A 72,089-nucleotide genomic window follows, 5' to 3' on the forward strand; every position below is an offset into this window, starting at 1 on the left:
TTTGGCCCATGAGGATGGTCAGGGAAAAAATGATTCCAATAGAGTGAGTGTGGAGTGAAGTACAGAAAATCAGTAAAACAGAAAAGCAGACCTAGAGGAACGTGCATTGTCCATCACAAGTCCCCCACCCATCTTCATGTTTGTCCTGTGTCCTTTCCTTTCTCCTATGCTGCTGTCTGGAATGCACATGTGGCCGTGCTGAACCATGAAGACAAAGGCACATTCTGCCCTTCTGAGGCTCCCAAGAGTAGAAAGCCTGATGGGTCCTGAACCACCGACTTCCACTGACCCTGTTGTTTACGGGACTGAGAGATGAGGTTCAGTCTTGCTTAAGGTTATTATTATTTGGGTTTGTTTGTTTTTTTTTAATCACTCTGAGCAGAACTGAATTCTTACTGATAAATCTGTCCTCTTTAAATAACTAACTTCAATCCTGCAGGTAAGTTTGTGTGTCTGGTGACAGAAAGTTAGATGAGCTTTTCTTCTGATTGAGAGATTCTATTTAATATCTGGAGTGAGAGCAGAGGGTATCTGCGCATCACAAAAGGGGAGCTCTGAGGCTGAAGGTTGAAGAAGCCGGCAAAAGTCTGAAATAGTCACTGTGGAGAATGTGGAGTGACCCAACTAAGAAAATAATAGATTTGCTATTGCTGCAGTGAAAATAACATAGTTACAGGCTTCATTGAGGGCCGTTTGAGGCTGGTGAAAATGAAGGTTTAAAGATGTCAATTTAATGGTAATGATTTTGAATTTCTTGTTAACTTTTTATTAAAGGGAACTACAGAAAACATAAATGTTCAAATCAATAAATTATCTCACTGAGGATACCCACAGAACCAGTTCCCAGGTCAAAAAACAGATATGACCAGCCCCCTTCGTGCCACTTCCTACAATTTCAATATTGACTTCCAGTTGTGTGGTGTAGTGATATCTGGGGGGTTTTGTAATTGTATTGAATAGTACAATACAGTACATTTTCTGTGTCTGATTTTTTGCTCAATATGTGTATGAGGTGTGTCAATTTTGTTGTCTATAGCTGTATTTGTTAATTTTCTCTGATGTCTGATATATGAATATGGCACAATTTACTTATCTATTCTACTGTAGATAGACCTCTGGTTTATTTCCAGTTTTGAGTTATTAAAAGTAGTGCTACTGGGCTTCCCTGGTGGCGCAGTGGTTGAGAGTCCGCCTGCCAATGTAGGGGACACGGGTTCATGCCCCGGTCCGGGAAGATCCCACATGCTGCAGTGAGGCTAGGCCCGTGAGCCATGACCGCTGAGCCCGCACATCCGGAGCCTGTGCTCTGCAATGGGAGAGGCCACAACAGTGAGAGGCCCGCGTAACGCAAAAAAAAAAAGTAGTGCTACTGTAAATATATTTGCACAAGCCTCTTAGAATACATATAAACCCATTCCTATTCTAATATCAGAATAGCTAAAACCAAGAAATTGATATTCCCAAGTGTTGGCCTGCCTGTGTAGCAACATAGGAAAACTCATGTTATTTAGTAGGAGGAGCAGCAAATTGGTGCTACCATTTTTAAACAGAGTTTGATATATCTATTAAGTCTAAGGTGTACTTAACACTACAAACTGTAATTCCCCTCCTATGTATATATACCATATGAATGTGTATATAGCTATATATACAAGAGAAACTTGTACAAATATATTTACAGTAGCACTACTTTTAATAACTCAAAACTGGAAATAAACTAGATCTCTATCTACTGTAGAATAGACCTGTTTTCATTTCATTTGTCCATTTGTAATCATGCTAATGTGACAATATCTTTAAAATTCTTTACACTGTCTTGATATATCTAGCAGACCAAGTCTTCATTTCTCTTTTCTTCTAATCTTGCCTATTTTTATACTCAGAAATTTCAAATTAGTTTATCAACTAATGAAAATAACTTCTTGAGATCTTGATTGGAATTGCATAGATACATATGTCCATTTGTCTTCCAATCAATAAAGTTGGAAGTACATTCATTTTATTTAGGTCTTCCCTTATTTCTCCCCAAACGTTTATAGTTTTCTGTATAAAGACACTTGATAGTTTTCATTAGATTTATCCCTGGGTATTTGACAATTTTATTCTATTGTAAATTCTATATATTTTTTATAATTGTATAGCCTAATCTTTATTGCTAGAATATAGCAATGCAAATGATTTGATATATTGACCTCTTGTCCAACAATTTTTTCAGGACTTACTCATAAATTCTGACAAATTATCTGCATATTTTATATTTTCTACATATATAATCATATCAACTGCAAATATTAATAGTTTCAACTTTTTTTATCCTTACCTATTTTATTTATTTTTCTTAATTTAATGCATTAAGTTAAGTACCTTAAGTACAATGATGGGTCGTAGTAAAGATTGTGGAAATCTTCGTCTAATTCACAAACTCAGAAGTATGCATTAAGACTTTGTGATTAAATATGATGCTTAATATTGATATCTAATAGATATTCCTTATAAGATTAAGGAAGTTCTGTTATATTCTTTGTGTACTAAAGGATTTTTTACAATAATCATAAATGGATATTTAATTTTATCATATTTTTATTAATTTATCAAAATGGTTCACTAAATGAGATTCAAGATTTAAGGTGGTAGCATTAGAAGTTAAAAGTAACCTTCAGAATTGACTTGACTCAGTAACTAAAACTTGGATTTAAAGATGGCTTACATTCAACAAAGTCAAAAATGATAAATTTCCTTAGTATAATGTGGAGGAAGATAGCTAAATGTTTAGAAACATAGGAGCGCTGTATATATTTATTATATGAAACACATTAACCTTCCCACTGTTCCCTATGAAAGATAGGAAGACACCTCATTCATGAAGACTTAGGCAAATACCTTAGTGAAGTGTCACCAACTTCCATGAAACCAGCGCCATGGTGTCAATGTTCTGTAAGGCATCATTGTAATGAGCTCCTTTTCTGATGGGAATAATTACCTGGTGGCAGCACTCAACCACAAAAATACAATAATAAGCCAAAGGAATGCTATGGTAGTCAAAGGGTCTTGACCTCTAGGGATCTCTGGTTGTGGCCAATTGGTCATGAGAGCACTAGAAATAAAATAGATGACTACTCTTTCAAAGCATTACTCAATCTGTACAACTCAGGAGAAAAAAAGAAAAAAAACCTTTATGTCTGATGAACAGAAACATGACTTCGGTCATTATCAAAAAAATTTTTTTAAATCCTCTAAGTTTCCAGACAGAGGTTAGTTCACAGATGGGATCTCGGTACACACTGAAGTCATGACAAGCCCTTTCCCTGATGTAACTATGTTAGATAGAACATGGCTCCATCAAATATAGAATTCTGGACTGTTGCCTTGGTACCTCCTCATACGCAGCTCATGAATACAGCCTCAAGGCCCTAGTGTATTTTTTATTTAGTGTTGATGTTTTGAACTAACTCCAGTGTTTCTCTCAAACATCAGGCTCTTTACCCCAGAAACACAATTTTAATTTACTACTGTTTGCCTTTGGAGGAGCCCAGAATACTCCAATACTTTCCTCTTAAAAACTCATTGTAAGGTTTAAGAAGACTTCCCTTTTCATTCAGTCTGAATTTTATAAAAAGGCTCATGAGTCAAAAATGGGATAAATGACAATAAAATAATAGCTAGCTTTTGCTGAGCCTTTACTGTGTACATGGCATTTTCCGCACAAAGTACAAAACAGGAACTCTTATTTATGGGGAAACTGGGTGACATCTAGGGATGACAAGTCACTTCACTTGCTTAAGGATTTAGAGATAATAAATACTGAGGGGAACCTTGAACTCAGTCTATAACACTCAATAATTGGGAAACGTGTACTTAAAAATGTAAGGCTAGTTAAATGTTTATAAATTGCTTTTGTTTCTTGAAAGCTTTTCACCAGCATTATTATAAGTTATTATTAACTTTCCTTCAAATTATAAATATAGGCAAAGAACCATGGACAAGTTTGAAAATTATAGACTCTACCAAAAATTGCTGGTTTTCTTGTATTTTGGTTTTCTTTCCCCAAATAATTATCTGTTGTACAAAAATAGGTGTAGAAGGTAGTTATTCATGTCTAATCAAACCCACAGAATTTTTAATGAATAAAAAGCATATGTTAGAATTAACATCATAAAAGCTGTGTTTCTACTGCAGCATAACTTTGAAGCAAGAAGAAACAATCTGGAGGTAGTAGATTCAGTTACAAGATCCTCAGCTTTCTTTACCTCGTGGCTTCTAGTTACAGATATTTTACTATGGGATGGACACATACCATTCATGTTAATTTTTTTGCTAATGAAGAACCAAACAGACACAATTTATATTTGATTATTAGCCCATTTTAAACTCTCCTAAGAGAAAAAAAAATGTATATAAGTGTTCACGAGTTTTGGGAGGGGCAAGATCAGGGTAGGGGATTAAGAGGTTCAAACTATTATGCATAAAATAAATAAGCTACAAGGATATATTGTACAACACAGGGAATATAGCCGATAGTTTAGAATAACTATAAATGAAGTATAACATTTAAAAATTGTGAATCACTTTGTTGTACACCTGTTACTTATATAACATTGTACGTCAACTATATCATAATAAAAATAAAAGCGTCCATGGGTTTGTAGAGGGCATCTAAGTGGATCATGATATTAACTTTTAGAGAAAATGTGAAGCTTACCTTTGCTCTTTTCAGAGGTCACCTCTAGGCCACACATTACAGTTTTAAAATGACATAACATGACCTCATGAATAACATGAGTTCTAACTTCGTGAACGTCAGTTCCAAAGTTACATATAGCTCCACAGAATATAAGTTAGATCTAAGTAATTTACATTTTAGTCATGTGCAAAAGGAAAAGATAAAGGGAGAAATCCCACGCAGAAGTGTAAAATGAACAGGAGTCATATGATGGACAGTTAGAGTCCATATAGGCCACCTGCCTCTTTGAAATGGTTGATCACTTCCAAATACCATCAGTATCCTCTCTCTCTGTTTACTTTATAAGACACGAGATACGAGACAACAAGAAGTTGTATACAGGAGATTCAAAGACTATTCTCAGAGTCTGAAAATTCAAGTGACCTGTGTACTAGTGTCTAGGAAAGAGCTTGGGTGCAATTAATTTTGTTTTTAATGGTCATTTTTTCAGTATAAATAGTAGAACCTAGAGCATGAACAACAAGGGTTTTTTTTGTTTGTTTGCCTTAAAATATTTAATCCTCTGCTCTCTAAGTATTCTGGAGCTGAGAACCTGAAGAAATAAGGTCCTGATTTGATTTTTGTGACTCTAGTGACTATACTAGCAGCCCTAGTCCTTCGCATGTAGAATGAGTGGTTTGGATTAATTCCTTACTGAGCTCCATTCCGGTTCTGAAATTCACTCATTTTGTGAAGAAACGCTGTGTGCATGTCTGAAAAGAATATTATACATGCTGTTTCTTCTGTCATTATTGTGTGTCCTTGACTCTGTCAATCTTTGGGAATTCAACAATGTGGAGGATACTGGCAAACACAGCATTACCAAGGCTTCTATAATTCAGTGGAAAACAAATTTTAAAAGGTCATCTTTAGTTGATATGAGTTAGTGGCTTTCTCCTGGACACTTTCTTCAGTTGAAATAGAGTTTCTTTGGATTTTTAATATTGCTTCCATATTTAAAGACTCTGTAATAATTCCTCTTATTTCCCCAAGTGAGAAAGAAATAATAAAGGCATTAGGTTACAAATTAAAAATTTCCTCAATACCCTGAAATATTCTCTCCTACTCAGTTTTGAGCTTCTCCAAAGCATGTGTTCAAGACCACAGAGGGATGCACTTTAGGTGCAGGAATGGAAAAGCGTGCTCAGCTCCATAACCCAGTGAGATGCCTGCAAGAGAGGTGAAGAAATGAAGCTTATGCCTCCAATCCCTAAGGGTGATCTTCCTATTCCATAGTTGGCTTTATTGTAAAGGTTATTTCTAAATAAAATACCTAATTTTGTGTCTTCCAATTATTCAGAAAATGAAAAATTTTTACATTGGGCACTTAAGTCCCAATTTAGGAGAGATGATGGAAATGTAATATGAAACATCATTCTACCATGAGCCTACGCAGGTGAAATATGGTGATTCCCCTTTAAGTCCAAGATGCAAAAATGCCCCAAAGCCTTCTTAGGAGAAAGAAATGATATAGTCTATAGTCACAGAACTTGAAGAGACCCCTCTCCAGTTAGCTCTTGGATGGATCAATGGCTCTGAAAGCCTTTGTAAATGCCTACAGATATCATAAGGGAGCAGTATTTGAAAGACAAAGTTAAACAAGTTTTTATACACACAAACACAAAGAATAAATCACAATCAAAATAAGATACCAAAGGAAGGCAATAGAGTGAACTCAAACTGAGGAAGGAGTATATAAACATTTATATTATAAATTTTAGGGGAAAAGTAGCTGTGACACTACACATATTTAAACTTTAAAAAGAAAAATAAGAAACGAAAAGCTAATTTAAAGGGCAAGAACAAAATAATAAAAATGAGATCATAGGATTTTATTTTTGGAGCATCTATTTCATAAATAAGTATTTTTAAAGAAGAGATATGCAATCATTCTTATAGGATAAGGCATCAGCAATAATTTCGGGTAGGCAGAAATGGGCAGGAAATATCTCTCCCACATCTAGATGCAGACCAGTTGTTTTTCCTCAAAAGTTACTTCCAGTCTTGCCGCGAATATAGTGTTTTACAAGGACTTATTTAAAATAATGGGCCTTAGTCTCAGAACTGTGTCATTTGATATACTGGATGTATTTGGTTTTTAATTCAATTTTCTTATTTCAAACTGTTTATACAGAGACGCTTTGTCTTTAATAAGGCAAATGTTCTAAAAGAGATAATACAAATGTGTTTAGAAGCACTATTTACAGTCCTTGAGATGATGTACCAGGTATTAAGATAAAATTTTTGGAGGACGAGGGGAAGATGGCGGAAGAGTAAGACGCGGAGATCACCTTCCTCCCCACAGATACACCAGAAATACATCTACACGTGGAACAACTCCTACAGAACACCTACGGAACGCTGGCAGACATCAGACCTCCCAAAAGGCAAGGAAGTCCCCATGTACCTGGGTAGGGCAAAAGAAAAAAGAATAAACAGAGACAAAAGAATAGGGACGGGACAGCACAAGTGGGAGAGAGCTGTGAAGGAGGAAAGGTTTCCATGCACTAGGAAGCCCCTTCGCGCGCGGAAACTGCAGGTGGCAGAGGGGGGAAGCTTCGGGGCCGCGGAGGAGAGCGCAGCAAAAGGGGTGCGGAGGGCAAAGCGTAGAGATTCCCACACAGAGGATCGGGGCCGACAGGCACTCACCAGTCCGAGAGGCTTGTCTGCTCACCGCCGGGGTGGGCGGGGCTGGGAGCTGAGGCTCGGGCTTCAGTCGAAGTGCAGGGAGAGGACTGGGGTTGGTGGCTTGAACACAGCCTGCAGGGGGTTAGTGCACCACGGCTAGCCGGGTGGGAGTCCGGGGAAAAGTCTAGACCTGCCGAAGAGGCAGGAGACTTTTTCTTCCCTCTTTGTTTCCTGGTGCACGAGGAGAGGGGATTAAGAGCACTGCTTAAAGGAGCTCCAGGGATGGGCGTGAGCCGCGGCTAAAAGCGCAGACCCCAGAGACGGGCATGAGACGCTAAGGCTGCTGCTGCCGCCACCAAGGAGCCTGTGTGCGAGCACAGGTCACTATCCAGACCCCCCTTCCAGGGAGCCTGTGCAGCCCGCCACTGCCAGAGTCCCGAGATCCAGGGACAACTTCCCCGGGAGAATACACGGCGTGCCTCAGGCTGGTGCAACGTCAAGCCCGCCCCTGCCGCCGCAGGCTCGCCCCACACTCCATGCCCCTTCCTCCACCCCCCCCCCCCCCCCACCGGCCTGAGTGAGCCAGAGGCACCGAAGCAGCTGCTCCTTTAACCCCGTCCTGTCTGAGCGAAGAACAGACGCCCACCGGCGACCTACACGCAGAGGTGGGCCCAAATCCAAAGCTGAGCCACTGGGAGCTGTGAGAAGAAAGAAGAGAAAGGGAAATCTCTCCCAGCCTCAGGAGCAGCGAATTAAAGCTCCACAATCAACTTAATGTACCCTGCATCTGTGGAATACATGAATAGACAACGAATCATCCCAAATTGAGGAGGTGGACTTTGAGAGCAAGATTTATGATTTTTTCCCCTTTTCCTCTTTTTGAGAGTGTGTATGTGTATGCTTCTGTGTAAGATTTTGTCTCTTTAGCTTTGCTTCCACCATTTGTCCTAGGGTTCTATCCATCCGTTTTTTTTGGTTGTTGTTGTTTTTCTTTTAAAAAAAAATTTTGTTCTTAATAATTATTTTTTATTTTAATAACTTTATTTTATCTTTATTTTATTTTATCTTCTTTCTTTCTTTCCTTCCTTCCCTCCTTCCTCCCTTCCCTCCTTCCTTCCTTCCTCCCTCCCTACCTCCATCCTCCCTCCTTTCTTCCTTTCTTTTTTTCTTATTTTCTTTCTTTCTCTCTTTCTTTCTTTCTTTCTTTCTACTTTTTCTCCCTTTTATTCTGAGCCGTGTGGATGAAAGGCTCTTGGTGCTGCATCCAGGAGTCAGTGCTGTGCCTCTTAGGTGGGAGAGCCAACTTCAGGACACTGGTCCACAAGAGACCTCCCAGCTCCACATAATATCAAACGGCGAAAATCTCCCAGAGATCTCCATCTCAACACCAGCACCCAGCTTCACTGAACGACCAGCAAGCTACAGAGCTGGACACCCTATGCCAAACAACTAACAATACAGGAACACAACCCCACCCATTAGCAGAGAGGCTGCCTAAAATCATAATAAGTCCACAGACACCCCAAAACACACGACCAGACGTGGACCTGCCCACCAGAAATACAAAATCCAGCCTCATCCACCAGAACACAGGCACTCGTCCCCTCGACCAGGAAGCCTACACAACCCACTGAACCAACTTTAGCTACTGGGGACAGACACCAAAAACAACAGGAACTACGAACCTGAAGCCTGCAAAAAGGAGACTCCAAACACAGTAAGATAAGCAAAATGAGAAGATAGAAAAACACACAGCAGATGAAGGAGCAAGATAAAGACCCAACAGACCTAACAAATGAATAGGAAATAGGCAGTCTACCTGAAAAAGAATTCAGAATAATGATAGCAAAGATGATCCAAAATCTTGAAGATACAATGGAGAAAATATAAGAAACATTTAATAAGGACCTAGAAGAATTAAGAGCAAACAAACAATGATGAACAACATAATAAATGAAGTTAAAAATACTCTAGATGGGATCAATAGCAGAATAACTGAGGCAGAAGAACAGATAAGTGACCTGGAAGATAAAATAGTGGAAATAACTACTGCAGAGAAGAATAAAGAAAGAAGAATGAAAAGAACTGAGCAGAGTCTCAGAGACTTCTGGGACAACATTAAATGCACCAACATTCGAATTATAGGGGTTCCAGAAGAAGAAGAGAAAAAGAAAGGGACTGAGAAAATATTTGAAGAGATTATAGTTGAAAACTTCCCTAATATGGGAAAGGAAATAATCAAGTCCAGGAAGCACAGAGAGTCCCATACAGGATAAATCCAAGGAGAAACACGCCAAGACACATATTAATAAAACTGGCAAAAATTAAATACAAAAAACACATATTAAAAGCAGCAAGGGTAAAACAACAAATAACACACAAGGGAATCCCCATAAGGTTAATAGCTGATCTTTCAGCAGAAACTACAAGCCAGAAGGGACTGGCAGGATATATTTAAAGTGATGAAGGAGAAGAACCTACAACCAAGATTACTCTACCCAGCAAGGATCTCATTCAGATTTGATGGAGAAATTAAAACCTTTACAGACAAGCAAAAGCTGAGAGAGTTCAGCACCACCAAACCAGCTTTACAACATATGCTAAAGGAACTTCTCTTGGCAAGAAACACAACAGAAGGAAAAGACCTACAATAACGAACCCAAAACAATTAAGAAAATGGGAATAGGAACATACCTATCCATAATTACCTTGAATGTAAATGGACTAAATGCTCCCACCAAAAGACACAGATTGGCTGAATGGATACAAAAACAAGACCCATATATATGCTGTCTACAAGAGACCCACTTCAGACCTAGAGACACATACAGACTGAAAGTAAGGGGATGGAAAAAGATAATCCATGCAAATGGAAACCAAAAGAAAGGTGGAGTAGCAATTCTCATATCAGACAAAATAGACTTTAAAATAAAGAATGTTATGACACACAAGGAAGGACACTACATAATGATCAAGGGATCAATCCAATAAGAAGATATAACAATTGTAAATATTTATGCACCCAACATAGGAGCACCTCAATACATAAGGCAAATACTAACAGCCATAAAAGGGGAAATCAACAGTAACACATTCATAGTAGGGGACTTTAACACCCCACTTTCACCAATGGACAGGTCATCCAAAATGAAAATAAATAAGGAAACACAAGCTTTAAATGATACATTAAACAAGATGGACTTAATTGATATTTATAGGACGTTCCATCCAAAAAAAACAGAATACACTTTTTTCTCAAGTGCTCATGGAACATTCTCCAGGATAGATCATATCTTGGGTCACAAATCAAGCCTTGGTAAATTTAAGAAAATTGAAATTGTATCAAGTATCTTTTCCGACTACAACGCTATAATACTAGATATCAATTACAGGAAAAGATCTGTAAAATATACAAACACATGGAGGTTAAACAATACACTACTTCATAACCAAGAGGCCACTGAAGAAACAAAAGAGGAAATCAAAAAATACCTACAAACAAATGACAATGGAGACACAACGACCCAAAACCTATGGGATGCAGCAAAAGCAGTTCTAAGAGGGAAGTTTATAGCAATACAATCCTACCTTAAGAAACAGGAAACATCTCGAATAAACAACCTAACCTTGTACCTAAAGCAATTAGAGAAAGAAGAACAAAAAACCCCAAGGTTAGCAGAAGGAAAGAAATCATAAAAATCAGATCAGAAATAAATGAAAAAGAAATGAAGGAAACAATAGCAAAGATCCATAAAACTAAAAGCTGGTTCTTTGAGAAGATAAATAAAATTGATAAATCATTAGCCAGACTCATCAAGAAAAAAAGGGAGAAGACTCAAATCAATAGAAATAGAAATGAAAAAGTAAAGTAACAACTGACACTGCAGAAATACAAAAGATCATGAGAGATTACTACAGGCAACTCTATGCCAATAAAATGGACAACCTGGAAGAAATGGACAAATTCTTAGAAATGCACAACCTGCCAAGACTGAATCAGGAAGAAATAGAAAATATGAACAGACCAATCACAAGCACTGAAATAGAAACTGTGACTAAAAATCTTCCAACCAAAAAAGCCCAGGACCAGATGGCTTCACAGGCGAATTCTATCAAACATTTAGAGAAGGGCTAATACCTATCCTTCTCAAACTCTTCCAAAATATAGCAGAGGGAGGAACACTCCCTAACGCATTCTACGAGGCCACCATCACCCTGATACCAAAACCAGAAAAGGATGTCACAAAGAAAGAAAACTACAGGCCAATATCACTGATGAACATAGATGCAAAAATCCTCAACAAAATACTAGCAAACAGAATCCAACAGCACATTAAATGAATCATACACCATGATCAAGTGGGGTTTATTCCAGGAATGCAAGGATTCTTCAATATACACAAATCAATCAAAGTGATACACCATATTAACAAACTGAAGGAGAAAAACCATATGATCATCTCAATAGATGCAGAGAAAGCTTTCAACAAAATTCAGCACCCATTTATGATAAAAGCCATGCAGAAAGTAGGCATAGAGGGAACTTTCCTCAACATAATAAAGGCCATATATGACAAACCCACAGCCAACATCGTCCTCAATGGTGAAAAACTGAAAGCGTTTCCACTAAGACCAGGAACAAGACAAGGTTGCCCACTCTCACTACTCTTAGTCAACATAGTTTTGGAAATTTTAGCCACAGCAATCAGAGAAGAAAAGGAAATAAAAGGAATCCAAATCAGAAAAGTAAAAGTAAATCTGTCACTGTTTGCAGATGACATGATACTATACATACAGAATCCTACAGATGCTACCAGAAAACTACTAGAGCTAATCAATGAATTTGGTAAAGTAGCAGGATACAAAATTAATGCACAGAAATCTCTGGTATTCCTATACACTAATAATGAATAATCTGAAAGTGAAATCAAGAAAACACTCCCATTTACCATTGCAACAAAAAGAATAAAATATCTAGGAATAGACCTACCTAAGAAGACAAAAGACTTGTATGCAGAAAATTATAAGACACTGATGAAAGAAATTAAAGATGATACACATAGATGGAGAGATATACCATGTTCTTGGATTGGAAGAATCAACATTGTGAAAATGATTCTACTACCCAAAGCAAACTACAGATTCAATGCAATCCCTATCAAACTACCAGTGGCATTTTTCACAGAACTAGAACAAAAAATTTCACAATTTGTATGGAAACACAAAAGACCCCGAATAGCCAAAGCAATCTTGAGAACGAAAAACGGAGCTGAAGGAATCAGGCTCACTGACTTCAGACTATACTACAAAGCTACAATAATCAAGACAGTATGGTACTGGCACAAAAACAGATAGATCAATGGAACAGGATAGAAAGCCCAGAGCTAAACCCACGCACATATGGTCACCTTATCTTTGATAAAGGAGGCAGGAATGTACAGTGGAGAAAGGACAGCCTCTTCAATAATTGGTGCTGGAAAAACTGGACAGGTACATGTAAAAGTATGAGATTAGATCACTCCCTAAGACCATACACAAAAATAAGCTCAAAATGGATTAAAGACCTAAATGTAAGGCCAGAAACTATCAAACCCTTAGAGGAAAACATAGGCAGAACACTCTACGACATAAATCACAGCAAGATCCTTTTTGACCCACCTCCTAGAGAAATGGAAATAAAAACAAAAATAAACAAATGGGACCTAATGAAACTTCAAAGCTTTTGCACAGCAAAGGAAACCATAAACAAGACCAAAAGACAACCCTCAGAATGGGAGAAAATATTTGCAAATGAAGCAACTGACAAAGGATTAATCTCCAAAATTTACAAGTAGCTCATGCAGCTCAATAACAAAGAAACAAACAAACCAATACAAAAATGGGCAAAAGACCTAAATAGACATTTCTCCAAAGAAGATATACAGATTGCCAACATATACATGAAAGAATGCTCAACATCATTAATCATTAGAGAAATGCAAATCAAAACTACAATGAGATGTCATCTCACACCAGTCAGAATGGCCATCATCAAAAAATCTAGAAACAATAAATGCTGGAGAGGGTGTGTAGAAAAGGGAACCCTCTTGCACTGCTGGTGGGAATGTGAACTGGTTCAGCCACTATGGAGAACAGTATGGAGGTTCCTTAAAAAACTACAAATAGAACTACCATATGACCCATCAATCCCACTACTGGGCATATACCCTGAGAAAACCATAATTCAAGAAGAGTCATGTACCAAAATGTTCATTGCAGCTCTATTTACAATAGCCCAGAGATGGAAACAACCTAAGTGTCCATCATCGGATGAATGGATAAAGATGTGGCACATATATACAATGGAATATTACTCAGCCATAAAAAGAAATGAAATTGAGCTATTTGTAATGAGGTGGATGGACCTAGAGTCTGTCATACAGAGTGAAGTAAGTCAGAAAGAGAAAGACAAATACCGTATGCTAACACATAATATATGGAATTTAAGAAAAAAAATGTCATGAAGAACCTAGGGTTAAGACAGGAATAAAGACACAGACCTACTAGAGAATGGACTTGAGGATATGGGGTGGGGGAAGGGTAAGCTGTGACAAAGCGAGAAAGTGGCATGGACATATATACACTACCAAACGTAAAATCGATAGCTAGTGGGAAGCAGCAGCATAGCACAGGGAGATCAGCTCGGTGCTTTGTGACCACCTAGAGGGGTGAGATAGGGAGGGAGAGAGGGAAGGAGGGAGACTCAAGAGGGAAGAGATATGAAAACATATGTATATGTATAACTGATTCACTTTGTTATAAAAGCAGAAACTAACACACCATTGTAAAGCAATTATACTCCAATAAAAATGTAAAAAAAAAATTTTGGTCTACACTGGCAGAACTGAAAATAAAATATGTATCGGCACTTTTCGTAAGGAAAAGAGCATAAATCCTTTCCTAATTTTATCTTCCTTCTTTCTTAATTTCTTACTTTTTCCTTTGCTCCTTTCCATCATTCTTTTTCTTCCTTTCATTGCTTAAATGCTTATAATTTTCTATTTAAAGTAGCCTGATGGTTTATCTGTCCTATAAAAATTTTCTCACACTTTACTTTTCACCTTTTTCAACTTATTTTTATTGTACTTCTGCAGTTACAGTGACCAAGTTCCCCTTAAAAGGAGCTGAAGTGCTTTGCTAAATTAATTCAGAACTTCCCTTGCTTAAAATGGATGCCCTTTTCTTTATATCGGACACTGTTCTAAAAGCAGATAACCTTCAAGTCAGGTCATATTCATGACATATTAATCTCATGTTTATGTCAAATGTTCAAAGAAAGCTAAAACCTTGTGGTAAACACTGAACACATCTTGTTAGGCATACAATTGAAAGCTGGAGGTGACTAGCCTCTGAGGATCTAATACCTGCAAAGTTTTGTTTACTTTTCAGATAATGTTTAATATGGGGTAGGTGGCTTAACTTGGATTTTTTTTTCCTATATTGTGAACACATTCCCCACGAGAGACTGTTTGGGTATAAAAAGATTTATTTTCTTGAAATGACATCCTTCAGAATCCTTTGCTCAATAGAAGGATGTGGAGTCTTGCTGTCCTAAACATGAACAGATACAAAATGTGCTTCACGACTTTCTCCACATCTTATATGCTGCCACACACCACAGTGAAAAATAAATATATCTTCAGAAAATAATATTGTTTTGAAGCTACTGTGCTTTAATTTTCTGATCATTTAAGTTACCGCTGTATTCAGCAGAAGGATAAGCGGTTTAATAATCCGACAGTAATTTTTTTTTTCTGGTCAGTGAAGGAATTAGCCAACTACAAATTTTATAGCAACAAGATGAAAATGCATATACTGCCCTGGTTTCCTGACAGCATTGTTAACACTGAGTTATATTTCTAAATAATACCGAAGATCTGTGGCAGAGTTGCAAAAAGTAAGCGTGGAAATGAAATATCTGGTACTGTGCTTAGATGGCAAATGATTTTAATTTTGTTAAAAAGATTTAAATGCACTAACGTTTAGACTTCATATGCACAAACAGAGTCTTTAAGGCGACAGATACTGTTTTTAGATTCTTAATAAGAAATAGAATACACATCTCAGGTCTTCTCCAGGGAAGATAGCTAGATGTGTTCCAAATCCTAAACCTTACTGGGCTTTTTCATCCTAAAACAATATTCCTTATTAATACAGCCTTAGGGAACATTAAATCATTACTGTGTCAGGCAACAAAAAAAAGAGCAAATAAAACAAAAATAGACCTTGCAATAAAGAACATAATGGTGTTTGAAACCCCTCCTCCACTCCACAATACAAAATACACGTGAGATGGAGGCTGGGATTGCGGAGCGGTATACGAATTAGCCAAAAAAAATTTTTAATAAAAATAAAAGTAAACGTGCTCTGGGTTTTCTTTCTGGAAAATTCTCTCAAGACGTGACTTTTTGTACTTTACGTCTCTTCCGTTCACCAGCGAGAGTGGTACGGTCCCTGCATGAGCTGCTTCTCTTCCACTAGAGGCAATAAATTCGTGTGAAATAATAGCCTGCGCTCATTCTAGTTAGCAGTTAATAACTGGTTAACAGACATTTCCCTCCAATGGCTGTTTTCATCGCCCCAGAGCAGTGTCTTTCGCCCCGTCCCATCCCTCCCGTCTTCAGCAAAGCCCCAACCTCCCGCTCCACCGCGGTCCGCCCTCCGAGCCTCCGCCGAGGCGAGAGAGGGTCAGCCGACGGGGAAGAAGCACTTTACGAAGGAACTATGCCGCCGCTCTCCGGAAGGCGAGCGTAGACGGAGCGCGGCTCCGGCGCGCACGGAGTTAAAGGCGCCGCGGCGCTGAGAGGGGAGCCGGCGCGAGCCCGCGAGGTCCCCGCCCCTCGCCAGTCCCCGCGCCACGCGCCCCACGCCGCGGGCTGACGCTGGACCCGCCGCAGGAAGCGGAAGGCGGGCGGCCGAGCGGCCAGGCACTGCCCCGCGCCGCGATCCGGGTGTGCACGCGCAGCCCGCCGGAGCCCAGCCTGCCGTAGCCCAGCCCGGTGCCCAGCCCGCCACTGCGCCGCCGGCTCCACGCTCCGCGTCCACAGAGCCAGTCCGCGCCGGCGAGCAGCAGGATGTTAGCGGCGCCGCGCCCCGGGCGCTGAGACCGAGCCCGCGAGACAGTGGCATTCCTTTCTTTTAGGGCTTTTTGGCTGTTGGCTACACTGATGTGACGACCCCCACCCCCCCATTTTTTTTTTTTTTTTTGGAACGATGGGGATCATTTTGGCGTATGTTGGATTTGTTTTCTTTTCCGTTTTATATGTACAGCAAGGGCTTTCTTCTCAAGGTAAGTCTGTGCTCACTGGCAAATATACATTTGCTTGCGCTGTGTGTGTTTGTGTGCCTTCTCTGTGTTCAAAGAATGGCCAGGCAGATGTGGTGAGGTTCTTAGCAAGTAACAGAGGAATAGTGTTCTGTTTGGCATTTTTCTTTAAAGTTTATTAAATAGTAGCCCTGCTAGATTTGAGAGCAGATCTAGTTGGTGCCCGACAACGAGGTGGGTTCCTTGGTGAGCACAAACACAGGGTTATAAGTGTGTGTGTGTGTTTCCCTTCTATCTGTGTGCATGCACAGGGTGACCACTCGTGCATACATAATCATCGCAAGCAGAGCTGGGGATTGGGGACTCTCCATGGCCAGCTCTCCTCCTCGTTGTAGGCAGTATGAGCTTATAGTTTCCTTTTTCTGGGTCCGTGTGACTTCGTTTGCCTGTGTGTTTATCAAAGGACAGACTCCTCTGAGGACCCATAAAAAGGTACAACTTGCATTACAAGCAGCAGCAGCAGCAGTAGCCTGCTAAATCCAGTTGTTAGGACTTCGCAGGCTGCAGTGATCATTTCAGCACCATGAACAGATCACACCTCTGCTGTCAGAGGACTGCATCGCTTCTGCAAACAGAAATGCCACACTCTTCCTTCCAGCTTGAACGGAAGAATCCTTTTCAGATGAGAATGTCTTCTTAACATCTCCCATTTCCTCTAAGTATAAATACAGTTCAATTTCAATAGAGATCATGTTGGGATTTTATAAAAAAAAAATTTTGGAAAGAGACACTGATGGTGCCTCACATTGAAAAGTGGGGGCAAAGTGCATCCACCCTGAATCGGCCCTGCAGCCCCCTCAGCCCTCCTCCCCATGAGTTCGCATTGTAGCTGTGCACTTCCTTCAGCCACAAATCTCTCCAGGACTTTTAGGGAATCATCAGCTCTTTGCAAAATATTTCTTAGACAAGATAAGAACAACCATCAAAGCATTCCATGTTGGAGAAGTGCCTTTGGGAGAGAGGAAACATATTTTTGTGAGTTTCACCATGACTCCATGAATCTTGCAAACTAGCAGTGTCAAGATTGGTAATGAAAAGGCTGGGGAAAAATGTCTCTAGTGACTTCAGAACAATCTTTAACCTGAACCAAGCCCAGGTGTGTGATTCTTACATCCCACGATGTATGACAGTTTACAATACAGTTGCTTGATGAAGGTTAATTTGGAAAGAAATATCCACAGCTTAGAAAGTGTGCAACTTGTTTCACTGCTGTAGGCTTTGAATCACAATTGCTAATAAGTGTCATCATATATCAGGAATGCATATTTTGACAGATAATCATGATCCCTTCTCTATTAACATGAAACGTCCAGTTAGTCACAGATTGTTTAGAAACTTGGAGGCAGGAGGCTCTCCTCTTGTATCAGCTTGACAGATTTGTCAAATATACTTAAATATAAATATAAGTAAAATATACTTCACTGAAACCCTCAGTAAGTTTTGGGGAATACTGCAGTTTGGCAAAGGGTATTTGTATCTAACTGTGGGCATCTTGGCTAACAGAGGGGAGTTATTGGCAAGCTTGTTAACCTTTCTATTATCTGGACTTGATCAAAAACAAAATGATTTAGGCACCATACCAAAAATAAGACAAGAAAGAGGCAAAGGAAAGGGGGTTGGGGAGCCTCTGGGATGTCACAGAGGGCTTTTTGTTGCGGTTTTTATTTATTTATTTTTAAGTCGAAGGAAAATGTAGTGAGCTCTCAAGAGACGCTGTCAAGAGTGGTGTGTATATTCCAAAAGGGTGCGTTTCTGTTTTGCAGCAAAATTTACCGAGTTTCCACGGAACGTGACGGCAACCGAGGGGCAGAATGTGGAGATGTCCTGCGCTTTCCAGAGCGGCTCCTCCTCGGTGTACCTGGAGATCCAGTGGTGGTTCCTGCGGGGGCCGGAGGACCTGGACCCCGGGGCTGAAGTGGCCGGGGCACAGGTAGCGGAGTCCCGTCGCCTTCGCGTCCGTCCCACCCACTGACTTAGACCTCTGAGTGTCCAGTCGGGGGATCGGGCCCAAGATGATGCCTGGGCGCCCATGGAGAGCCCCCTGGCTCTCTCGGCAAGGAGGACGCCCAGGGATGCCAGGGGGTGAGCCACGTGCCCTGGTGACACCACGTTAAAACCAAGGGAAGGCATGTTGTCCAGTCTTTCCCGGTTAAAGACTGGGAATAATCTCCTCCTTTTCGTACGGGTCATTGTGAGCTGTCCGTGATGGCACTGCCGTGTTGATACGTCTCCGGACACTCAATGTCCCTTTCGGGACGGTGGTATGAGGACAGGAATTATGTCGGTGTTTCCATCACCCCGGCCCTCCACCCCCGTCGGTTTCTCTCACCTCCGCCGTAATCAGAGGGGGGAGAGGGGAGAGAGAGAGAGAGAGGAGGGGAAGTGGAGGGGGAGAGAGGGAGGTGGGGGGAGACGGAGGACGGGGAGAGAGGGAGGAAAGGGTGACAGGGGAGAAGGGGATGGGGACTGACGGAGGGACCCGAGGCGACCCAAGTGGAGAGGGGGCGGGGAGGGGAAGAGAACTGGGCAGGAGCGGAGGGGCGGGGAAACGAGGGTCTGAACTGAGGGGCAGACAGTTCTGCAGAAGAGGCGGCGGCCGTGCGGGGGCGAGAGGAAGCCTGTAGAAGGGACCGCAGGGAGGGGACGCGGGCCGGGGACGACGCAGAGTGCCGTCCCACAGACTGGCGCGCCCCGGGGGCCTGACCCGAACGCAGACCCCCCGAGTTCCCGGGTTCCCCTTATTTCCCACCCTCCGGAATCCCAGCCTCCGCTGTCCCCCCGCCCCGGAATTCCCACTCTCGGGGGTCCCTAATTCTCCCGCTCCCCGAGCCCCCGTCCCCCAGTCCCCATCCTCCGGAACCCCTAATCCCCGCTCCCGAGTCCCCGAGCCCGGCCCCGGGGCGGCCCGGGGCAGCGCGACCCCCCCGCTAGGTTTGCATGGCCTAGGGCTCAGGCCGGGCCCGGTCTGAGCGTCGGTGTCCACCCCCCTCCCCCCTCCCCCCCCAACAGACGGAGCTGCTGCCATACCGGGACCCGGACGGCGACGGGACCAAGATCAGCGTGAGTGTCACCGTGACGGCAGCCCTCGGGCCCGGGGGCACCAGTTTGGGAATTTCAGGTTTTCAAAAGCCTATTAACTTACTGCCCCTGAAACAGGCAACTTGCATACGCAGGGCGAGAGCCAGCTGTCTGTGTCGTGTCTTACCTCACTGGATACATACACACTGAAGCAGAGTTCATACAATAAAATTATTTATCTTAATGACGTAGATATTTGAACAGTTACTAGGCAATCATTTTGCCACCCAAAGAAGTGTGAGACTTTATTCTTGCTCTTATTAACAGTTACATAACTGTTAAAGGGCTGCAATGCTAATAATATCCGTTCAAAATTATACCAGTAATTATCCTTCAATAGCAAGTAAAACACTAACGGTACGAAAATCTTCCCAGGCTGAAAAAAATTGGAGCATCCAACAGAGTGTTGAAGTTGTAATGAAAACAGCTCAACTTCAACGTCATTCATAATGCATGCAACGTATTTCTAATGCCAATGTTCAAAATCATATAAATGTAAATATAAAACCAAAAGCCAATATAAAAACATTATTGGAGGAGGTTAACCTGTTGATAATACAGAGATGTATTTCTACTCTGCTGGTTCTTACTTTTCATAATTGTGAGTGAAATTAGAAAAAAAATCTTGTTTTTACTACACCTCAGATGAAGCCATCTAGAATCATTTTATACTGTACCACTGCTGAGCTTGTTGATAATTAGTAAACAAGTTACCGTTACTAGAAATAATATATGTATAAAGAATCTAAAAATCCAATGACCCACATTTTAAAAAGAAATTTATTCTGAGGCTATTATAACTAAAAGTGTAAAAATGTATTATACTAATAAAATCAGATTCTCTAATTTAAATGTATAATCACAACATGGAAGAAAATATCAAACAAAAATAAGATACAAACCAGAAACTCCAGTTTCTATTCATAAACTCATGGACTTTTTAGAATCTTTCAATTCAATTATCCTTATATCACAGGAACTCTTGTTTTCTGACAGTGCTAGAAAAGCTTTATTGGTAAGATCCATTATTAACGATGTTTTTTTAAAATATTTCATTTTTCACATACACATACAATTAGGTAGATTGTTTATTTCCTATTCATCTTTCATCCTTCACCCATGCCCCAACCCTCCAAAGACCAGTGGTGAAGCAGCCTCACACATCTTGACCTAGGGAAGCATGCAATCAGATGCATAGCCATGCGCACAACTGCTAACAGTATTATCTATGGCCAGAGTTCATATAATCTAGTAAACTGGAAAGAGTTCTAGACACAAACTGAGGTAGAAAGCAGTGTGTCCCCAGTTTACCCACTGTGTGACCTTGAACATATGTCCTAAACCAGCAGTTAATTTGAATTCTCAGGAGAGCTTTCACAAAATACTGATATGACCTTTGCCCCCCAGAGATGCACACAGTGTTTCTGCATTAATCCAAATGAGAGCATTTTCTAAACCTCCTCAGATGATTCTAGTGGGCAGTGTTGAAAATCACTGACCCAAACCCCCTACGCCTCAGTTTACTATACTGTAAAGTGGGACAATAATAATATAAGCACTCTGACCACCCCAACCTTAATCGGAGACCCAGCTGAAAATATATTTGAAACTATCGATTCCCTTTATTTTTACAGTATTAGTAATATTCATATGTAATTTTTCATACACATAAATGCATACTTATGGTTCAGATGTTGGAAACTATTTGTATATACAACTCTATATGTAAAAACCAGATGAACACTTCCCAAATTTTCTTAATTACTTATGGCTATTTGAGAGTGTAAGGGCCAGTAGAGAAATTACTTTATGCCTTCCTCGCTTCTTATCTGTTGAAATTATCCAAATCCTTAAACCTTGAATGTCTTATGAAGTCCATCATTCTGTCAGTCATGGATTATATATGATGTTTATCAAATCTAGTTCTGATAAAGATGCTTATAGATATATATAATCTATTAAATATTATAGAATTTTATATATTATACATAACCTTATATATAATCTTGCTGTTAATCTGCCATATAAATTATTGGTAGAAACGAGAGTCAGTTTCTATTTTGAAAATCAAAGCAGTGTTTAACTGATGGCATCTCAAGTTCCAGTAGCACACAGACCCTATGGTAGCAGGAGGTATGTACTCTGAGCCATAGGATTTCTGGTGACATTAATCTGCTCCCTAAATCATGCCACCCCATGACTATAGGTCAGACTGCATCAACAATTTGAGAAAAAAACATTACTGTCCAAGTCTATTTTGTCAGTCCCTTTAGTAATCATCCCAAAGTGGGGATAAAAGCACATTCTCACTTAAACTCAGTCGTGACCAACAACGTGTCTTTTTGATCTCTCAAGAGCGGTCGCCAGCAGTGAAGAAGTGAGAGAGGCTGTGTAAACTATACACTCAGCCTCATTAGGTCGTGCTTCATTCAGCTGAGCTCACCAGGCAGAGGCCAGTCCCATGATGGGAACATGGCAGAGCTGGTCCCACAGCCTGGGAAATGGGAACCACATGGCTAATGGAATCTGGCCCAGCTGGACTGAACTAATGTCTCCATGCTCTTGTGAAGCCAGGTGTTAGTAAAATAGGATAAATAAGGTCTTCCAATTTTACTGCTGAGAAAATAAAAAGCTTTCAGCCTATGGCTGTGAGACCAATGAGAACCTTTAATTTTCCAGCGTTAGCAAGCTCGGGACAAGTTACTGGAACCCAGTCTCTTGATGTAGCACTTTATTTTTTTACTTGCAATTTTTCAGACAGTGAAAGTCCAAGGCAATGACATCTCTCACAAGCTTCAGATTTCCAAAGTGAGGAAAAAGGATGAAGGCTTATATGAATGCAGGGTGACCGACGCCAATTATGGAGAGCTTCAGGAACACAAAGCCCAGGCCTACCTAAAAGTCAACGCCAACAGCCATGCTCGGAGGATGCAGGCCTTCGAGGCCTCGCCCATGTGGCTGCAGGATGTGAAGCCTCGCAAGAACGTCTCGGCGGCTGCTCCCGGAAGCATGCACAGCTCTGCCAACCAGCGAGTGCTCTCCACTTCCAGCCCTCAAGCGGTAGCCAAAATCCCCAAACAAAGTCCACAATCAGGTATGGAAATCCATTTTACCCCTCACAAACCCTCCGCAGGAAGATGGTCAGTGTAGACAGATTTATGTATGACGGTTTTAAAATTGGAGACCTAGTTCATTTGAAATGAGGATGAGCTATGAGAGCCAGGGAGGCTGGCCTTCCCAGAGGATGTGCATTGCCCATTAGTCGCTGGCAGTGCTTCATGTCCAGGGGATCTGAGAGCTGGACTTCTTTTCCTTCTGTGTTTACACATTATAAGCACAATAAATCATGTAATGTTTGGTTGCATTATAAACGCATGTTTATTTTCTCTGCAGATTTATGTATCGATAATAGCCCAAATTAAGAGACTTTCACTTAATCAACATGTAAATGAAAGAGACACACCACATTTTCAGGGACCCGTAGCCTTAAGCAGGACCACTCGCCAAGGGCTTCTGATTTTGAAGGAGAAACTTCAGCTGCCTGTGACGAAAGTGATGATGATAATGGGAGGAAATGAGGGGGGAGGGGCGAAAGGCAGAAAGTGGTGCAGAGATAAGGCAGCTCCTGTGAGTGTGGCTCTGATGCCAATTTAGAAGCTTAGTCAAGCTTAGTCACACGCTTCCTCAGTCAGCTGTGCAAGTTAAAGCTGCTCTGAATAGCATTAATTTATGCGCTCATTCAGCCAGTGGAAACTCATTGACGTTTTAACCTTGGGATAGGCAGTACTTAACACCACCCCAGACTGTTCTGTATTTGGATAACACACTTGACGTAATATTATAGGATGAAGGGAGCATAAAATCTATAATTTCTCATTTTTAAGTTTTTCCCTTTATAGTTTATCATTGAAGAATTATTGACACTACTGTTGGTAATAGAAAATTCTGTTGCTACCATTCAAATTCTTTTTAGCCATTACATTTAAAAAATCTCATCATTTTATCAGGGTGATATTTATATCTATATAAATATATATTTAAATCTTTATATATTTACATTTATATGGAGAAATATGTATATGTATATATATCTTTAAATCCTTATTTGTAAACAACACTTTAAAAATAATGTGTGCCGTTCTAGGTTCCTCCTTAGGCTTCATGTGCTAATGGAGATAATTTGTCCTGAGCTTAACTCAGGGTCTCTGTGAGTTTGTCCTGCCTTTAAATGTAGGTGAGCAGCTATCCCAGCATGCCTTGGTCATGGCAACTTATGTCAGTCTGATGAATAGACAGCTTAGCCTCTCTGAAGCCAAATTTATTTTCCTCTTTATCATCTCTTTTATATCCCAAAGTAAAGAAAAATACCAAAGCTAGAATGTGTGTATATATATTCACACACACACATATATATACACACCTATATATATATATATATATACACACCTATATATATATATATATACACCCACTCACACACACACACACACATACACACACACACACACACACCTAGTGGTTATAAATTTTTGTAGCCATTATTTGGTAAAGATTTTATATCTTTGGAGACATTGCCCTCCTCCCTTTCATACCATCAAAAGAAGAAGCTAGACACTATATGCAAAATTACAGAGTACCCTCAGCCGACAGTTTACAACCTAATTGGTGAGGACTCCAAATCATGGAGTTGAAATTATTAGCCTACGTAGAATATTCCAGGCCAGAAATCATAAATCCATTCTGTGGAATCAAACAGACAGATTACCTATCCCAAGTGAAGGATTCTAAGCATAGAATGAAATGTTCTATTTCTAAACTCTTTACGTTTTGGATTGAATAACATACTCTAAGAAGATCCATTTTACTTTAGTCTCTTTCTTAGTATTGTGATTGGTGCTAAGTGGTAAACTCTACACATCTTCTAACAATTTTCAAATAAAAATCACTGCTCATTTTCCACCCCATCACCAGCCTCACTCATTGCTTGTCCTAGAGGAAGAGTGAAAGGAGACAGGGGATGCTGACTCATGGAAGCCCGTATCCATTCAAAGTAATTTCCACTAAAAATTATCTGCTCTAGCAAAGATTAATCGGAAATACATCAACGTTTTTCATTTCTATATTTTCCCACCAGTGAATACTGGAAAATATTTTATGTACATTTAACATTTTCTAACTTCTAGTGCAGAAGCTCGGGTGGCTCAGCCACACCCATTTTATTCATGTGTAAGTTTCTGTGCTTGCACAATTATTGCACAAAATACCATATTTGGGATGGATATTTATGTAATATTATATTTCCTGTAACACCCACGTCCTGATTTATAATTTCACTTTATAATTTTTCAGGTTATATTCAAATAAAGCGGATTTCAATACCCACGCTTCATTTATTCACTCATTTATTCACTCTCCATCCTTTCAAGAGCTTATATGCCAGGCACAATGACACAGAAATGGAAGACATACTTCCATTCTTCAAAGGGTTTATATTTTTTTATATTTTCATTTGTGAGAAACAAAGTATTTGTAAATTCCATTAACCATGCATCTTTCTTTTCTTATTCTGTTAAAGGCAAGACATGATGAAGACACAAAAATTAAAATCTTGCCTTTACAGGCCAAAAGCTATACTAGCCTTTTGTTATTCTCACTTCATATAGGGAGGCATGTGTCATCTGTGGTATATATGACACTGTAATACAACCTGTTACCAAAGGCTGGTCTGTCAGCCTTTTAGTTTCATCATAGTTTTTGACTTAGTTGACTGAACTATTTAGATTGAATACTCAACTCTTAATTCATACTTTTCTCTGTCAGAGAATTTCTGTGTCTCTATGAAGGAAAAGTATTTGCTGAAAATAACGCTGTATGTATACACATATATAATGTTCAAATTGTCATAGAATTACCTAGTTTTCCTAAAGCAGAAATTTACATGAAAAAAAGATGGAAAAATAATCTATTACCATCTACATATCACAAGATAAAGAAAAGGTTTAACTATCATTCAATATAGCTACTTTTCCCAGATATTTTTCCAAAAGCTAGTGAGCTTATGACTGTCCCATTGGGCTGTATCTTTATGATATCTCTCTTTAAATTCTTTTAATTCACAGTTGATAATCCACAATTAGAACCAAAACAATGAAGAAAAATGATAAAGCAAATAGGTAGAGCTTGGCTTTTGCCATCCCTTAGTTGTTTCTTTTCTCCAGCTCTTTGTCTGTACCCATAACTGACATTGAAGAGTATCCTGTAGGTGCTCTGAGGGTAACAGTTCCTGATTCTAGCATGAAGTGGTTTAGTTTCACCTGCACGGAGAACAGATCTCCAAATACCTCAATAAATGACACCATTCTCTACGTGTTTCTTCTTGTCTCATGGAGAACATCTACTCCTTACAGAAGCCAAACATCCCCTCCATTCACTACCACCCCACTTCCCTCCCTTTGTTCCCCCCATCTATGTTCCCTTCTATGGGTCCTCTCCCCCAACCCTGGCCAACAGGCCAACAAAAATGTGACTACAGCCCAGCCCCGCCCCCCCGGTGGTCACCCCTCCACCCTCCCTCCGCACCCCTGGACCTCCCTTCTCCCCTCCTGTGTCCCGAGTCCTGGCGGGCAGGGGGGAAGCTCTCCCATCGCTGGTCTCCTAAACTCCCCTCTGGACCCTGCTTGTTGGCTGTTAGTGTTCCCCTCTCTTTGTGGGCTTCTCCTCCTAAATTCCTCTCTTAAATGTAGTTCATTTCCCGTTCTCAACACCCTGATCTCATCCGTTTCTGTGGTTTCGACCGCTAATGTTTCCTTAGAAAACTTAACAGTTGATATTCCGATTCTGATTTCCCTCTGGAGAGCCGGACGGGAGCACCCCGCTGTCCCCGTCATGCTCCCCATGTCTGTCCCACGAGCACCGTGCAGAGCAGAGCCCCTGCATGTTGTTGACACCAGCCGTTGATGTGTGGTGCCTCTTGTCCTCACCCCCCCACCCACGAGTCTGGGCAGGCCTGTGACCACTGTGACAGTGAGATGGGAAGGAGTAATGCCACCCCAACCAATTCCAGACCTACCCTGCAAGGGGACAGCCAGCCTCTGCTGTGGCCGCTTAGAGCCAGCCACCGAGTAGGAAGTGCAGCTGCCTTGAGACACGTTGCTGACTGAAGCCAGCCTTTGACTTCAGCCCCAGCTGACTGCCCCCCAGACTCCTGAGAGAGGATAATAAATTGTTGATTTAAGGCACTAGGTTTTAGGGTGGCTTGTTTCACGGCAATAAATATTCAGGTCAGGCCCCTAAACTCAAATATTCAAAATCAAATTTATTATCTTAGCTGTCAAAAAAGAAATGTTCTTCCTCCTATTGTCTTAGAATTGCCTGTTTCCTCATTCAGGTCCCCACAGCAGTTTGTTTACACTTACTTTGAAGCCCTCTGTTGTGTCCTATATTATAGTAATTTTTTCCCTGGGGTTTTTCTCCTTTTAATGCTGGAAGTCCCACTTTCTGGGAGGCCTGACCTTCAGGCAAAACAGGGTAGGTGATCACCCTAAAGATAGCTTCTTGGCTACAAAGATCACCACTTCCTTTTGCATTCTTCTAAGTGCCTAGAACACGTGGCGCTCATGTGTGGCAAGAAAAGGAAAAGAGAGAGAGGGCCAGTATGTCTCTGCTTTTATCTTCTTTTTCTTATAATTATATTTGCATAAATAGATAATATTGCCACTATTGCAAAAACGATCAAGACTCCTAAACAGTGTTCCTCAAAGAGCAGATGTCCTATGCCAAGACTTACCAGAGAGCTTGTTAAAAATGCGTATCCCAGGACAAATTTCGGAGTCTAGAAGCAGAAATATGCATTTTTATGTGCAGTAAATTATGAGAATCCTTCTCTCTAAAGAGTTCTCATGGGTGAGAGAAAATTTTTTTTTTATTATTTACTATGAGATGTGTGTGCATGTGTGTGATGCTACAAAATACACTTTTAGAAACTGGTCTTTTGCTATTATTTTTTCCAGTAATGTGATGGACTTTTGTGAAACTTTTCTTTACTCCTGTGATCAACAGCTGGCACTCATAAGAAAACTGGCCATGGTTAAGGTGTAGTTATGTTTCCACGTGTAGTCGCTCAGCAGGAATACTGATTCTCTGAACTCAGAACTATGGTGATTGTGTTTTCAACATGATGTGAACCTGAGCATTCAGAGGCAGCTGCTGCTACAGCTGCTAGAAGCCAAGGGCTCCGGAAGCTCCCTGTGGCTGACAAACATGGCAGCTTTCCAAAAGCCAAAGTGGCCAAAGTTAGCAAGAAGGGTCTTACAACAGATTTCAGAGCTACTGAGGGGAGGGAGATAAGGGGCTGAGTGTCATGCAGGAAATTATGTTCCTGATTTAAAATATGAGGAAATGGTGCACGGCATCCAGGTAGAGAGCCGCTTGTATAATCCAGACCTCAATGTTGATTTTGGTTTAAATGATCCAACTTGGCTGTTTACACAGGCTAAATTAATTTGATCATTGTAATTCTATCAGTTAAATGGCTGCTATGTAAATTAAGCATCTATGAATAAGGTGAAAAATAGATTTGAGGCAATGCTTTGGATAATACAGGCTAAGGAATCTGCTAGAGCTATGTTTGAACAGGAATTACACAGATTAGGAGTCTATACTTGCTAAATTCTCCTGCAAGCTGTATTTAACTTAACTCATTGAAATTCAGTAACTGGCTGGGTCTGTAAAACTAAGGCTCCGCTGTGTGCCGGAGGGGTTTTTCAATGCGTGGCCACCTTAGGGCTCCTTCAGGTTCATTTGTGATTACTAGGAGCTCTGTGATCGAGGAGCCATGAAGCAGAATTTGCCAATGTTTTAAGGTCTTGTCTCGAAGGATTTCATGATCCTTGAGATTTCAGGAAGCTTCCAGAGGAGCAGTTTTCTGGGTAGATGACCAATGGGTTGAGAAGTTGCTGGAAAGACCTCACTCTGTTGGTTAAAATAACAAGAGCCCTCCAAGAGAAAAGAAAGGCAAAGTCTCCTTCTCCCAGGGAACACTGCTGCCGCCTATAGCCTGACACAGGTGCATTCATTTCAGCTGCAAAGGAGCAGAAATCCACTGGAAGATGCTCCTTAGACCTGCAGGGGCCTCTCACCAGTAGAGGGGGTGGGCACAATTGTTAAGGAGAGAGACTGTTCACACCTCATGGCCATCACACAGAGCTGCGTGTACTTCCAAGTCCTTGTTTATTAAATGGAAACTGTAGTATGATTCTCACAGAGTTTTGAGGATTAAATGAAATTACATACATAGAGAGCATGACACCGATCAACTCCCAATAAGTCACAACTAGCTGCTCTATTAATACGACTGTTATTGCATGTACTTATATACTATTATTATTAGCAGCAGCAATGAAATGATGAGAGTAAATGGTCTCCACCACCTGGCTCTACTGTGGTGAATATTTTCCTGGTTGGCTGTGTGTAGGTGACTGAGTTAAAGAAAGGAGACTGGGTCTTCATTCCTGACTTATGTTTTATTGTTCATAATTTCAGAGCTTCCTTTTTTCCTTCTATCACAATGATGTTAATTGATGATAAACTGTCCCCTACATAACTACATACCATACTAGCCACCAACTGTCTTGCCTAAGGCTGTAACTAGATGGTTAACTTTATTGGTAAAAAATAATAAAATTCCAAAGGATTTTTAGGACTTTGAACTGTGTGACCTGAATAAAGAATGTGTCTTAGGAAGCTGAAGTTATACACACTGGCTGCTACCATAATTAAGTGACATGATGTATTTTAAATGTCTAGCAGAGTAAACCTGGCACGTGAGTGAGCTTGGCCCTTATTAGTTCTCTTCCCCTTTACCTACCAGATATTAAAGTATATTAGCAAATAACCATGAGTTAAGAGGGCCATAAAGGAACAGAAATATGAATAGAGATGAAAGAAAATAAGAAGTGTGGAAGCTCTAAAGTTGGTAAGATAAAATAATATCTGATGAATTAAAAATGTAATAACTAAGGGAGGATTTATTCAATTAATAAATAACAGATAGAAACATATTATTACAAGTTACGATACATATCCAAATGAACGTCAATTAATTAAAGAGCTGAACATAAAAGAAATATTCGACATAGGAAGATCAGCATGAAATTAGAGGTCTGAGACTTTGAAGATTTAAAGTTACAAAATATACAAGTGAAAATAACATTTTACTATAAATAATTTAAAACATTTGTTTGATTAAATCAAGTGTAACTAATAAGTGATATAACAGATAAGGAAATATTTGTGTCTAATATTCAGGAAAAGAAGGGAAAGTAATGAATTATCAATGTACAGATGTTATCAATACAAACAAAACAATCAAATAATTTAAAATTGTAAGATATCTTGACTTTCGATGGACATTTCATATATTTCTTGTCATTTACAGATGCAGTGGTTATATGATCCACTCCAAATGACTTAGAGATATCAGATGTGATCAAATAATATTGATAAAATCAAGGTAAAGATAAAATTAAATTAATTCTCCATATGACAGCAATAACCAAACAGAAAATATTTGTGGCATAATATATAATCCTCAATAGTAGCAACAAGAAAAAGGTATGAAATATCTTATTTTTTAAGGCAGTAGCAAATAATATAAAGATGAAAACCATTAGAACACTTTGTTAAGAGTTTAGGTTTGAATAAATGAGTAAATATGGTGTTTTTGGATGAACAAGCTCACCATTACGTCAGGTTTTTCAAAAGTATTTGTAGACTTACTGCAGTCCCAGTCAAATCCCTAGTCATTTAAAAAAAATTGACACGTATAATCTTGGCAAAGATTTTAAAAATCAACATGTGTCAGGCTTACAGTGACTCAGGCATTCTGCTGTATCATTACTTGCAAGGTGAATGGTACTTCCCTTCTGGAGGAAAATTGGCAGGAAAGATAAGTCACAGGGCTTGAGATTGTCCCTGAGGTGATGCTCCTGGGAGGAAATTCCAAGGAGCTCAGGAGAGAGGCAGACCCAGACCCAAGAACAGGGATGCGTATCACAGAGGTCTGCCCACAGCTGGAAGTACTCAAAGGGCCAAGAGTAGTAGGGAAGTGTCGCAGTGAATGTGACGAAACCATACAATGAGTATTAAGCACCTTCTAGAATCATGTTTTCAAAAATGTTTAATGAAATTAGAAAACAACCAATATATAATGTGAAAAAATATAGGATACAAAACTTTAAAGTGAAAAAATAAAGAATATATAATGTGAAAAAATATAGGATACAAAACTTTAAAGTGAAAAAATAAATACTAAATTTTAAATCAATCTCAGATATGTGCGTATAAAAATGACAAGAAATATATGAAAATGTCCATCAAAAGTCAAGATATCTTACAATTTTAAATTATTTGATTATTTTGTTTGTATTGATAATATCTGTACATTGATAATTCATTACTTTTGTTATAAGAAAAAAATAATATTATTTTAAATTTCCCAAATTTAAAAAGAGGCCAATGACAGACAGCTCCTGAGAAAACAAACTAACAAAATATATTCAACAAATAACCAAAGAAAGGCAAAGTAAAATAAAGGTGTTGTGTGATTGTGAAGCTCATGACAAAAATATACATACATGCAGGTACACATGTGCATATGAAAATTGAAAGCACCACTGTGAAAGTGATGTCCTCAGAAATTGCTAGTAGCACTGAAATTAAGAATGTTATATCTTATTTCCTGGGAGCTGGGTGGAGAATCTGACCATCAAATTATTCTTTTTGTTTTTCTAAACTTAATGGGTGTGATCTTGATAAATATATTAATAAAATAAAGCAAGCACGTATAACTTTCATAAATAAAATGTCATGCAATCATTTTCCTCTCCATTGTGTGACTCACTGAGCCCCCAGTTTGGAGGGAGATCAAAGTGGTGAGCAGTGGTGCGGTTATTGGGAGATGATGACTGCACCATCATTTATAAATCAATACACTGGGAGATTTATAAATGATTATTATGTTTTATTTCATATGACTGCTTTGAAAAAGTCTGAGAGAGCATTTCTTCATGAATTCAGAATCCTATCTGCATAGAAATATAGGTTACACTCTCAATGCTTGAATTAAAGCAAATTGTAAAAGCTAAGAGCACCTCTTATCGGCTTCCTTAGGACAGTGTCCTCACCTGTGATGGGATAAGTGCTCTGGATCACAGCCCCTCAGCAAAGCCATCCCACACTGGCACCACTTATCCTCATAGTTATTCTTGAGTTGAATGTGCTTCTTTAAGTCCTCAGACAAACTCGATACTTCAACAACAGTGTCAGCGCAACAAGGCTACACATGTGTGCAATCCCTAATGTGGTTTTGTGATCATTCCAACAAGGTGTGGATGAATATCTACCTTCTCATTATGAATAAAGAGTTTGATCATTAATAATGAAAACATACCCACAGAAGGCATATTTAAACTGTGAGTAAATAGTTTCAAGCATTTTAGCAGCATTTATTTATACACCAGTAAAATGGAGTGCCCTTAACGAATCATTCTTATTTATGCGTTCAAGCAGTGATTAAATATATGTAGCATTAAACTTAATTCTTGGAAAACATTTTATTTGTTTTTCCATGAATTTATATTGTTCTCCTATTTTGTCAAAACCACTCATATTTCCATATATTTCTAATAGGCAGAATTGAGAAAATGTAGAGTTTTCTGGAATGAAGACTCTCCAGCTGAGATTATGAAGCAAATCAGTTTATAGTGTCAGACAGAACTGGTTCTGAGTCTCAGCGGCCGCCATGTACTCACCGAGCAAACTTAGTGTGTTATATAATCCTTCTCGGTTTCACTTCCTTAATCAGCAAAACGATCATTATAGCAGCCTCCCGGGACCATGGTCAGAGGTAAATATTAGCTGCTGCTGTCCTAATCATCACCCTGTCTGCACCAAGATCAGTTCCTACTTGAATAAGTCAAATTACAGTGAAAATGTGCAGTTTTGAGAGATGCACTGTGGCCTTAGCAGGCAGCATCATTTTTTTGCCCATTCTTGAGTCGCTGTAGAAGGTAGGAGCCCTGAAAGCCTGCAGGGATTAGCTGTAAGCAAGAAAGTCTAAGACATTCTGTGGCGAATGGGGTATCACCCATGCACCTTGTCACCTAGACCCTGTGTATGTGGACAGCTGTACTTGGCTCCCTCAGCTACAGTAAGAGGCCTCAGAACTGAATAGATGTGTAAATTTGCTGACTAAAGGAAAGCAGGAAAGGAAATTTAAACAGCTGCTGCCGACATGCCTGGGCAAAGTAAAACAGGAGGTTTATGTATTAGGTCAAAATGAAGCCTGTTTCTTCTAAAAAAAAAATGGGTTTCTGGAAGAAATCGGCCTTGGACCCATAAGAATCTAATAAAAAGATATTCTTTTCAAAAAATTATAGAATAAAATCATCCTATTATTTGACCTTTCCCCTTAAGTCATGATTTAGTATGACATAAAAATTGCATTAAAAGCTAGCTCAAATTTTCTCACACAGCTCTTTTCATATCTTAAAGCTGGCATGTGTAATGAAAGAGAGGTAAGAGAGGTAAGTCAAAGGCCTGTCCATCCCTAGAGCTGTAGCGGACACTCCATTCTTTATAAGCTTAGCCTCTTCACAGGCAAAACAATTATTTGAGTGTTGCTTCTTTTATTATTGGAAAACTTCCATTCTTATGTTTGTTCGTATGATAAGCATCACGAATATTCACTTCTACAAACTAAAGATGCTGGAGTCAGACCAGGGAGCCACAGCAGGAGAGAAATTGTGTTCTTTTTCTTTTCTTGCTCCTTTTGACCCTACCTGATACTCAAACAAGAAAAGAGAAAAACCTATGAGAATTGTACTTAAATCTCTAGACAGGTGCCCTGAATTACGACTCTAACGTATATCGAAACCAAGAGTTGTGCTCACGGAGGAAATCAACCCATCACAAAATAATCCCAGCCAAGAGAAAGAGGATATTTGAAGAGCTGGCAAGATATAGATGGGATAAATTGTCTAGTTAGTTGTCTTAACGTTCTACTTACTTCTTTGAATTAAATACCCATATCCCATATCCCGTATCTTTTCTGGTGGCCAAGAGCTCTGGTTGTCTTTCTCTCCTGTCACTAATGGTTGCCCTTTGAACATCAATTTAACCTTTCCTGGTCCCAGACTATAAAATTTGCATTAAAAGTTTAGAAAAGAGAAGTTCATAGAAAGAAGAGGGCATGCAAGAACAGTGGTGGAACCACCTCTCATTCAAATATTTAAATGAATTTGGAGGTACCTTCAAGATTTAAAAGACTACAATATGAAGTTCAAAATATTATATCATCAGACATTTGGCACACTATATGGAGGAAAACAAACTTTACTTATTAATGTTTAGGAAAACAGAGAAGCTGACAGTGTTTTCATATTCAATATTTATCAGTTCAGACTTGGGGAAAAGAAGTTTTCTAATTTTTCTCTTAAGTGTGTTATAGCCAGTGCATTTTCGCTGAAAAGATAAATGTACACTTAAATAATAGCTTCACATCTTGATCTAACAGGTGTGGAGACAGTGAAGCAAGGTTGCTTGCCTCAGGGAGTTTCAGAAAGAAGCACATCCAGACTCTGAGTCGATCTGATTGCATTGCTCTTTCTTCATTTCTGTACCTTTGCTTTACTACCTATTAACTGTGTAACCTAGGGTGAGTTATTCCATGCTGCTGAGTTACATTTTCCTGACCTGTATGTTTACTATACTGGACTGATGAGAGCATGAACTAAGACAGTGTATGCATGTAACATGTATGCATACTCCCTGATGTAGCAGGTACCCAGTCCACTGTAGCCATTTTGCAGATTGATGTGAAGGAGAAGAGGGTGCAGCTTTGTTCAGTATGCCCAGTGTCTTCCAGCCTCATGGCTGTAGATGCAGGAAAGACATGGCAATGTAGATAGAAGGTGCAAAAAGGAGCCAAGTTCTTCCATCAGGCATGACAGATGAGGGCCAGGCAGGCTTTCCCGGCTGGAAGGCTGTGCTGAGTTAAACAAGGCAGGCGGATGCAGTGACTCTGAGCAAATAGTGATAAACTTCTCCTCCTCTATCCGATCTCTGAGGATGCCAAGGTCTCAACTCTGTGTGGTTGTGATTTGTTGTTATTTTGTTTTGTTTTGTTTTTCTTTTAATGAATAGATGGAATTTTCTGTTATTCTCTGAAATAATAATTATACATACTGAAGATAAAATATTTGAGGCTTTTTTTTTCCTATTTCTCCTTGGCCAAACTCATTTGTCACAGACACTGTCTTGGGCCATGCCTGATGTCCACATCCCAGTGAGGGCGATGTGATGCGCTATCTCATGAAGTATAAAAAGGGCTGAAAAATGGAAGCTAAGTGTCTATACTCATTAAACTTCTAAGAAGACTTCTTAGACTTTTCCATTTGCAAAATGGAGCAAATCCTCCCTCCCCATACCTTACAAAGGCATGAGAAATTACACCTGAGAGAGCACCGAGGAAACCTTTAAGCATAAAAACAAATGAAAGGCATCATTATTAAGTTGACGTCAAAGGACATCGTGAAATCACACTCTGAGTCAGAGAGAAATCTCTAGGTTGTATTAGGCTACTCTTCATCGAGGCATGTTATCTACACATTTTCTTCCCATAATTTAGATAATAGCATTTCCCTTTCTTCTTCACAGGGTATTTTGTGTTGGGGACAAAAGTTTAAAAACTCAAGGCATTGTTTTAAACTTTGAGAATAATAAAAAATTGCTAAAATTTCATCCTTGCCTTTGATGAGCTTATAGTGTAATCAGTGAGGTAAGATACGAATATAATGAATTACAAGTCAGTGTGAACCATGTTAAGGCCACAAGAGAGGGAAAACTAGAATACAGAGGAAGTTCAGAGGAGAGAGAGCTTACAGCTAGTTGGTGGGAACAGACACAACGGAACGCAGCTATCTGAGGGCAAGAGTTGCTTAAATGCATGATCGTCTTAGGGGATAACAGGTTATCCTGCTTGGCTTGGGCATAGAGCAAAAGGAAACCAAATAAGGCAAAACAGATAACCAAACACAGTGTCTGGCATACTCATGAAAACATATATATAAAACAATAATATGCAAACAATTATTATGCTCATTTTAGAAAACATCAAAGAAATAAATATTTGGGATTTCAGAAGTGAGTGGCTGCAGAGGAAACTGGAACTCAGGGCTTCTGATTGCAATCCTGAATCTCTTTGTTTCAAAACAGTAAAATGTTTCTATTTGGAAAAATGAGACTAGAGTATGACGCATGGCCAAAGTTTGCATTTTACAAAAAACATTTGCTTAATTTTCTCTAGAACAGACCATAACATGTTTGACAAACAGTAATATTATATTCAGAATGGTGTACATCTGAATGAAATTAACTATGATGATTATTTGTTAAAATTACACAGGATAAATTATAGCATTTTAGATTCTCAGATTTCACTGTCAAAGTCTTTGGTAAAGGAGCACATACCCCTTCATTCCAGACATAAATAAAACCTAGAAAGAAGAGCAAAACAATCAGTGATTTGATGACAAAACAGATTTGCTTTAGAATTTACTGTGCAGGAAAAATATATATATTTGGCTTGACAGAAATAAATTTCATTTAATGAAAAATATGCTAGGAAATGCAGGTGCCTAGAGTGGGTGAATGATTACAATCTGGAAAAAAAAGTGGTGTGTTGCAATGGTTTATTGCATATCTGATGGCTATTCAAATTTTTAACTTTACTCTTTACAGTATATCATTGGGTTTGTTTCCAATTATACTGCTCATGTAACTTTTGTTTTAACTTGCACATACTGGACACAGTGTGATAGGAAATGTTGGGTTAGAATGACATAGCTGTTCTCTTCGAATCTCACGGGAATGATGGGCATCTCCTGTGAAGGGTTGATTAGTCGAGAAATGAGCTGCATAATTCACAGTTTCAGCAAGTTTGAGCCCATCTGCAATGTTCATGCTGAAAAGGAAACCATTATTTCACAAAATATTGTTCTTGAAGAGCAAATCATTTTCCTTGGTTTTATTGTTTTTAGCATTCTTAAAACCTTTATTCAATACCAGACATACTTTGTGTCAAGTGCGGTTAGCAATTTAAGGAGCCATGTAATCATTTTCTTTCTTTTTTTTTTAATTGACTGAATCCCTGTCAAAGAGTCTCTCTTCAAAAGATAACAAGGGCATATATTTAATTTTGGAAAGCTCTGATGCTAGTGGTTCTACATAGATTTTATATGTTTTCCTTGCATGATCTTTGTACTTAGAGCCGCATGTGGACTGTACTTTACTTTTGCAGTTTGAACCTTGTCACCCAGCTTGAGTGAAGCAACACTCTCCAGAGACCCACCACTAACCTCTGGGTCCTCAGTCATTACGTTTCTGTGTTAAATACATGACTCACCTCCTGAACGAAGGCAAATCGATGATGACACTAAAGTAACCTAACTGAAAACAGGAATATGAGTCTGCTAAATAGCCCCTTTAGAAGCCCAAATATTTACTTGGCAGAGATTTTTTGAGAGCATGTGTTTTCACCACAATTTCTATCATTGCCAATGTGGACCTGAACATGATTTAGATGAAATATTCAAAAGATTGAATTTTCCTACCCTCACCCCTTCAAACCTTTTTAACCTTTCTTAAATTAAAAAAAAAGAAGAAGAAAGAAAAGAAATGCTTTGAGGTCCATCACATTTTTGTTTTCTCACTAATAAAGGTATTAAATACATCATTTGTAGCTTACTGGATAAAATATGTGAAGAAAAATGCAAAAAGACTATTTCATTCTCTCCCTTATGTAGTCTCAGAGCGCTTTCAAAAATTTCCAATTCTTGATAGCACTAACTTTTCTTCAGATTTTAAGGATAAAAAGTTGAGAAAGATCTTCCTCTAAGAGCAGATACCCCAACACACCCACTCCAGAACCCGTTCTGCAGGCCCTTGAGAAGGCTGCTGCTCTCGGTTTGGGTTTTATCTCCTGTGGTTTTATGCTTGCAGTAGTAAAACAGGGGATTTGTTTTAGACACCCATATAGGAACAACCAAATGACTATAGGGAATCATCCTCAAAGAATTACTTGAGGGAAAAGTATCTGCATTTGTTCCTCTAAGTGTTCCCAACTGTGGGATGGCATGGCTTGAAAACAGACAAAGCAAACAAGACCACTTCCTGGGACTGAAATACTTTGTATGTGTTGTTATTTGCAGTGCATGCCAAGACATTCATGGGCACCAGAGCCAAGCTGGCGAGCTAATTAAATATATATATGTATGTGTTTAAAACAGCCTAATAAGGAGCATTGGAAATCTTCGAGATGAGCGAATATCTTATAACTTCTTCCGCAGGTGCGAGGATAGCTACAAGCCATGGACTTTCTGTCCTGCTTCTTGTCTGTGGCTTTGTGAAGGGTGCTTTGCTTTAGTCTAAAGTGCTGACTTTTTTCCAATATCACTTTCTCTTCTTAAAGCAAAGAGCAAATCGCCTGTAAAATCTACGGAGCGGACAGCAAAGTTGACCCTAAACTCCAAGCACCACTCTGCACCCACTGTACTCTAATTACCTACACAAGGAGCACCTGCTTTCGGAAACAAACGAAGAGCCTATCTCACTCTGTTCATCACATTTTCTTGGGCAAATCACTGATCTTTTATTTCAAGAGAATTAGTGTGAAGTGATAGAACATTTTCTAATAGCAAGATCTATTTTTTTTTCCTTTTCTTTCGGCTACTCAAAGCATCATCTCACTGACTGCTCAGGGGTTGGCCTGACCGTCATCGGTATAGTGAATATTTACTACAGATACCACTGATTTCCTACTAAAAGACCCATTATCTGCAGGAAGTAAGCAGAGATCAAAAGGCTACAGAACATAAACTATCATCAAAGAAAACTCCTGTCTGGGGGCAAGAACAAAATTTTCAACACTGCGAGTCAACAATGAAAACATTGTTTTAAATAAGAAATAATAAAAGATCGTTTCTTTTTGAATTTTTCCCCTTTTCTTGGGTTTTTCTCCTTTTCCTTGATTGTAGTTCTTGTTCAATATGGCAAGTGCTGATTATGGCCAATCCCTGTCAATCCTGGGAGGTTTATATAAAAACATTTTGAGTGTTCTATATTTCAGTGCATTTAATTCATTTTGCAATTCTTGTATATGCAAATGATAAATTCTGTAAATTGCTTATAGTATGTGCGATATAACTTCAAAGTAGATAGACTATGAGCCTCATGCAAGCTGATTTTTACCATTCTCTGTATAAATATATACAAATAAGTATCTATATGTTGGGTCATCAGCCAACTTTTTTTTGGATAAAACATATGTTTTTCACTTATTCCTATATGGTGGGCATTTTGTAATGCATTGTTTCACTTCCACAGGTTTGACAGTTGCAGATGGTTTCTGTTGCCCTCTGCTTCCTTCTGGAAAATGCATATTCAAAATCGTATCGGTCTCTGATAAGTGAATTAATTTTGCTGTGTGTATGCTGTGTTGAAATTTGCTATGTTCCTTTATATGTGGTGTTTATTGAGGTTTGAGGATCTTTTGACTCTGAAGAATGTAAGCTCTCTGGTTTTGACAGCCGTTCCTGTATTATCATCATCATTATTGTCAAAAAGCAATGTCGCATCTAGAAAATTTGCCTTGGAAGTGAATATGGGGTAGGTGAAGTGGTCATCGTGAATCCTTAAATTCATAGAAGAACACTTCTTGCTGTGGCTAAAAAAATGCTGCTTCCTTTGACCTTTATGAATTTTTGTAGCTTTGTCATTCTGTTATTTGCTGCTAATTATATTTTAATGTCTCCTAATTAAAAATTAAAATTTGGTTGTTGGCTAAATATAATATGCAAAAGATGACTGCAGATCCCCGACTAAAGAAGATAATGTGTTCAGTGTTCACTAGTTAAGTGAATTATAACTTTAAATATTACATTCTTATTTTTGGCTTTATGATAATTCAGACTACTTTATTTAGAACCTGTTTTCTACTCTGGCAAAGAACTATAGGCAGGACTAGCAATGTGTTCCGAATACACTGTGGAGTAGATATGGTTGAGATGGAAATGACCTAAGTTTTCCTTCCAGAGAGATTCTACCATTTTCTTTCATAACAAACCAGAAGTTCATTTCTATAGGACCGTCAGCACCAAGCCTAAGGTCCTAGACTGAAGCTTGAAGGCAATGAATACCTCTGCTTTTCAAAGGTAAATGCATTGATTTTCTGCAGTTCAATTACAAGCAATGTGATATTTTCATAATATCCTTGACATTATCTTCTGAGAAAATGTTTCATGCTAAATATTTTATTGACATTTTTCTTGTTCCTTTGGTTTATTATTTCAGTCTAATGAGAAAAATAAATAAAAGATTTGATTGCACTATTTTATTAACCTATAAAAATTATTTTCTTTCAAAGTTTAATGCCTAGACTGCATAAAATAATAAGACAAATATTACTTAAGTCTATCTGGACTCTAAAGATTGCATACATTCACGTATAAATAAGTATACTGATGCAAATTCAGTCAGTCTGGGAAAATCCACCATGTAATTTACTTTTACCCAAAGTTCAGGTCATGAGATTGGTCAGTTCTAAAGCAAGATGGACACGTATCTGTGTATCAGTGATGTCCACCATGCTCGCTTGTAATAAAGGACATTATGTTGATTGGGAAGAACTCTCATTACACTCATTGTGTCAGGGTACAGAATAACAAAGATTTCTTTGTCAGTGTGCTACCAAGAGTCTGACTCGCTAACTTCTTTGAGAAAGAACACGGCATACAATCTGTTTCTCCAAACTAGAAAATTTAACATGGAATCTTAAATATTGGAACAGAAGCTATAACAACTTAAAGAGACCTCTAGTTCTTTTCACCATATATTGTCCCTCTGGGACTATTACTTGGTGTGTAACCATAACTATAGAAACAAATAAATTTGAAAAATAAATTATTTGACTTTCTCAACCTTGATTTCCAAGGTTAAATGATAAATATTTCTATAAGAGGGAGTCACAAAAAGTTCAAATTGCTTACATGAATTCAAGTCAAATTCTTGAGTTATTTCTTAAAGACTTATGAACTGCTTACAAATGAAACAATGCAAATGAAATCACTTGAAGATAAAATAACAAAAATTATCTAAGGCAAGAGCTCTTAATCTGAGTTAGTAAATAAACTCAGTGGACTTCATAAACCCACTGAAACTATATGCATATTTTTGCATATGTGTATTTGTTTTATGGAGATGGTCCTTCACATTCATTGATTCTGAAAGTGACTAAATTATGACTTACTGACCTAAAAGAAGAATGCTTAGATACTTCTGAGCACCTAAAAGGTCCTACTTATTATAATTTTGAACTAGTTTACCTTAAAGTTCTTGGAGAAAGACATATTTAGGGAAATATTATATATATATATATATATATATATATATATATATACATATATAGGCAAAGAAAACATACATTTTTAAGTACAGGAAATTTTTATTAAATTTCTCATGTATAGCATGGAATAACAGATATGGGATGATGTTCATTGAATTTTTAGAATGAATGTTAAGAGTTTAAAATATGATTTTACAAAATATACACAGGTACAATTCAAATTAATAGTCCTGGTATTGATCATATATATAAGACAAAATACTTAATTTAACTTAGTGGTAAATTCTATGATAAAAAATAATTAGAAAGGGCAAATGTAATCTGTCTCAGATAATACATAAACTCTGATGACTGCATCTTGGAATTAAGACTATGAAGCTACAAAATATGTATTACACCCAAATAATTTTAATTTTAGAACTTTTCATTAATAAGGAGAGAAGTCTATTATTCAGGAGGTGTTATAGACCTCATGGTTTCAGGGATGGAATAGATAAGATTGTTTCCTGTATCTAGGGAGAGACAGACAGTAAACATTCAAAAATAAGAAAATATAAGGTGGCGGTAAATTCCAAGAAAATGCAGTAAGATGACATAAAGGAGTTTGACTAGGAGTGGTCAAGCGAGGCTGCTCTGAGGAGCTAACCTCTGAGCAAAAGCTGAATGATGAGAAGCCAGTCAGGAGAGGATCTGGGAAAAGAGGCTCCAGAGAGAGGGAACTACTTGTGCAAAGCTCCTAGTGTGAGTGCATCCAGGCTTCTGGGCTGGAGGGAGGGCAGGGGTGTGGGAAGTGAGGGTCAGAGCAGCCAAGGGAAAGCCAGATAAGGCAGAGGAGCAGAACAGTGCTGTGAAAATTCCAGTGTGAGCTGTTGTTCTGCCATCAGGACACAGGATCTCCCTGGAGCCCACTTCTTATTGGGTAGAGTTTAGCTTGTAAGCAAGACTTCCTTGGGAAGTAGTCAAGTTATACTTTTGCATAGAAGCTGCAGGGCTATATTAAGCATGAGGGAATTGAACTCAACATTTTAATGCTAATTTGAAATTGATAATTTTGAGGAGGAAAAGGAAAAACTGAAAGATAACCAGGACTGCTTTTTGTGTAGCACTGAGCTAGTTACAATAATTACAAACGTCATTTGAACTAAAAACATGAGTATATAAATTGAAAGTGCAGACAGATTGAAAGAAAGGAGACTTGCCTCTAGACACCTGTTGGTAAACATTGTGATTAAAACAGTAGAAGGAAGGGGGAAAAATCTACATGTACCCAGAAAATAGAAAAAAAGAGTGATCCAATAATCAGAAAATAGGAGCTTAGACTTCTCTATAGTACAAATCCCAGAAGACAATGGATTAAAGAGTATAATGGGGAAAATACTGTAATAGAATAGTTTTATACCTAGCTAAGTTATATTTTCATTGTTAAAGAAATAAAATTATTCTGAGGTAGGCAAGGCTCATAGAAAAATAGCATGTATGTACTCTTGAATGCTCCAACCAAGATAGGAATCAAATGTGATGTTAAAAATAAATAGGCATAGTATAAACTGTCTACCATATGAGCTTTGAAAGTGTTAAATCCAAAGAATCATTGAATATTTTATTGTATTTCACTGTATATGAATGAAACAAAAGTTTCACAAAACAATATTTACCCTTATTTTGTGCATGCAATGAAATGCACTCTAGTATTTTCTATTTTGTCTTGTTTATTTTGTTGACACTTGTCACAAAACATTAAATTGATTTTACAATGCAAAATTTGGAGAAAAAAACATACCACAGGTGTATTTTATTCCAAAATTTGGTACAAATGGCAAGCATAATTAAATGACAGTATATAATATAAAACAATAATTTGAGTTCTGAACTCTTACTATGCTCTTAAAAAAACAGGCAGTTAGAGACCATCTAAGGGAGAAAATAATGCATTCTTTGTCTCTCCTAAAGTGGCATGACTTGTGTTGGGGGCAGGAGAGTAACAGGGCTGTTGTATGCGTCTGTACCCTTCCTGTTCTGTTTTAGGTTCCCCTTCCTGTTCTGTTTTAGGTTCCTATCTTTTTCTTTGCTGGTTTATCATTATCTGAACCCCCTTCCTGTTTGAGATATCCCCAGCCCCTAGTTACAGCTGATGAGGTCCTCCAGAAGACTTTTCCTTCTTCAAAGCTGAGAAGTACATTGGAGAGTGGCATGCCAGCATATGGAAATCTACTCCCATGGTTGTCCCCAGAGACCAGGGAAGTGGTGGAGGACATCGAGGCAGTGATATTTAACCACTAGAGGAAAGGCATGTGTGGTGACCATAATAAGAAGCAACCCCAAAAAGGTAATAAGAAACATCTGACCCCATTTGGAATAGTCAGTTAATTGTGGGATCTCCAGGAGGAACTAGAAGGGCAGCCTTCTTGAAGTCACACTTGATTTGTGTGAAACCTTATAAGAAAAATCCTTATTTCTTGAAAACAGAGTTTTGAGCCACGACACTGAAGTCACAATCCTCATCTAAACCCATCACCAGAGTCAGATTCACTGAAGCAATCACTGGCCTCAACGGTAATCCTTTGTACGAACGCTAGTAATATTTCTCTCAGCCTCCCGCAAAGGGAACCAAGATGCTTGGAGAGTAACTGTGCATCGAAGAAAGAGGAATATCCAGACCTTCCTGTGTTACCAGGCAGACCTAATACTATATCCTGGGGCCCCTGGGGTGCACTAGTCCAAGACTTAGGGGGCTAGTGATTAATAGGATATTTATCATAATCCAGTGTTGGCCTATGGAGACCACTATACCTACCTGCAATTATTTCCCCAGCATCTAAAAACACAGTTGATATGTATACATTTAGCAGTGAAGAAAAACGCTGCATTGGTATCTGTCCCATAACGTGATGGCTATAAGTTTTTAAAGGACCCTGGAGTTTCTCCTCTTTACCAAAATAGTCAATAAAAAAAACATGACAGAGTAGTCAATTTTTTAAAATGACAGTAATGAATTACACTACTAAAGTCATGGATGAAGCATTTCCCCTTTAGTTTGGTGTACAAAGGATAGCTGAGTCTTGAGTCTGGGTTATCATAAGCATAATTAGGTGCTGAGTGCAATTGTAGATGCTGGTCCAAATTTGAGCACTTACTGGAACAAATTAGCAGAGCTCCAGTTAATAATTTGGTAGTTTTCTACTTTATTGCAATTAGAATAAATTAAAGGGATTTTTCTTTTTACCTGGCAGGGATGAAAATACTCCTTTACCATCTTGCCTCAAAGTTACATTGATTCTCCAGGACTGGAGAATCCACTAGTCATCCTCACCAGCCCCTCAGACATCCTGTTGTTCTGTTACAGTGATGACAGCATGATGGTGAGATCTGGAGGTCAGGAAGAAACAGCACCCTGGAGGCCTTAATAATATACATACACTCCACAGGATGGAAGATAAACTCTATAAAAAAATTTAAGGCCATGATAGCTTCAAGCATACCTTTAAACATTCAAGGAAGTCGTAATCTCAGTCTTTCACAAAGTATTCCAGTAAATGGAAAAATAAGGGTTGCTCTCAACTCATTTTATGAGACAAGCGTTATTTTGCAAGAAAACCCAACAATGGCAGTGAGAGAAAGGGCTGTTACAGATGCTAACTCATGAATGTAGCTGCAAAAGTCATCCACAGAACAAAAATGAATTCATCAATATATAATACATCATATGGAATAAACATGGTTTATTTCAGGAATGCAAAGTTGGAAAAGCCAACAGTGGTCTTGGATTGTTGTCCCCAGAAGCAGATGCTGAGACCTGAAGCGGATTCAGGTCTAGTTGGTTTGTCTGGGGATTCATGGACCACGAGTAAAGGAGGAGGTAAGACGAGAGAAGGCAGGCTGTGTGTCAAGCCAGCTACCATTCCGGAAACTAATCAAGTGGTGTAAGATGCACCTCAGAGTTACCCTCCTGTGCAGAAGAAAGTGGAGTAGTTAAATACCAGCCCTGCCAGCAATCAGTTGAGGGTGGCCGTCCGTGGGGGAGGAAGACGGTAGGGGGGTTCATTTCCAGGCCCTTCAAGCCTGCTTTGCTCACAGACAGAACAGCCATCTGCACCTTCGGAGGCAATTTTCAAGAAAAGGACTGCAGGTGTTGGCAGTGAGAAATGAGCTCGAATACACTGAAATGCTGAGGCTCATTGGATGTGGACCACAGCAGCTTCTGCTGCCACATTAACAAAACAAAAGAGAAACGATGCATTTATCTCAGTAGATGAAAGAAAGGCATCTGATGAAACTCAACATCCGTTCATGATTTAAAACTCTCAGAACACTAGGAATAGAAAGGTCCTTGCTTACCCTGGAAACGGGTATTTTCAAAACTTTTGTAGCAAACACCATGCTCTATTATGACACTGAATACTTTCCCTTTATATTTGGAAATGGGAAGCCCACGATCCCAAATGTATCTACCAGATAAGAATGATCTTAGAAGCATTTTAATGATCCATAATTGGGAAGAACACAAATAACCATAATGGCAGATTATATAAATAAATGTCATGTTCATAAAAGGATATACTGGACAGCAAAGAAAATAAATCAACCAAGGCTATTTACAACATTATGGGTGAATCTTAAAGCCGTAATTGATAGTTAATTGATTAAAGACATAAGGGGATACATACAGTAGTATTCCATTCATACAAAATTCAAGAATAAGTAAGATTGAATCAGTGTCTGAAGTGTGCTGGAAAATTCCCTCCAGAATGGCAAGATTTGTCACACCTTGTCCTTCCTAACACTAAGAAAGAGTCCCATGTTTCATGGATTTTGAAAACAACACATTTTACAGCCTTGTATACTGCTCTGATTAATTTACTGAGTGACCTGAAAGTTTTCCAAGTTTGAGTGTAAACCAAAGGAAGAGTAGAATTTTCACCTGGTCCAGGCCATGATGGATGTAGCTTTGCCCATTGACCCTTATAACCCTATAGGTCCCACCATGTTCAAAGTGTCTCGTTAGTTTCAGGACTCTCTTTGGGGCCTACTGAAAATCTTTCTAGGAGAATCATTATGAACATCAACAGACTTTTGTAAGAAAGCCATGCCTTCTCTGACAAGTCACTCATCTCCTTTTAGGAAACCATTTACCACTGTTCCCTGGTAGAGATTAAATAAAGATGGTACACCAGGCAATTAAGCAACCTCTCAGGATTTAGCAATATCTATAAAGTCCAGGATACCACAATAGTGCCATCAAGTAGAAGACAGTATCTAAGAAGGTCCTGAAAATACAAGTAATTGCATAAAAATGTCACGCCCTTAGTTTCCCTATTCCATCAATCCTCTATCAACCCACATTATAGGGTCATGATGAATTAGTTCTCCATAAGGAAGAAGTTTAAATTCGACTTATGGATAACTTTGAAACCAGAAAATTCTCTTCATTTAAGATATCTAGAGAACATACAAAATTTGACGCGAAATATCCAACTCAGATCCTTGACAATCAAAATTGTATATATGCTTGTTTTACATATGAGTATATCATAGTATATGATAAAGACAACATTCCTAATCAACTGAGAAGAGAGTTCTATAAGCAATCTTGGAATAATTGTTTAACTCTTTGGGGAAAAAACTCAAGCAAAATAAAGTGAGGAAAGAATAAATTAAAGGGCAGTATGAAACAAAATTTATGTCAGTAAAAATTCAAAATCAAAAGAAGAACTAAGGGAAAAAAGACTTCAACATACATGATATGCCCAAATCAATATCCTTTCCATAATTTTTAATCTTAAATCAGTAAGCAAAAGAAAAATCAGTTTTTTAAAAAGCAAATAACCGAAAATTTTCAAGAATTATAAATAGCCAATATACATGAAAATATTCAATGTCACTAAAAATAAAGTGATAACAAGAGCAATGCTTTGTAAACATAAATCTGAATTTGAGAAAAATGGATATTTTTTAATGTTTTATTATAAAACAAGTAAGAAATTGTATAAATTATATCCTCAGCCCAAGAAGGTAAAAATTACCATTTGAGTGAACCAGAGGATTGGAAGAAATAATAAACACAAAAATAATGAACAGTATAATAGAAAAACGTTAAAGAGTAGATGTAAGAGAACGTTGTTTGAACAAGTAGTAAAATAGGCAAAATTCTGGGTGATAGACTCAAAAAATGTGGAAGAAAATAAAAGGTTAAGACTTACAACAAAAGATGGGACACTAAACATTACCCAAGAATACAACATATGTGTCCACAATAATCCATAGTAGGTTCAGTGGCATAAAAAGCTTCCAATGACAACTGGTAACCTCAACTTTCAATTCAAGGAAGCCACTGTCTGTCACCTAATGGAGGCATGCCTCCCTCCAGAACCAAAATCATCAAATGAGCAGAGGTGGAAAGGGATGGAAAACAAAACTCCTGTGAGTGGATAATTATGTATAATAGTATGAGGAGACAATTTCATTCCCAGCCTTGGTTCCTGCACCCATGTATGCTGACTTTGGGAAAATCAGTACCACATATCAGATGCTGATTCAAACCATGTATTATCTTTCTGGTTGTTGATACCAATTAGGGTATAACTGAGTCTCAGTAGACCATATCGTTGTCTACTGCTGCTGCTTCTGGGTAATGAGGTGTGTAGTAACATTGGTGAATTCTATGGGCATGCATCCTCTAGCACACTACTGAGGAATAATTCCTTGATCAAAGGTAGTGTTGGGATGATAGTGCCAAAAGAAGAAAACCCATGTGCAGAATGTTTGTATATTCCACACAGAACAAGTGGTATCCTCTCTGTGATGGAAAGAATCCAATGTAATCAACCAACTACCAAACAGGTCTTCCTGGGAGTGGTGCCATATCAGGGGCTAACCACTGGTTTCCACTATGGGAAAGTTAGTTAGTTAGGTACTTGGCCAGAACAGACTTTGTGTGGGGAACCGCAGCCACTGAGCCCAAGCATATGTGTTAATATAAGATGAAATAGGGTAATATAATAAATATTGTAATATGGCTAAGAAAATAATGATCACCTCTACAGTTAATAAATGATATTTGATAAAGTTCAAAATTCTTTAAAAAAAACTTTGTAAAGTTGAACAGCTAATGTTGTATTATTTCTGATAATATAAAAATAAACAGAATCTGGAAAGAAGACTGTATAAATTGGCAGTAAATAATTATCTGCTGAAAAAGCATAAGAGGGTAAAGTGACATATTTTAGGGCTAGTAATTGACCATAATACGATAACAGGTAAATGTTAATATGATAAAACAGCATGTACTTTCCTCTATGCCAGTTAGAAAAACCTAATGGAAAAGAAATGCATTCACATTGAGAACACACACAAATAAGAATAATGAGTTAAATAAGAATAACAATATCAAGAAAGATGCCAAACCTAAATGAAGAAAACTTGAGAAAAAAAAACAAAACTGAAGGCACAAAAGAAAATTAATCACTGGAAAGCATACCATGTTCCAGAATGATTCTTTATAAAGATGACAATCCTTCCCAAAGCTATGCATTTCCAAATATATCCTAGCTAGGGTTTGGGTGGGGGGTTTTTTTCAGGTGGGGGGATTGGAATTTTGCCAAATTATTTTAAACTTAATCTTGGAGAAGAAAGGAAGGAAAATAGCCAAAGAAAATATTTCAAGAGTAATGAATGCAGAGTTAACCTCCCAGATAATGAAAGCACGATCATTAAAATAATGTGGTTTGGGTCCAAATATTGACAGGAAGATAAATGGAACACAATGAATGTTCCAGAAAGTACTCAAGTGTATATAAAAATAATACATGATAAAGGCGATATGAACAAGCAGCTGGGAAAGTCGAATTATTCAATCAGCAGTTATGATTGAATTGATGAATATTAGACAACTAAATTGTTGATTAGACAATTAAATGGAAAAAAGGAAATAATTGGTAAAAAATGTAAGCATAAAAGCTTAGAAAAAACAATTATACAGTCAAGTAATCAATAGATAAAATATATAGAAATATAAAATTTCTGTAATATAACTTTTGAAAAGTAACAACTTGGAAAGAACAACAGGCAAAAAAGAAGCAGATGAGTAGATTATATCCTTAATATTTAAGGAGATCCTAAATATGGAAGGAAGGCAGTAACACCCCAGTTGGAAAATTGGCTAAAGACACAAATAACTATTAGACAAAAGAAAAAATATATATTAAAATTAATTTTTATTGGAGTATAGTTGATTTATAATATTATGTTAGTTTCTGGTATGCAGCAAAATGAATCAGTTGTACTATATATATATATATATATATACCTCCACGCTTTTTTTAGATTCTTTTCCCATATAGGTTATTACAGAGTATTGAGTAGCATTACCTATGCTATACAGTAGGTTCTTATTATCTATTTTATATATAGTAGTGTGAATATGTCAATCCCCATCTCCCAATTTATCCACCCCCCCACTTTCCCCCTTGGTAACCATAAGTTTGTTTTCTACATCTGTGACTCTATTTTTGTTTTGTAAATAAGTTCGTTTGTACCATTTTTTAGATTCCACATATAAGAGACACCACACAGTATTTGTCTTTCTCTAAGGGATAAAACAACTGAGAGGAAACTGAAATTATAAGAGAAGACATTTTTTAAAGCTATGCAACCATGGAAGAAATATAGACATTACATACTCTTTCCATTCACTCAGTATTCTGTATATATTTCTCAGATGATTTTTGGCCTCTGGTATTGTGGAATGTCCAAAGCCAGACCAAATTTTATCTCCAGATTGGTCAACTGCTTTTTCCCCAGAAGCTTTTAGGACTTTAAAAAAAAAAAAATCCTTAATGTTGAATTTGTTGTGAAGATATTTCTTTCTCACCTAAATTATTTCTTCAACCATAATTCAAATATCATCATTTTTGTTGCTGGAAGATATAAGTTTTGCAATCTTTTGGTCAGAAAAACTGCTTTTAGCTTTAAGTCTGAGCTCATAACAGACCCCAAAGTGTGCAAGAAAATATATAACCATACTGCCAAACTAAAAGGCACCTGTCTGACAACAAACAGTTTGTAGACAGTCCTCTTACCTGTTTTCACAAAAGTTTCCAAAAGTGATTTGCCCAGGTCCTGGCACATAGTACATGAAAAATACATATATCCTTCTATTGTTACTTCTGATGACGAGGTCACTTCAGGGAATGGTTCAGATTTCCATTTCTGTTGTGTCAACCTAAGGTTTATTTTCTGATAAGGAGGTCAATCTACATCTAGGCAAGCACAATACAAATGATAAAAAGGATGACTCAAGTCAACGCAATACTAAAGAAGAACAAAATTGGAGGACTGACACTGCCTGACTTCAAGACTTACTATAGAGCTACAATAATCAAGACAGTGTGGTACTGGCAAAAGAATAGACAAATAGATCAATGGAGCAGAATATAGGACCTAGAAATAGACCCACACAAATATAGTCAATGATCTTTGACAAAAAAGCAATGGAAATTTAATGGATAAAAGCTAGTCTTTTCAATAAATGGTACTGGAACAACTGGACAGACACCTGAAAAACAATAAATACAGGAACTGGTGTTACACCTTTCACAAAAATTAACTCAAAATGTTTCTAAATGTAAGAGCTAAATGTGAAGCACAAAACTATAAAACTCGTAGAAAAAAAAAAGAGAAAATAGATGACCATAGATTTGGTGAAGAACTTTTAGATAGAACACCAAAAGCATACTACCTGAAAGAAAAATTGATGTCAAATTTTACTAAAATTTAAAACTTCTATGAAAGATATTTTTTACAAAAGACTGGAAAGATAAGTCGTAGGGACTTCCCTGATGGCGCAGTGGTTAAGAATCCGCCTGCCAAATCAGGGGACATGCGTTTGATCCCTGGTCCAGGAAGATCCCACATGCCACGGAGAAACTGAGCCTGTGCACCATAACTACTGAGCCTGCACTCTAGAGCCTACAAGCCACAACTACTGAGCCCGTAGGCCACAACTACTGAAGCCCATGCACTTTAGGTCCCATGTGCTGCAACTACTGAATCCCACGCACCTGGAGCCTGTGCTCTGCAACAAGAGAAGCCACTGCAATGAGAAGCCCACATACGAAGAGTAGCCCCACCTCGCCGCAACTAGAGAAAGCCTGCGCGCAGCAACAAAGACCTGACGCAGCCAAAAATAAATAAAATTATATATAAAAAAAAAAGATAAGTCATAGACTAGGAGAAAATACTGGTAAAACACATTTCTGACAATGGACTTGTATCCAAAATATACAATAAACTCTTAAAACAATAATAAGAAACCCATTTTAAAATATACAAAAGATCTGAGTAGACACCTCACCAAAGAAAAATATATTGATGGAAACTAAGCATATGCAAAGGTGCTCAACATCATAAGTCATTGAGGAATTCCAAATTAAAACAATGAGATACCATTACATACCTATTGAACAGATAAAATTCAAAATACTGACTATACCAAATGCTAGTGAGGTTAGGGAGAAACAGAAACTCTCATTCATTGCTGGTGGGAATACAAAATGACTACAGCCATTTTGGAAGACAGTTTGACAGTTTCTTGCATAGCTAAATATAGTCTTACTACATAATTCAGCAATGGCACTCCTAGCAATTACCCAGATGAGTTGAAAACATATGTCCCCATAAAAACCTGCACATAAATGTTTACAGCAGCTTTGTTTATAACTGTCAAAAACTGGAAGTGACCAAGATGTCCTTTAAAAAGTGAGTTGGGTAAAGAATTGTATATCCAGGGAATGGACTGTAATTCGGTGATAGAAAGAAATTTGTAATCAAGCCATGGAAAGATGTAGAGGAAACTTAGATGCATATTGCTAAGTGAAAAAAAGGCTGCATACTGTATAATTCCAACTCTATGACCTTCCAGAAAGGCAAAACTATGAAGACAGTAAAAGATCAGTGGTTGCCAGGGACTTAGCAGGAGGAAGGAGAGATGGAAGTACAGGGGACTTTTACTGCAGTGAAACTATTCTGTATTATACCGTAGTGCTGGTTAAATGACATTGTGCATTTGTCGAAATCCACAGAACTAATTGTCCAATGCAAAAGTGATCTCTACTATTAAACTATAAACTTCTGTTAATACTAATATATCAATATTAGTTCACTAGTTGTTACAAGTATACCACACTAATGGAAGATGTTAATGATATGGGAAACAGTGGGAGAAAGAGAAAGTGTATCTTATCTCTCTGTCCCACCAGCTGAATTTTCTGTAAACCTAAATTGTTTTCTAAAAAATACAATCTTTTAATTTAAAAGAAAAAGTTGACTCAGATGCTTCAAAATATGTCAACACATTTTATTGTCTTTCCAAAAAAAAAAAATCAAGATACTCATTGAGGTCAAAGATTGTGATAGGATAGTAACAATCATTCCACAATTATTTGTATGTCTTTAAAACTGCATGCCAATGTTACTAAGCCATGAGGTCAGTATCTTCAACTAAAAATCAAGCTAAACAACAATTAAATCTTCACACACCAAGATGCAAAATATATATTAAAACCTTACACTACTAAAACTTTTATGGTGAAGATAATTAAGCAAAGAAAACTATAATGCAAGCAATGAGCCCTTAAAGCACAACGTTGTATGTATTTCCACATCATGCAGTTAGGAATTCCTTTGCTATAAAATTTTATTCTGCCTGCATCTCAAATTCAAACGTTTGAAAATGTGAATCTTAGATCTTCAGGCAGAAGCTAGTAATACATGTCATAAGCCCCCATGAGTTGTATATCTGTATCATTAATAGCTGTATCCTCTTGCCTAGAGTAAAAATGCAATGCTTGCATGTAAGCAAAGAGAAAAGGGAAGGAGAAAAGAAAGACAAGAAAGATAAAAAATGAAGATGAATGATGAGGTCATTAATGCAAATGCCTGAATTCATTCTATAAGCTTGATGGGGCTCTGAGTGTTTTAACACCAGCCTTTCGACAGCCCAGGAACCTTGGGGAATCATAATGATAAGTCAGATTCTTCTGTATTTAATTTGTACTTCAACTTTCTGAGACTATGCAGAAAGTGTTAGGGACACCATTGGTTGCCTTGGAACTGAGCTCATTTCCACCTCTATCTCATGCAGATTTTTCTTAAAGCATTTGTTTTCTGTATGTATCGCTTCAAGTACAGTTATGAATAAAGCTGACATATCTAAAATATTTTAATATACTAAGACAGGAATGTCTTTTTTTTTTTTTTTTCCATGAGAGCACCGTTTCATTTTTAAATTGGCAAGAACAGTACATTTTCTCATATTCTTCAGCCTGGACACATACCTGTTCCTAGCATGGTTGGATGGTCAGCATTGGCACATTATTTAAATGTTTGTTGTGATGCATGCTTGCATTTTACTACCTATGGTTTAGGGGTAGTGAATGAGAGTGATTTGTACCAGCTTCTAAAATTACACCTAAGTAGAGATATTAGATATGCTTGTAGATGTGAGTGACACATTTTTCTGTTACATATTATTTTGATCATCCTTCTCCTTACTCTTTCAGGGAGTAAGAGGGGGGAAAGAGAAATTTCATGACCTTGAGAATAATGTGTGTTTGGGCACTCAGAAATAAATTTACAGAAATAAAATTGCAAAGATAAGAATATGCTGTTGGCATTGGACAACAACAAAGATAGCCTTGGGGGACCAATCTTTATAGGAAGAAATTCAATCAAAAATCTCTAAAAGCAAACTATTAATGACATTCATAGTATGAGAACAAGGAGAGAGAGCATTACTGAGGCCAGCACTAAACTTTCAGCAAAATTAGACTCTGAAATAGATACTGATATTCTACTGTTCATTCTAGGTCCTGTGCTGCTCTCTCCACAATCTACAGAAGAGAATATAAAGACTGAATAGCTTCATGCACTGTTGCTACGAGGCGTTAGCTTATATATTTTTTATAATGTCTACATACTTATTGTAAACATCTAATAAATTAAGGAACATGCACACAATTATAATTATATACAAATGATATAGCGTGCATAGTTTGGAATTTTAAAAAGTCACTTACTTTGTTAAATCCAGTTGGAAACCAGTGAATGCATCCGATGAATGCACAGTATGACTTTGTTTCAATATCTCTAATTTGCTAGTGGAGCATAAATTATGTAAAAAGGCAGTTGGAAGTCTCTGAGACCTGGATTCAGCCTACCATCTCAGTCCCACCCCACAATGATTCTTCCCAGATAGCCTCTGGTCCAGCCAAAATCATACTCACCACACCCCAATACACTGCAATCCACAAACACATCACTCAAGCCTGAGGGGTACACATCTCAGCCTATTTCTAAAGTATCTCTCCCCAAATGACACTTGCCCATCCTATTCTTTTCCAGAAGTGGAAGGTGCTTTGGGAACATGTTACAATATCCAGGACTATAATGTTCACATGTTCCTCACAACTAAAAATGCTGTAGGTCTGTGATAAATTGCATGCCCAGAGAAGTGTTGCGACAAAGTAAATAAATACAAACATAATAAAATCGCCTTTTCACTCCATTTTCAGCAACTTCATCCCACATCTTGTCACTTTTCCTTGTTTGTTGGTCTGCCTTCCCCACTCTCTGCTCATCTTACTCATTATCTTAAGCTTGTTTGTATGTGAGGTGTTATCGTTATTTGGTGTATTCCATTTTAGGTTTCTCTTTTATACACACAGACTTCAGGGAACTTAAATTATGAGGCCATGACTGTGCAGCTGGGAAAAGACAGGACTCTAAGGCACTCTGCTTCCCACACTGGTGTCTTTTCTCCTGTACACGCTCCTTTCAACGAAAATGATGCCTTTCACCAGAGAAGCAGCACGACCGTGATGAGCCACTTAACCTCCCTGGTCTCCAATTTCCTCATCTGTCAGTGGGAATTATGAGTTCTGCCCTGCCTATTTCACATGGCGGCTGCAAGAAGCAAATAAGATAACGTATGTGAAGGAGTTTCTGAAGTGCTAATAAAAAAATTAAAAGTGTCATTTTATTATCTTCACATGGAAGACAGCTGAAGAGCGCTGGGATTCAAAATACCAGATTTAACCACTTACTACCTGTGTTACCCATGACAAAAAATGAAAGCTGGGGCTTCCCTGATGGCGCAATGGTTGAGAGTCTACCTGCCGATGCAGGGGACACGGGTTCGTGCCCCGGTCTGGGAAGATCCCACGTGCCGCTGAATGGCTGGGCCCGTGAGCCATGGCCGCTGAGCCTGCGCGTCCGGAGCCTGTGCTCCGCAACGGGGGAGGCCACAACAGTGAGAGGCCCTCATACAGCAAAAAAAAAAAAAAAAGAAAGAAAGCTGTTTGGACCTAATGCTTTTTCCAACTATGACACAAAAAATGATGAGCTAAATGATCACACAGGTCCCCACTAGGGACTGAATCAAGGTTTGGATTAAACTGATGTCTGGTTCACATTTTCCCAATTTCCAATAGCCTTTAAAATATCAAAAGAAGTATCAAACTTGCAAAAGATTGAGCATTTATGAATTCTTAGAAACATTTTTTCAAGAGCACAATGCCGTAGGATTTTGAGTAAGAAAACCAACTGTGCCTACATTAAACTGCAGTCTCGATAGAAAGTTCCCAAATAGTGCCTTTGAAGAGGAGTGAAAACAAATTCCATTTTCAAAGACTGAGATTGGCAGTTCGTGTAGTGCCAGAATTAGTGAGGATTTCATATTAACTAAAACATCAGCAAAGCTGGATTTAGAATTGCCCTCAAAGGTCCACCGCACTCACAGACCAACCCTCCAACGTTCCACACTCCCTCCTAGATACAACAGCTGGGCTGTGAGCAGACGAGCAGTAGGTCCTCTGCTGACCAGTGGCTGCCATGCGGTGGCTGGGGAACTCTGCTCCCCAAGGCAGAGGACCCTGTCAGGAGGAGATGCACAGAGTTCCGATGTCCTAGTGAAAATAAATAAGGGAAAACCTCATTTACAATGGAGCCAGGAGGCCCTAGAGAGGGGCTCTCACACAGGCAAAACCCACAGAAAGAACAAAGAAGGACTGTGTGTATAGTATTCTTTGTGTAAAATTCTCATCTCAACTTCTTGTCTGTGTTGTTAAGAATGTTACTTTTCTTCTGCTACAAGGAGGACATTTTTCACATGGGAATTTCATCTCCTGCTTTTAAGGAAAGGAAGGAAGGGCCCTCCCTGGCCCAGCAACAATGCACTAACCACCCCTGCAGCCAAGGAGAAACTGCCACAACCTTGAACACTTGTTCTCCTCCAGTGAACTTTATTCAAAACAACCCTCCCTAGGTTCCCCCTAAAACTTAATAAAACCTTGCCATTCACTTTGTCTCTTCGGACTTGCCTTTGGCTTGCAGGTCCCAAATTGCAGTTCTCTGCTATTCCCAAATAAACCCATTTTGCTGTCTGTAAATAACTGGCTGTTTTCTTTATAAGGTTAACACTAGCAATCTGGGAATTATGGGTTTTCATCTCTGCCATGATCTCTTCAGTGTCAATAAGCAAGCCAGGTGGCAGTGAAGGATGATATCATCTCAATGTAGCAGAACCACACTAGATCAATCCCTGGGCATTTACATAAAGTCTTTGCTTGTCCAGCAGCTGCAGACTGGAGATGGGAATTCATGAAGGACCAGGGTGGATGTCAGAAGGGCTGGGACCAATCCCAGTAAACTGAGAGCAAATCCTACGCCTTGACAGAGCTCAGTTCAAATTTTGCGAAAGGAGAAAAGTCATGTATACAAAGATTAAGAAACAAAAGGACCAGTGAATCAAGATGGTGGAGGAGTAGGACGTGGGGTTCACCTTCACCAACAAAAACATTGAAAATACATCTACAGGTGGAACGATTCACCCAGAACAGCTACTGAGCACTGACAGAAGACCTCAGACTTCCAAAAAGACAAGTAAACCTCCACATAACTGGGTAGTAAAAAAGGAAAAAGAAAAGAAGCAATTTGGGTGGGGCCTGCACCCCAGGGAGGGAGCTGTGAAGGAGAAAACATTCCCGCACCTTGGGAAGGCTCCTTACCAGCAGAGAGATTAGACTGGATGGAGGGGGAGTTTGGGAGCCCAAGAGGGGAGAGTAGCAACCAGTTTGTGGAAGGAAAAATGGAGAGTAACATGCACAAAGGGTCAGCACCTCCACCCTGTGCTCCCCAACCTGAGATACTCCTCTGTCAGTGAGGATGGGGGTCAGCTGCTGAAGCTTATACTCTGAAGCTCAGTCCCAGGGAGAGGACCAGGGTTAGGTGAGGAAACAGCCTGAAGAGGTCAGGCCTTGGTAACTGAGGGTGTACTAGGAAGAAGCCTGGGCCCACCAGAGGGGCAAGGCACCATTACTGGGGGGCACATGAGGAGAGGGGCAGGACCACCATAAGAACTTCTTTCCCCTATGAGTGCTCCCAGGCTACAGGGCCCTGCCTACAGGAACTTAAGGGGCAGGCATGAGTCTCCACTGCCATCTTGGGCTCCAGAGGCAGGCACTGGAAGCCTCTTCCAGACCCACGGGCAGATGCCAGGCTCTGCCCTCACTCACTGACCCGGAAGGGCACAGACAGCTCCAGCCACTAGAAATTCCACCAGAGGACACCAGGACCTGCCCCCACTGTCTGAGGAGTGGGCAATGGTTGCTGTAACTGCATGCCCCATATCAAGTGGATAACAGTCAGCACACACTGAGAAAAGAGACAGCAAGCACCCAAACTAAAAGCAGTCCCTTGACTCCAGAAAAGAGAACAGAGTAGAAGGACTTACGCTCATCTCCTCTCATGAAAACACCAAAATCACAACTAACTGCTGAACAACCATCAATAAAAAAAAGACTAGAACCTACCAAAAAAGATATTTTACATTCAAAGACAAAGAAGAAGCCACAACAAGATGGCTGGCAGGAAGGCTGTTTTGCAACAATCAAATCCCACGCCCACCGGATGGGAGATCCACAAACTGAAAAATAATCATATTGCAGAGGTTCTCACACAAAGTAAGAGTCCTGTGCCCCACGTCAGGCTCCCCAGCCTGAGGGTCTGACATTGAGAGGAGGAATCCCCAAAGCATTTGGCTTTGAAGGCCAATGGGGTTTGAGGGCAGGGGTTCCACAGGAAGGACTGGGGGAAACAAGAGACTCCAATCTTGGAGGGCACACACAAGGTGTCATGTACACTGGAACCCTGTACAAAGCAGTAACTCCATAGGAGCCAGGGCTGGACCTACCTATGAGTCTCGGAGGGTCTCCTGGGGAGGTGAGTGTTGGATGTGGCTCACTGGGGGTGGGGGCAAGGACACTGGTGTCAGAGGCCCCAGAGAATATTGATCAGTGTGAGCTTCACCAGAGGTCGCCAGTTTGGCATCAAGACCCAGCCCTACCCAACAACCTACAGGCTCCAGTGCTGGAATACCCCCAGCCAAAGAATCAACAATATAGGAACATGGACCCACCCATCAGCAGACAGGGTGCCTAAAGCCATCCTGAGATCACAGCCACCCATAAACATGTCCCTTGACATGGCCCTGCCCACCAGAGGGACAAGACCCAGATCCACCCACCAGTGGGCAAGCACCAGTCCCTCCCACCAGGACCCCTGTGCAAGCCTCAGAATCAGCCTCACCCACCAGAGGACAGACACCACAAGCAAGAGGAGCTACAATCCTCCAGCCAGGAGAAAAGAGACCACAAACACAGAAAGTTAGACAAAATGAGACAGCAGAGAAATATGTTTCTGATGAAGGAATAAGACAAAAACCCAGAAGAACAACTAAATGAAGAGGAGATAGGCAATCTACCTGAAAAAGAATTTAGAGTAAAGGTGTTCCAAGATCTCAGAAAAAGAATAGAGGCACAGATTGAGAAGTTACAAGAGATGTTTAACAAAGAGCTAGAAGATTTAAAGAACAAACAAAAAGAGATGAACAATGCAATAACTGGAATGAAAAATACACAAGGAATCAATAGCAGAATCACTGAAACAGAAGAACGAATAAGTGAGATGGAAGACATAATGGTGGAAATCACTGCCAAGGAACAGAATAAAGAAAAAAGAATGAAAAGAAATGAGGACAGTCTCAGAGACCTCTGGGACAACATTAAATGCACCAACATTCACATTATAGGGGTCCCAGAAGGAGAAAAGAGAGAGAAAGGGCCTGAGGAAATATTTGAGGAGATTATAGCCGAAAAAATCCATAACATGAGAAAGAAAACTCCCACTAAAGTCCAGAAAGTTTATGGAGTCCCATACAATATAAACCCAAGGAGGAATATGCTGAGACAAATAATAATCAAACTGACAAAAAATTAAAGAAAAAATATTAAAAGCAGCACGGGAACAGCAACAAATAGCATACAGCTTACAGCATACAGCTGATTTTTCAGCAGAAACTCTGCAGGCCAGAAGGGAGTGGCATAATACATTTAGATAAAAGGGAAAAAACTTCAACCAAGAATACTATACCCAGCAAGGTTCTCATTCAGATTTGACAGAGAAATCAAAAGGATTACAGACAAACAAAAGCTAGAGAATGCAGCGCCACCACACCAGGTTTACAACAAATGCTAAAGGAATGTCTCTAGGTGGAAAAGGAAAGGTCACAAATAGAATCAAGACAGACACAAATGGGGAAGCTCACCAATAAAGGCAAACATAGAGGACGGAAATCATCCACACACAAATATGATATCAACACCAACAATCATGACAAGAGGAGAGTACAAATGCAGGATATTGGAAAGGCATTTCAAATTAAAAGAGCAGACACTTAAAACAATCTTGTTTATATATAGTCTGCTATATCAAAACCTCATGGGAACCACAAACCAAAACTCTACAATAGACACACACACAAAAAAGAAAAAGCAATCCAAACACACCACTAAAGGTAGACATCAAATCACAACAGAGGAGAACAAAAGAGGAAGGGAAGAAAAATGAACTTCAAAAACAAATCCAAAACAATGAACAAAATGGCAATAAAAACATTCATATCGATAATTACCTTAAATGTAAAGAGATTAAATGCTCCAACCGAAAGACATAGACTGGCTGAATGGTTACAAAAACAAGACCACTATATATGCTGTCTACAAGAGACCCACTTGAGACCTAAGGACACATACAGATGAAAATGATCACTAGCCACCATAAGGGTACAGTGTGACTTACTAAATTATCCTGTCAACTGGAAGTTAGCAATTGACCTGTGGATCCCTTTTTAATAAGAACATCACTGCTGGTATTGATTTATGTAGAGCATTATTTCCTGTTGCAATATGAATAGTAATAATTTTTCCTCAGATGCACCTTATGTTTTTAACAGTTCCTATAACAAATGAGATTTTAACAAGGCAGGAGTGATTTTATGTGATTGGAAGCAGTTTGTCATGCACTGGTGATTTGTTTAATTGAACACGATCTAGAAGGCTCCAATATTATAAATATGCATCAGCAACAACTCTTGAACATGTATCTGAAACCAGAAATGGAGCCTGAGGTGATGGAAACATTGGGGCATTTTTAAACTCATGAATAGAAAAGACACCCAATTTTAATTTGGAGCCATTTAGAACTCCCCAAAACATCTTCAATCACCAAAATACTACTAGAATCTTGCACTTTCCTAGCAAATATTTAACTTATCTGTGGGTCGACTGTCCTGTGTGGACCATCAAGCCAGTGTTAAACTCCTTGACTGAAGCCCTGCTTCCTAACACAACTGTACTTTTCTGCTCTTACTCAATAGCCAGCCTCTTTGCTGTCATTCTGGTTTCCTGATCACTTCATTTTCCTCTAAGAGACAGTCTCACTGAAATGGGTGAAAGCATATTTTCATTCAGGCAGATGCCTTGTAAATCTCAAACTTTCAAAGAGAATATCAACTTTATCCACAAGCCATTATCTGCGGTATCATGAGGACTGGTCCCCATTAGGAAACATGGATTAGGTCCACCCATACTACACATCACGGGCAAACAACCTTGAGCTGGTGGCTACCCAGTACTTATCAGAAGCTTTGCTGAGATAATCCACAATTCAGGGGAAGGACTGCCAACTTCCTCTGAAGATATTTTCCCTCCATCTCTAAGTCAAAGAAAATCTGGGAGCTGCATATTTGGATTGTGTCACACCTGCCACAAGATTTCTTGCTCATTCTAATTCACTTTAGCGCCATAGCATATACATTTAATGCGTGTCAGTATGAAAAATAAAGAAGCTATAAACATATTAATAGAGCTTATATAAATGATTCTGTCAAGGATAATTTTAACTGCATGCAGTGATTATCCCTGCGAGGACGTCCTCATCGGAACTCATACAACACTCGCTGTACATCTTTTGAAAATTTAGTTAACTTTCAGGAAACTGAATTATGTAATTAACAGATTTTCCTTTTGCTTTGCTGAAAAGCTCATGGCTGACCCAGTTCATTCAATTTTGCCTCATTCTTGGCACTATTTTATGTTTTCATGTTCGGTTTATTTTCTTTTTGTCACTTCCAGTTTTAACGTTTATTATTTACTTTGATTTTAGTTTCCTCTGAAGGTGCCATAAATCTCGTACGTGGTATGTGTAAATAAATAGTAGGGCCAGATGACTGCCATCAGAGATCCCACTCTGTCCACCTAAAGCTAGTCACACTGTAAGGACACCTCCTTCTGAGCAATCCAATTAGAAACCACCATCTGCATCCTATTGTGTGATTTAAATTCTTATTAAACAAAACAACAAAAATGAAATTGCATTGATCAAACACGAGACAACTTTGCTGACCATGAAATGGCTTTTTCCTGAGATAAGTAGTCAAATGGGAGTAAGCAAATTTTATAGGCAGAAAAGTAACCGATGCCTACTCATCTCCCCCGTTTATATAAATAAAGGTAATTTTTATTTATGAAAAATGGCATCTCTTTAACAATTCCCTAGAGGTACGCGACTTCTAAAGAATTTTTCTTGAAGAGATTCTACATTGGCAAAAACACCTTGAGATGGGGGATTAACTTTATTTTTTTTGGAAGGTATATATTTTATTTTACAAGAAAAGTCCAATTTACTTCATAAAGTGGCTGTACATTCGGAGCAGCATGCCTGAGAATTCCCATTGCTCGCCATCCTTGCTAACATTCAGTATTGTAGTCTTATCAACATTAACATCTTTATTGGAGTATAATTGCTTTACAATGCTGTGTTAGTTTCTGCTGTATAACATAGTGAATAAGCTATATGTATACATATATCCCCATATCCCCTCCCTCTTGAGCCTCCCTCCCACCCTCCCTATCCCACCCCTCTAGGTGGTCACGAAGCACCGAGCTGATCTCCCTGTGCTATGCGGCTGCTTCCCACTAGCTATCTATTTTACATTTGGTAGTGTATATATGTCAATGCTACTCTCTCACTTCGTCCCAGCTTACCCTTCCCCCTCCCCGTGTCCTCAAGTCCGTTCTCTACATCTGCATCTTTATTCCTGTCCTGTCCCTAGGTTCAACAGAACCTTTTTTTTTTTTTTTAAGATTCCATATATACGTGTTAGTGTACGGTATTTGTTTTTCTCTTTCTAACTGACTTCACTCTGTATGACAGACTCTAGGTCTATCCACCTCACTACAGATAATTCAATAAGTGGGAGATTAACTTTAAATCATTCCCAGAAACCAAGTGAAGAAACTTTTTTCCCCAGCTTTATTGAGATATAATTGACATACAACATTGTATATGTTTAAGACATATATTGTGATGATTTGATATATACATTTGTTGCAAAATGATTTCCCACAATAAGGTTAGTTAACACATCCATCACCTCACATAGTTACCTTTTTATGTAGGTGGTGAGCACATTAAGATTTACTCTCAGCAACTTTCAAGTATACAATATGGTATCATTAACTATAATCACTAAGCTTACATTAGATCCCCATCACTTATTCCTTTTATAGCTGGAAGTATACACCCTTTAAAACAGCAGAGAAGAGCAAGTTGTGTTACTTGCTGCTGTCTCAGGTACAAAGATGAGGAAAGAGAAATTATCATTGTACTTGGAAACTTAAAGTTCATAGATGACCTTGTCAGGTGAGGTTTTGGTGGAAGAGTAGGAGTTCAAGTTTATTGGAATGGGTTCAAGAGAGAATAAGAGAACATGAAATGGAGAAAGGAAGTACAGGAAATGTCTTCCAAACATTTTTCTAAATAAATGAACACAGAAGTGGGACATTGCTGGAGGGAGTAAGTTTTTTTTTTTTTTGAAGCATATATATACGACGATGGAGATGGTCCAGTAGTGAGGAAATTATTGATACAAAAAAAGTAGATGTTTCAAGTGCATGCTTGAGTCAGAAAGAGGAAACAGAAATAACTACACAAGTGGAGGAGCCAGTTAGGGGAGCATAGAGCAAGGCAGAACATGTATATACTAATGCAGGTAGATTGGTGTGGGAACTGTGAATGCTCTCACTTAATGTTTATATTTCTCATAGAAACAAGAAAAAAGTCATCACTTGAGCATGAAGAGAGGGAAAGAGACTTCTGTGAGAGAGGGAGGTCAAAGAGATAAGGGAGATGTGATATGATTGGCAGGAAGCCCCCAAAACTCTTTTAAGTGTACTGGTCATGACTGATGTGAGAACCACTCAGTGTCACTGTGTTTTTCTCTGGTTACTTTCCCTTCATGGTTGCAGGTATAGTGTTCATGGAGAATTGGAATTAACTAGGTGTGAGATTTTGCCAAGAATGAAAAGAAATAGTGGCAAAGGATCTGGAAGTGATTACAATGATGGACCATGAACTCCAACCTAGGGAAGAAGGGAAGTGAAACATGAGTGGAATCTGAAGGACAAGTTTGTGGGTCAATTTATTGGAGGACCCATTGGGATGAACGTTGTTGAAAATGGAGTGTAGAGAGAGTGAGCTGGAATGATTTAGGGTGGTAGTCAGAAAGTAAAAGACTTAAAATTGAGGTTATGGAGGGGCTTCAGTTATTGCTAATGGCAACATTGAAAGTAAAATCCTGAGGGCTGATACAGAGAGAGGACAAGTGCATTGGACATGGAAATCTCAAAATGAGAGGCCCGGGGGTATTGGAAACATTTCGTATGGGAATACTGACATAGAAAAATGGTTGACTTGTAAGTTGTTAGGAAAAGAGGTGACAAATTAGCTAAAATATCCCGAGGATGAGGGATAGCAAGAAATAAGAATGGCACGTGATGTACTGAAATAGCATGAGCTTCAAAGAATCTTGGGTTCTGTGAGGAGGAAGCTGGGGTAATGATCTGGAAACAGATATGAGAAACAGTAAGGACCCCTATTAGTTATTTATTGTTGCATAACAAATTAACTCAAAACCTAAAAGAACAGTAATCATTTATTATCCTTCATAGTTTCTGTGAATCAATTCAGACAAGCCATGATGGGGACAGTCAATCTCTACTCTGAACAGTCTGGGGCCCCATCCAGAAACATAAAGCCTAGGGGCTGGAATCCATGACATTTCATTCCCTTCTAGCTGGGACTGTCGGCTGCAGCACCCACACGTGGCTCTCCCAGTGGCCTGGGTTGCCTCACAGCATGATGGTAGGGTTCCCAGGGGAAAGCACCCCCTAAGGGAGAGAGCCAGGCAGCGGTGGTATTGCCTTTTATTGTCTCACCAATACCTCTGTCACATTCTAGAGACTGAAGCAGTTACAAAGGTCCATCCACATTCAAGAGGAAAGAACTCAGACCTCACATCCCAATGAAGGAGTGTCAACATCATTACTGTACGAACAGCACAGGGATCGGATGTCTAATGATGTGGTCGTCTTTGGAAAATGTAGTCTGCCACAGCCAACCGCCTTAACTCTAGGATCAATTGTAGAAGTATGGAAAGAAAACATCTACCATGTAAGAGGGCTTCAGGGAAAACAGGAAATGTAATTACATCAAGAAGCTAAAAGAGGCAGTTGAATATGTGGAACATTTTGCCGACTGTAGACCCTGAAAGGATTTGTAAGGTTGAGGAACATGAAAGTCTGAATCACAACAGGAGATGTACAGCCATACAGAGGTAAGAGTCTGGGTGATAAAGGATGATCTAGAAGATCTGGGCTTCTTTTGGTAATGGAGATAAACAGAGATGCAGGGCAGGATGGAATTAATCCTGAGGGTGATGAGTGCTGAAAGGGAGGGAAGAATTGGTCTTGTTGGGGACAGTTGGGGCCCACTGGTGGTTGGTCCAAGCCATGAACAGGCAGTATGAACCCAGCCAGAGGGATGGCAGTACCAAGAGTACTCAAGGCATTAGAAAAACAATTAATATAATCTACCTTATTAACAGATACTATGAGGAAAACAGTATACTGACCATAACAGACACTGGAAAAGCACTGGATAATATGACACTCACTTATGATAAAAAGAAAGCACTTAGCAAACTAGGAATCAAAGTGAATTTTTTGAACCTAATAGTGTATCTACTAGAGATCCTCAGCAATCAGCCTACTTAACGTTAGAGTAGTTGACACTTTCCGCTTAAAGTCAGGAACAAAGTGTTAGCAGGTGTCAGTGAAAGACACCTGCTAACACTGCTTAGTCATCAATAAAAATTTAGGTATGAACATGAATAAGAGGTTTACAATTAAAGGAAGAAAGAAAATTGCTATTTGCAGATAATTACAGATAATTTGATTGATTACAAAGAAAATCAAAGACTCCACAGAAAAATTATTAGAACAGTTACAACTTTGGTAAGTTAAGGATCAATATACAAAATTCAATAGTTTGTCTGTGTACGAGCAATAACCCTTTTATAATTTATAAAATGTACTCTTAACAAAATAATTTCCAATAGGAAAAAAATATAAAATGTATAAAGTGTATAAATTATAAAATGTACTCTTAACAAAATAATTTCCAATAGGGAAAAAAAAGGAATACCTAGGAACACTGAATACCTAAGAATGTATCTCACAGAAATGCAAAGCTGTTCAAGAGGAAATTATAAAACATTTTGTTGCAAAACATAAAGGAAGATCTTCAAGTGGAGAGATTTATTCTGTGTTCATGGGTGGAGAGACTAAATACAGTAAAGATGTCAGTGCATCCCAAATTCACCTATTCAGGTTTTCACAGAACTTGGTCAAATTGAAAATGAATGAAAACTGATCCACATTGAAAGATCACGATTTTGGAATTTCAGAACATCAAGGATAAAGAGCAAAGCTTAAAAGCCTCCAGAGAGAAAACTGGTCACTTTGCAAAGGAATGGAATCAGTCTGGCATTTGACTCTTCAGCAGCTCAACAGAAGCCAGGAAACAGTGTAGCAGTGAGTTCAAAGTTGCAAAATCTCACAAAGAAGAGGAAGGAGGAGGGAAAGGGAGGAGGAGGAGGAGGAAGAAGAAGACCTCCTGGGACTTCCCTGGTGGTACAGTGGTTTAGACTCTGCACTCCCAATGCAGGGAGCCAGGGTTTGATCCCTGGTCTGGGAACTAGATACCACATGCATGCCACAACTAAGAGTTTGCATGCCACAACTAAGGAGCCCTCAAGCCGCAACTAAGAAGCCAGCGAGCTGCAACTAAGACGGACTCAACCAAATAAATAAATATTTTTTTAAATAATAATAATAAAAAAACACCTCCTATCTACTCCACCTCAGGAAGATACTGGAGAATATACTTCACTGGAGAAAAGTAGAAAATAGACCTCCAAAAATGGGAAGACATGGGGAGAGAAGGGAAGGAAAATCCCAGGAAGGCAGCTCTGAGATTTGCCATAAGTTTTGCTACCAAGAAAGAGCTTCATAACCATTGTGCCTAAATCAGTGGTTCTTAAAGAGCAGCCCCCAGTTCACTTGAGAACTTGTTAAAAAGGTAAATTCTCAGGGTTCTTCCCGGACCTACTGGATCAAAATCTCTGGCATTGGGGGTCCAGCCATCCATATTTTATCAAGCCCTCTAAGTGTTTCTAAAGCAACACAAGAGTGAGAACCACTGACCCAGTGTGCGCTAATACTCAGCAGTCTTTCAGATCACAACTGCTTCCCCAAATTCTGCAACAGGCATCAAACATGGATCTTTATTCTTTAGTGAGTTTTATTTTTATTTTGAAAACAGTACATATTCTGTGTTGACATTTGGAAAATATAGAAAAGGATAAATGAAAAAGAAAAAAATCATCTACCATTCCACAATCCAGAAAAAAAAGTGTAGCAAATTTATATCTATTAATTATATTTATTCTATATAAATACATATATATGCACATTTGGATTATGTGGTAGGTACATTTTACATAGTCTTTTCATTTAATATTATGTAATGAGTGTTTTCCGTGTTATTGAAGTATCTTCCCCAAACCTATTTTACTGACTGCATATTTCATAATACAGTGGTAGTGTGATTTATAAAAATGTGATTCTATCGATGGAAACTGAGGGTTTCTCTAAATCGTTGAAGGAATAAATAACAATGCGGTAAATGTCATCATAGCTCTTTCTGCAGTTTTGTGTCCCATTTACAGGCACAGACCTTGTGTCAGAGATACCTTGCTGTCGCTCCCGGATTTACTACTTGCAGGGACTTCTGCATGTTAATTCACCACTCGGAGTTTCGGTTTCCTCATCTATAAAAATGGGGATATTATTACTCTTCATATAGAACTGCGGTGAGACTTGAGCAGGATGGAATGTGTAAAGCACTTAGTACAGTACCCATCTGAAACTCAGGCTAAACCTGACCCCTAATCCCCACTGGAGGAGATTACAGCCACATGGAAACAGCCCGGCTCTGCTGTCCCACCTGGCTGAATAAGTGCTCTCTCTACACCCAGCAATTCTGCCCCAACTCTGCACCTGCGCACAATGACACGTGTGCAATGGTGTTCCAGGCGGCATTCTTTACAAGAGCAGAAAAACTAAAAACAGCCCACATTCATCAGCTAGACCAGGGGTCCCCAAACCCCGTCGGTGGACCACCACTGGTCTGCAGCCCATTAGGTACCGGACGGCACAGCAGGAGGTGAACGGCCAGGTAGCCAGCGAAGCTTCATCTGCCTCTGGCCATCCCTCGCATTGCTGACTGAACAATCCGCGCCCCCACCATCCGTGGAAAAATTTTCTTCCACAAAACCGGTCCCTGGTGTCAAAAAGGTTGGGGACCGCTGAGCTAGACAACAGATAAACTGGTATTTTGCATAATGGGATGTTGAGCAGTAGTAAAAAGAAATGAATTATAACTAAACATAACCACATAGATGAATATAAGAAACTGAAGAAAAGTGAAGAAAAAAAGGTACTAGGTACTATAAAAAAATGCGAAAGGAAAGTGAAGCTGCAGTAGTAGCAGTGGTAATAATCCTGGTCTTATAAATTCTTAAAACCAAATACACTGGGTCAACACTTGGTTTGGTTAAGTCTTTTGTTTTCCCTTCTAAATTTTTTTTTTTTTGATTTATCATCTAACCATTGATTTATGAGACTGGTCATCACATCACATCCCTCCCAGCATAGTACATCCACCATGACCATCTAATAGGCGAAAGACACCACAGTGTTTTAATTTGATTTTTTTTAATGTTAACAGTGTTGAGTATTTTTAGTGGGTGTAATCATTCTACTTCTTAGCACTAAATCTGTCCAAATACTTTCGTTACATTTTCAGTAGGTTTGGTAGCTGAGCTGACTTCTGAAAGCAAACTACTAATTTTTCCATGGGAAGCATGTGGGTGGTGAGGTCAGGGTAGGAGGTTCATTCCAGGTAGAATGAGCAGTACAAAAACTACAGAGGTGTTAAATTTGCAGGTTCTGAAAATGGTGATTTCTTTGATATAACCCCAGGGAGTGCAGAATTTTAGGAGACAAGAACGGCCCAAACAATTGAGGGCAGGCTCTTTTTACACTATGGTAAGTATTATAAACATTGTTTATAAAGTGTTCTATAACAAACTTTGATAAACATGTTTATAAACATTGAAAATTATTTAATCAATTAATTTGCATATCAGATTTTGTTTTAGAATAAAAACTGGTGGTAGTGAAGAGGACAGGTTGGGACATGAAGACAGGAAGTATCAGAGCTGTGAAACCATCTGGTGGAAAGAAGGTATTGGTTGAACAAAGTCAGTGGCCAAGAAGTGAAGGGAGTGAATCCAGGGCCACTTCAGAGGCAGAATTAATAGGACAGTGAGTGATTAGAGTTCAGTGCTCAGTGAATGTTTAGCACTGAAGTTCTCACCTCAGTCAAACAGAATGGGAATTTCGCCCTAATGATTAGAGAATATAAGAAAGGGAAGAGCAACTCAAGTGTGTATGTGGTTTTTTACAATTTTTGGAGGATTTTTGCTGCCATTTTCCAAGTTTTCCCACTTCTTTCTTACAATCTGTAGTGCTCTTGACAATCTTTTCAAATATTGCTCTATGTCTGAGATTTACTTTTCTCACCCAAAATATGTTTCTTCTTTTCTAGTGCTGGAAACACAGCTCCTATACTTTACGTCTTCCTTTCGCTCCTCTACATCATCTTCATCTTACCTTAGCACCCTGAAATGTGTCCTAGAAGCACATATCAATCAACATATGATCAAAATCACCTTCATCAAGGGGCTTCATCCAGGAGATTCCTTGCTGTCTGTCTTGTAGATGGGCTTTGCCAATAGAGGGCATCATCAGAAGAGGGAAAGAGCAGAGAGGATTGTGGGGGGTTAATTTCCCAGGCTCCCCACCTCCCCCCCAGCCATCTCTATCTCCAGGCTGGTTCTGAGATCCCAGGAACTTCTCTTTCCCCTCCTCCCCTTGCTTCTTCAAGGCTAGAGGTAGGGGTGGAGCCCCCATCACCCACCACTAGCCCAGAGCACTGCACTCTCCCTCTCGGTTTCTCTATTGGATACTCTGCCCACATCTATGAAACTAGTGCCTTGATTAAACTGTTGTCAAATTGCTCAAATTGAGTGTAACATCTGTTTCCTGCTGAGATGTTAACAGATACAGAAATTGGTACTAGAAATAGCTCTAGGAAACAGACCTTCAGCATGAATTCCGGGATTGGGCTCCTCTCCTTGCCCTAGGAAAGTGGGCAAGAGTGAGTACCTGCATCCGGGGAATCGTGATTATTCAAATTAAAGTAGATGCGGTGAAGGGCGAGTGGTTGGAACATCAGTTCGCTGCAGCAATTAGTCTCCATGGAGATAATATGGGTTAAAAAATTGTGCCATTAGTTGGCTTTTTTTCTGATCTAGAACAGAGCTTCCCAATTAGTGGCAGTTTTGTCCCCCAGGGAACCTTTGGCAATGTCTGGAGACAGTTTTGACTGTCACAACTTGGGGTGGGGGCTACTATTGGTATCTAGAGGGTAGAAGCCAGTGATGATGCTAAACATCCTACCATGCAGAGGAAAGTCCCCATAACAAGGAATTCATCTGGCTCAAAATGTCAGTAATGAAGAGGTTGAGAAACCCTGCCACAGAGAGAAATGGAAAGCAGTGAACATCGGATTGAGAACTTGAGCAGAAATCAGAAAGTCCAGGTGACAGATTAACTGAGATCCTCATCTCCTGGAGTTTTGGGGCAGGTAGGGCTGAAGACCAAGCCAGAGGTCTGATTGTAAGGACTGCAGAGAAATACTCGACCCCGACAAGTCTCATCCATACCAAGGTGAGGGTCCTGCTGAGGAAGCGTGGAGCCCTGAGACATGGGACAGGAATGTTTGTGCCAAAAGAGACATGGCAGGAAACACTGGACTCTCAAATCTTTCTGAAACCTTTACAAGTGGTGAGTGCCCTTTAACTTCCACAAAAGAAGGAGTCAGTCTCCCCTTGTATAAAAGTTTATGAGTGGCTTCACCTAGGCCAGTAGCCCTACCAACTGATACCAGTTCTCTCCATAGCACACCCTCTACCCCATGTCTTCAGACTTATAATCACAGTTAGGCTCCAATGTGGACAGGACAAAGAAGTACCAGGTCTGCTCTGAAAGCAGATATATACCCCCCAAAACTATAGGATTAAGCAAATCTCTATTGGCAGGAGCCTGGGAGCACATGAAAGGTAGATTCTAAGTGTGTCAGACCAAGAAGAATAAGGTGTAATGTTTGAGCAGGCCCTAGTCAATAAGATGTCTGCTCTCACTGCAGGATTTGGGTTTGATGTGTTTCCTCAAGCACCTGGGGGTGATGTAAGCTGGGTTGGCTTAATTGAAGCTGGAACTCAACAGTGGTTTATGGTTTGTGAGTTCCAAATACTGCAACTTCCCTGGCATGTTCTAGCAGAGATTTTCTCCTTCTATCAGAACGACCTGGGGGACTTAGCAAAATTACAAAAGCCTACTCTCTACTACTCCCCTCTACTGCTCCAGAGCAGCAGTTAAACCTCAGTCTTGTCAGAAGCACCGGGCTTTGAAAATTCACAAAGCCTAGCTCACAACCAGATCTAATGCATCAGAATATCTGTGGGTGGAACTCAGGGCCTATCAGTGCTTTCTGAAGCTTCCCAGGTGAGTCTAATATGCAGGCAAGATTCACAGCCACCAGGTAAAGGATTCTGAAGGTCTGGAGGAGGAGGCTGGGTCTTTTTGAGAAAGGACCCTGCCCTGTGGCTCCAGAAGTATATCATTAATCTTCCCACGCTTTTCAGAGAAATCTCTCAGCCTTAACCAGTATAATTATGCAGTGAGACTAAGAATATTCAAAGGTTTTTACACACTAGCTCTGACTGATTCTGACCCTTGGAGACCTAGAACCTATGGACCAGTGGCTCTGGCCCACTAGCCAGATTGTACAGTGGAGGCTAGATAGATGAAGCCCTGACCTGAGTTCTTCCCACAGTGGGACTGTGGATGTTTCTCCAGGCCCAG

The 72,089-nt window shown here is 39.2% G+C and overlaps 1 protein-coding gene across 1 annotated transcript; it reads left to right on the forward strand.

Moving 5' to 3' along the window:
• Nucleotides 1-16,600: 16,600 nt before the first annotated feature.
• On the forward strand, nucleotides 16,601-38,405 carry VSTM2A (V-set and transmembrane domain containing 2A). Its single transcript, XM_065884332.1, has 5 exons — nucleotides 16,601-16,676; nucleotides 18,476-18,642; nucleotides 19,722-19,772; nucleotides 22,548-22,884; nucleotides 38,317-38,405. The coding sequence occupies exons 1-5, from the start codon at nucleotides 16,601-16,603 to the stop codon at nucleotides 38,403-38,405; spliced, it is 720 nt and encodes a 239-aa protein (XP_065740404.1).
• The last annotated feature ends 33,684 nt before the right edge of the window (nucleotides 38,406-72,089 follow it).

Source organism: Phocoena phocoena, chromosome 9, assembly GCF_963924675.1.
Source record: "Phocoena phocoena chromosome 9, mPhoPho1.1, whole genome shotgun sequence".
In the NCBI taxonomy this organism is placed as follows: Eukaryota; Metazoa; Chordata; class Mammalia; order Artiodactyla; family Phocoenidae; genus Phocoena; species Phocoena phocoena.

Coding starts and splice junctions, on each gene's coding strand:
- VSTM2A (XM_065884332.1), top strand. CDS start 16,601: ATGGGGATCATTTTGGCGTATGTTGGATTTGTTTTCTTTTCCGTTTTA. Junction 16,677..18,475: donor GCAAGGGCTTTCTTCTCAAG/GTAAGTCTGTGC, acceptor TCTGTTTTGCAG/CAAAATTTACCGAGTTTCCA. Junction 19,773..22,547: donor GCGACGGGACCAAGATCAGC/GTGAGTGTCACC, acceptor GCAATTTTTCAG/ACAGTGAAAGTCCAAGGCAA.